A 72089-nucleotide genomic window follows, 5' to 3' on the forward strand; every position below is an offset into this window, starting at 1 on the left:
CACAAATTAAAATCTGAAATCTGACACTAACGGTCACTACGAAACAATGACTTCCCAAGATGTCACCGTAGTGACATCAATCTCAGAAATATTCTGAGATTTCTGACATCAATCTCGGTAATCAAATATTCAGCAGACGTACACACTCAATGTTGGCTTTCAAATCAATTTTTGATCCAGTTTTTTTAATATTTACGAATCAGTTAGAGATATGTTTTGTTTCCTATATTTATGTAAATTGGGGTGAGCTAATTATCAATGTCCACAAACAAGTGTTGCTATTGAATCTACTTAAAACAAAAGCGTAACTACTGGACATAAAAGATTGGGACTTGAATATGAAAGTCCATCTCATTGAACAAGATGAAGAATCTGTCGTTGCTTTGCATGTCAATTTATCATTTTTGCTTATATTTTTGTTATAATTTTCGGAATTAAAATAAAATGGATAACAGTTCATTTGTAATGTTATTTTTTATTTTATTTTTTATGTGCACTCTTCAAAAATGCATTTCTCCTTTAAATATCTACAAACATTTCCAAAACTTTTATTAAAGCGTAATTTACATTGGTATTTATATTTCACATTAAACACAGGCATATTACATGTGAAATATGTAAGTAAATATTCATTTATTACATGCTGTTTACTAAAACATCCTTTTTCACATATTAACAGCTAACGAAATGAGATGAGTCAAGAGTGGAAGAGGACAGAGAGGTGTACAAAGAGAGAAAGCAAGAAGCCAAGAGAGTTGTGGCACAGGCGAAGGCCATGGCATATCAAGACCTGTATGATCAATTAGAGACAAAGGAAGGACAGAGAAAAATTTACCAACCAGCGAAATGTAGAAATAAAGCAGCAAAGGGAATCTTACATGTGAGGCAGATCAAAGACGCTGAAGGAAGAGTATTATGGAGGGATGTGGACATAAGAAACTTAAGACATAAGATGGAAAATATACTTTGAGGGACTTCTGAATGAGGAAAATGCAAGGACTCTCAGAGGAGATGGGCAGCCTTCTGAGGGGATGGTGAAGAACATCAGTAGAATGGAAGTGACGGAGGCCATGAAGAGGATGAGGAATGGAAAATCGGTGGGCCCAGAGAGAATTCCAGTGGAGGAATGGAAGGCGCTGGGGGAAGAGGGAATTGACCTGCAGTGGGACCTGTTCATGAAAGTTTGCCAACAGGAAAATATACCCGAGGAATGGAGGGAGCGTACTCTTGTCCCCATCTACAAGGGTAAAGGGGATGCACAAGACTGTAAAAATTACAGAGGAATAAAGTTGATGTCCCACACAATGAAGATCCTAGAAAGGGTTCTTGATGGTAGATTTAGGAAGGAGGTGGAGATTGCAAAGGAACAATTTGGCATCATGCCTGGTAGATCAACAACAGATGCTATCTTTGGGTTACGGCAGATGATGGAAAAATATCGAGAGAAACAAAGGGAGCTACATCTGGTATTTATTGATCTGGAGAAAGCATACGATAGAGTGCCAAGGCAAGAAGTCTGGAGGTGTCTGAGGGAGAAGAAGGAGCCGGAGAAGTATGTCAGGTTGGTGCAGGAAATGTACAGAAATGTGAAGACAAGTGTTCGCACCTGTTTGGGACAGACAGAAAGTTTTCAAGTAACAGTTGGCTTGCATCAAGGGTCAGCATTAAGTCCGTTTCTATTTAAGATTGTGATGGAGGTGGTAATAGAGGAGGTGAGAGAAGATGCGCCTTGGACAATGTTGTATGCAGATGACATCTTGTTGTGTGTAGATTCAAGAGAAGAAGCGGGAACTAAACTGGAAAGATGGAGAAAAGTACTGGAAGAGAGAGGTATGAGACTGAGCAGAAGTAAGACAGAGTATATGTGTTGCGCAGTGGGCGGCGGCCAGGAGACAAATCTGAAGCTGGAAGGAAATGTCATCAGGAAGGTGAGAGACTTTAGATACTTAGGTTCAACAGTGGAAGAAGATAGAGGAGCTGAGAAGGAAGTGGGATGCAGGATACAAGCGGGTTGGAGGAACTGGAGGGAGATGGCTGGAGTGTTATGCGATAAGAGGGTGCCGATCAATCTGAAAGGCAAAATTTATAGGACAGTAGTGAGACCAGCTATGACATATGCTATAGAAACTGTGGGCCTGAGGAAAAATAATATCAGCAGGATGGAAGTAGCAGAGATGAGAATGCTTAGGTGGATGTGCGGTGTGACCAGAAAGGATCGTCTGAGAAATGACTATGTCAGGGGAACAGTGAAAGTTACGAACTTAGGAGCGAAAATACAGGAGGCAAGGTTGAGATGGTTTGGTCATGTGATGAGGAGGGAGGACGAATATGTGGGAAGAAGGGTCATGCAGATGGATGTGCAAGGAAGGCGGAAGCGTGGGCGGCCAAAGAAGAGATGGAGGGAGCTGGTAGAAGAGGACTTGAAGATGAAGAACTTGGATGTGGGGACTGCCCAAGACAGGAAGGTGTGGAGGAGACTCATTACAAACAGTGACCCCACTTAAGTGGGAGAAGCTGCAGGAGAAGAAGAAGAAGAAGAAGAAGAAGAAGAAGAAGAAGAAGAAGAACAGCAAACGAAACTACATACTTTTATTGGAAAAACAGGTCTCCAAGAGAATTGACGGATTAGAAATAAGTGATGTGGATGTATTTAGGATAATAAGTTCGCTGGATGATAGTAAGGTTGTGGGACTGGAAGAAATCTCGCCACGAGTCTTAAGGAATACGCTAAAAAAATAACAGCTCCCTTGCCTTGGCTATTTAATGAAAGTCTTTGAACTAGAAACGTTCCACCTCATAAGGGTGGTGGGAGAATGGAGACATCAAATTATAGGCCAGTTTGTGTTATTTCTGAAATTGATAATATTAGAAAAATAGATAAACGTTCATATACAAAAGAGTAACAAGAGTGACTGATGAGGGAAATGCATTAACTGTAAATTTTTTTAGATTTTTCAAAGGCATTTGATAGGGTACTACATGATAAACTGATATATAAAAAGCCAAACGGCTATTTTTTCTGGCGAAGTTAATTAAATTAAGGGGATAAAAATCCCTTATTATTTTACAGTCAGTATGTGAAACTCTGAGATCGAAAACTACGATCTAAGAGTTTCATGCCGAAGAACTATCAGCGAATCCAAGCGTAAGAGACCACTTGGTAGTACAACACCAAGGCAACTCGTGTTAAAGGTGGAGCAAGCTCCCTCACTATCCTTGATATTTCCTCATAATGTAAACATCAAGGATAGTGAGGAAGCTTTCTCCACCTTTGCTTCGAGTTGCCTTGGTGTTGTACTACCAGGTGTTCACTTACGCTTGGATTCGCCGATCTTAGAGTTTCGGCATGAAACTCTAAGATAGTAGTTTTCGATCTCAGAGTTTCGCATACTGGCTGTAAAATAAAACAATAAGGGATTTTTATCCCCTTAATAAAATAATAAGGAATTTTTATCCCCTTAATTTAAACTGATATATATATATATATATATATATATATATATATTACGGAGTAAACACGATATATCCCATGATCAACAAAGAAAAACTTAAAACTGAACTTCGAGTATTCTACAGTTATTGTAAATTAATTGACTTGTTAAAATTTATAACAGAAAATAATTTAGATTGTGTTCTTAGTGAAATTACTGTATTGATAAAAATTCTCAACAATTCCTTTGACTACATCAGAGCCTGAACGCTGTTTTTGAACATTAAAGAGAATGAAAACATTTCTGAGGAGCACTATGAATCAGGATAGGTTAAATGCACTTGTGATGATTTTAACGGAGAAAAAAATTCTTCAACAGTCACACAAACATCAAGGAAAAAGTTATTGACCTTTTCGCTCGAAACAAAACAAGAAGAATGGATTTTATTTTTAAGTAATTTTGAATTTTACCAAACTGTATAATTTTATAGATAATAAACAATATTTTTTCGTGTTTATTTTTTACCATAATTTTGATATTTTACCCAAACACGCATACACTGTACTTACTGTGTGTATATGTATATTTCGAAAGTTGCAGTACCCCCACGATTTCAAGCCATGAGCCGCCACTGGTATGGAGGGTTATATCGGGGAAAAGGAAAGTTAGTAGTGGAGTTCCACGGGGTTCTGTGCTGGAAACATTACTCTTCAACTTTTATATCAACGATATTGTAATTGAAATTCAAGGAAATTCAAGTTGTTTGCGGATGACGGGAAGTTTGGAAAGGTTATTGAGAGAGTACTGTTGCTGTAGTGGCTTTTCAGGAGAATCTGAATGAGCTGCAGATGTGAATAAATATAACGGGTTACCAGTTTAATGTTGCTTAATGTAAGGTTTTGGATCTTGAGAACTGCAGATGGGAATACTGCCTACTCTGTATGTGGAAGCATAGTGGAGGAAGTTGAAGAAGAAGACATGTTGCAAAGGTGATTAAGACATCTCGGAGGATTACTGCAATATTAATACGAACATTAATTCGCAGAGATAAAATGATAGTGATTCTACTATAAAGATTTGATCAGGACACATCTGGAAGATTGTGCTCAAATATGGTCACCAAGGTTTAGACGTGATGAAGATATTTTGGAGAGAATGCAGACGCGGTTGACAAAAATTATTTCAAGGCTGTGGAATGTTAGCTATAAGGATAGACTGAACGCATGTGATCTGCAGACATTGGCTGATAGAAAGCGAAGAGGTTATATGATCGAGACATTTAAGCTCTTGAGAGGTATTTTTGGGATGATACGAAAGTGATGTTTAAAATTGTTTACACCTCTACCGGTCGAGGTGGATAAATAGTGAGACCGAAGTGCACTTCTTATCCATGTTATTCAATAGGTGTTACAGAATCGTATCCAGACCAGATTTAGCTGGACGTCTATAGACGTCCTGGCCGGTTGGAGGATTTTAAATGATGGCGTAGAACTGGATGGCACCCCTGGAAATTTCGCAAAGAGCTGGTGAAGAAGAGGTTTATATATATGTCGGCCTGGCTAGCCGAGTGATTAACATAAGAATTCGTAAGTCGTTCTTGCTACCACGTGACTCCACCATCGGAACCGAAAAATCGTGTAATAAAAACCAACCTTAAAAATATGCTTAGAGCTTTATTTTATTGTCATCGCTTTTAAATTTATTGAAATTTAGATTTAACTCAAAAGTAATTTGTCTATTGCATAAAGTTAATACGCTAATGGTTGTACTTGAATTTGTACAGTTGGAAGAGAGAGAGAGAGAGAGAGAGAGAGAGAACGAAAAGTTTAGTAATGTGTATTACTTTAGTAATGTGTGTTACTCACTACTCTACTACTACCTTTTTTTTTCGGGTAATGGCACAACTCGCCCGTCTACTGGAACTACAGCATTGAATGAGCGCTTAACCACAATAATGTTCGTGTAGTTTGCGAGTGTGCTGTTTTCAGGAATCCATCTGAAAACAGCAGAAGAGTTATTCTTGCTAGGAATGTGACCGCTTATTTGGCAATGTTTGAGACTGATAAGGAAAGGGTTTCTTATCCACTCAAATGCTCGTGAAGGCTGTTTTGTAATATTTTCAGATGTTACTTCATATATTATTATTATTATTACGTGATACCTGCAGTGAAAATGGATTACAACAAATTGTTCAAAGAATTGAAAACTGTTGTAAAGAGTATGGACTAAGAATTAAGACAAAAAAGACCAAGATAATGATAATGGGTAGAAATATAGGAGATAATGTAAAAATAAGATGTGGAGGAAAGAGTTTAGAAGAAGTGGAAAGATTTCAATATTTAGGTAGCTTGATCTCAGGGAAAGGAACTTCAGAGTTGGACATTAGAAATAGAATAGGCAAAGCTAAATCGGCATTTATGGAAATGAAGAGAATTTTAATAAACAAGAACACTAAAATAGGTGTTAGAATTGGAATAGTTAAAGCAACAGTTTGGAGTATTGCAAGTTATGAAAGTGAGTCAATGGACACTCAGAAAGATAGAGATATGGAAAGAATTAATGCATTGGAAATTTGGTGTTATAGAAAAATGGAAAAGATTAGCTGTACAGAAAAAATATCAAATCAAGGAGTTTTAAGATGAGTTGGGATGGAAAGAACAGTGCTCAAAAATATTATGCAAAGAAAGACGAGATTTGCAGGACGTCTTCTGAGAGGTTCTTCGGGACACCTGACAAGAACCATATTACAAGGGAAAGTTAAGGGGAAGAGAAGATGTGGAAGACCAACTACGGAGTAGTTCAACGACATCGTGGAATGGACTGGTTTAAGAATGACGGAAGCGACAGACAGAGAAATGGAAAAGAGCTGCTCATCTGCTGCAACTCTCTTGCTAGAGGATGCTACCGGACCACGACGACCTCCAGGGAGTTCAAAGACTCATCGGGGAAGGACACCTCTTCTACATCTCTCTGTCTCCACCACTCAATCCAGTAACTACACCAACGCTATCTACCGTCAGCCACCACCACTAGTATTTCCACAGACAATCACGTATTGAAATAGGTACAAATTAATTTCATGAAAAGAGTTTAACACTGACTCATGAAAGTCAAATTCACCGCAGCAAAAGCGTATGTGCCAGAGCTCCAGTTTTGTTTTCAGCACTTTATTATGTCTGGCATGCATATCATAATTATACTATAAAATTACAAAAATTACAAAATTTGAAAATTACATACATAGAATAACAATAATAATAGTATTTCTTTTCAATTCGATGATTTTATTATTAAAATTCTGATTGCATGTTATGCATTTACAAAACATGTTGTTCTAGTTTTGTTTTCATTAACAATGAATTTCATACAAAGTTTCCTTTTTTTTTGTATAATGTGTTAATCATGGTTACCACAGATGGTAATTTATACTTTGCAATTGATTAAGATTACATTTTTAAAAGCATTTATAGTATAATATTATGTTATGTTTTACAATTTTTGCTGTTAATATATTTTAGCGCTGTAACTACAGCACTTCAATGCAATATTTTTTTTTTCATTCCGTTGATCTCGGTTGAGATGTAATAACTCAGCTTGCATCCTCGAAGCTATTTTTAATAAGCTTATCTGAGGATGGCATCGGTTAGATATTTTTTATTGATTTGATTGCTGGTGTTATTATAACTGTCTTGATGGCTCATATTCCTATTTGTTGTGGTCTTCTTTTTGAACTAATTAGGAGACTTTTTTTCCACTGTGGCAGTCTTTCCATGTCTCCTTGGCATATCTTGGCTTATCTTGGCATCTCTGATCCACAAAAATTAGTAATTTGTTTCCGTTCTTTGTACAACAGATTCTGATTGAATGGCGTTAAATATTCGGATAGTTTTTTTTTATTATTTTTTTATAGATCTCTCAAATATTTACATATATACAATGATCATCTTGAGAAACATTCAGTATATTATTTTGCATGGTTCAGCACTAAGTGCTACATATAATGAGATTTCAATAATAATGATGATAACAGTTTTTTTACTATTTTTTTAAAATAAACAACCGCAGTAATAATTTATAATTATATAGTTCAGAGATACACAAGTTATATAATACTAGGGGGGCTACGCTCCCCTAGTATTATATAACTTGTGCGCCCATTCCCCCGTGTTCCGGACTGGTAGGCCGGTTCTCCTTGAATTCTGATTAATCCAATTTTGAAGACTCAGGGTAGTCCCTGAGTTTCAAAACGTTTCAAAAAACGTGACATAAAAAGACTTTTCATTTTATATATATAGTATAGATTACATGTTGGAGTTTACTATTTTTTTTTCAAAGTTTGAGAAAGTGTGATTATACAACAGTATTTACATATATGCAATTAAAATATTACATTTCCTATTTCTCACAAACACAATGTAAACTCATTATTTACATATTTTTTAATAAGAAGAATCATTTATTATATTAATTTTTTCATGTTGCATAGTAATATTATGTTAATGATATTATCACATAATAATCAGCATCTTCTTTATTGTTATGTAATTTACTGAGGATTAAGTGTAAATGGGTGAGGTAAGTTAATCCCATCTACTTCGAAGCTTGGGTTAGCTTTTATGAAGAGAGTGAGATTTAGCGTTTACTATTCATGTTGTTACTGTTTATGCACGGGAAGACCGCGCTGTTAGCCTAGGGGCTTTGCGCTTCGTAACCATATGCCTGGGGAAGGAGTGTTCCAGGTTCGATTCCCGTTCTAGACGTGAGGAATTTGAGGATCTTCCTCAGGCATAGCCAAGTTAGCCGGTCTTGGCGCGGTCAGTAGGGTTTTTTCCGCCAGTTTATCTGGCGTTTTTCATCCCAGAAGCAGGCAAACCGGCCCCGTGAACATACGCCTCTACAGTCAAAAATATATCCCCCCCCCCCCCAGCGGCAGACCAGGCGACGGGTCGGTTGGGAGTAGTACTAACAAGAAGTCGCATCTAAATAACACGCGGACCCTTCATAGGAAGCGGGAATAACGGGTAGAAGAAGAAGAAGACTGTTTATGCATGGGATGTAGCCACTGAATGCCGTTGATTTGTGATGTGTATATTAGTGTTAATGGTATCTTAACGTTGTGTTGGTATATTTTCCAGAGTTCGTTTTTTAATGTGCTGTAGTTATCTACGTGTTTTAAATTTCTTGGTAGTTGTTGAGTTGCGTGGGTAGCTGATGTGATCTCACAAAAGAACCGTATGAGTTGTTGAAGGGTGTGGGGATGTAGAGAGTTGTTGTAGGTCGTGTTATACCTAATGTGTCTCTGTTGTTTCGATAGATGATGCTGAAGTAATTCCTTGTTAATGTTATGTAGTGTTTCAGGTTTTTAATGCTCAGGATTCTATGTGCTGGATATTGGTTGTTGCGTGTAAGGTGTCCAAATCACTGTTGACACAATTTTCCTGTGTAATGTTTCTAATTTTGTTAGGTGGCTGTTTGATATATTTGCATAGACTGTTATACCGCATCTGAGTAGGGATTCGCTGATATCGTGATATAGGAGTTTTTATGTTGGATGGAATAATGTATTTTACTTGGAAGAGTTTTGCTGCGATGATCCGGAATTTGGTATGTAGGTATTTTATATGTTTTGTCCATTTAAGGTGACAATCTAACTAAGGTATTTTGCATGTGTTACAGGTTTGATTTCGGGACATTGGCAGTTATTTTTGTTGTTAATGCAGCGGTATGTGTGACAATGTATCGATAGTGGGGCGGGACGCATGATTCTTGGGTTGTGTATTATCATCATCTGTGTTTTGGTGCCGTTAATTAGAATTGCGTTTTGGTAGAAGTATGTTGTGATTTCATTTAGGTCTTGTTGTGCTTTGCAGAGAGCCGTGTTGATGTCTTTGTGGATTGCTAGTAGTGCAGTGTCATCTGCGTATTGAAATATTTGACTTCTTATGGGCGTGTTATGATCATCATTAATGTATATGTCGAATAGTGTGGGTGATAATATTGCGCCTTGAGGATCACTGTGTTTTATTTGTATACCCCGGCTGTGACATGTACCTGTTTTTGTTACTTATGTTCTGTTTGAAAGGTAGTTTCTGAACCATGTATGCAGTATAGTTTGGTGAGTAGTATGTCATGTTCAAGTGTATCAAATGCTTTGGTTAAGTCAAGCAGTATAAGTACGTCGTACTTGTTTTTGTCGAGAGCTTTTTTTATTGTGTCGGCAATGTCTTTTAATAAAGTGATGGTTCTTTGTTTTCTGAAAGCCGTATTTGTTTTGTGAGATGTGGTTGTACTTCTGTAAATAGTTCTGTAGTCTGGTGTGTGTTATTTTTTCAAGAATTTTTGAGATGACTGGTAGGGTAACTATGATCGGTAGTTCTGAGTATCGTTTCTTTTACCGTGTTTGTATATTAGCGTAATTATTGCAGTTTTTAATTTGTGGAATAATACCTGTGTCGAATATTATGTTCACAAGTCTCAAGAGTATTGGATCTATTTGGTATAATAATAATAATAATAATAATAATAATAATAATAATAATAATAATAATAATAATAATAATAATAATAATAATAATAATAATAATATATTTATTATTAATATATATATATATATATATATTGAAGGAGAATAAATATTTAAATATTTCTTCTCCTTCAAAGAATTACTTGTACACAAAGGTATATAAACAAAATTAACGCTGTAATACAAAGATTTTTTTTACAATAGTTAATGTAAAGATATAATTTTTTTATCATAATTTTATTTATTTATTTATTTATTTATTTTAGTTTTTTATTTATTATTCACATCACGTATACAAATTATGCATATTATACTATTGAACTTGTATAATTATGACAATATTTCACAATACAATCAATGCACAGTACGATATTACAAAATAAAATTCAAGTATTACTATCATATTCTGTTGGTACTAACACTTATTTTGGCTATTATTTTATTATTGTTAATAAAAAGTTTTCTCATATATGCAAGTAGAATATAATATATTTCGAATGGTTTCATGGTTATGATAAGTAACTCGTTCAGAGTAATGTAGATTAGTTAATGCAAACATTTGTAACCAAGGGCCGTAGCCGTAATGGTTACTAGAAAAGTAATTAGCTCAAAACAGACATTGAGAGCCCGGGGACCGCATCTAAGAGGACTCCCCCTTACCAGTTATAATAATGTACATGTTGATATTTTAATTCCTAATTGAATGAACCGATTTGTAAATCAATACCTTAATTGTTCATGATATGTGAGTTATAATGATCTCTTATGCTATACGTTTAAAGCAAATATCATCGTTGTTTAATCCCATAAGTTTGTCTTTCAATCTTTTTCTGAATACATATTCTGAGATTATAGATTTAATTTTATTCGGAAGTTTATTATAGCTGCTCGTCGCAATGTTCGCGAAAGATTTATGAAAAATTTCTTTGTGAGCCTTAGGTACTTCCAGCGTGTTTCGACCGCAGCGCAATCCATCGTCTACATTATATACCAAGAAACTTTCAGTGTTTCTTTTTACATATAACAGACACCCATAGAGATATAGTTTCTGAAATGGTAGAATATTATGAACGATATACAGATCATTGGTTGAATGTGCAAAGTAGTTATCGCTCTAATTATTCTGTTTTGTATTTCTTATTAATGGAAGCAGATTGTTATAATAGTCTCCTCCCCAACAGGTAATGCTATATTGCAGTGAAGAATTTACCCAGGAATAGTAGAAACATCTTAAGAATGCTGCATTTACAAATTTTTTAACATAATATATTCTGTTAATTATGAACCTAAACTTATTTGTTAAGAAAGTGGTGTGGGAGTTCCACTTCAAATTGCTATCGATATGGAGGCCCAAATACTTGACGATTTTTGTTTTTTTGATTAAGCTACATTTACAATTTAGAGTATCACTACATTTCCTTTCATGCCATTTTATAGTTATACTGAGATCTAATTTGTCTGTTAATGTAAAGTACACATATCTCGTTTTGTCGGTATTGATGTTAAATCCGTTGTTGCTAAACCATATATTTAGCTTTAACATATCGCTATTAATCCGATTTTTTAGATTTTCAAGGGTTGTTCGGTGTATACTAAAGCCATATCGTCAGCAGAGGATATCATTTTGCCAAAAAGTTTATATTTGCATAGATCATTAACATATGTTATGAATAGAATGGGTCCTAGTACCGACCCTTGTGGAACTCCTTATTTCTATGTTTATTGTGCTTTTAAACATATCATAGCTGGTATATTGTTTTCTATTACTCAGATAGGACCTGAACCAGTCATTAGTAATTCCCCTAATGCCGTATTTGGACATTTTCAATAGTAATAGATCATGATGAACACAGTCGAACTCTTTAGATATATCAAGAAAAACAGCTGCCGTGTGCATTCCTTCATTTATTCCGCTATGGACCTTTTTATGAAACTCCAGTAGCGCTTTTTCAGTATTGCATCCGGATCTGAACCCATGTTGATTAGTTGCGTAAAAGGATATTGTATTTAAATAGCTATTTAAGCGTTTTTTATCAGAATTTTAATAACCTTTGAGATTGTGGATAGTATAAATATTGCTCTGTAATTTTTTATTTCATTTCTATTTCCTCCTTTAAATAGCGGTACAACTGAAGCAGCCTTTAGGTGTTCTATAAATTTACCATGTTCAAAGGATTTATTAATGATATTTGTAAAGAATTGTAATTTATGCCTAATGATAATGTTTAACTTTTTAACATTCATGTTGTCACATCCCACTTTTTTCCTTTTTTTAATCCGATTACTACACGCTTCACTTCATCTCGTTTACTGCATGTAGATACATAGAATTATTAATTCACGGAAGGTGACCGACATACTTTGCCCTTTCTGCAGGGTCTAAAACACAACTGCCATAGATGGTAAAGTGGTTGTTCATTTTGTTAAGTATATCAGTGATGTCATTACCCTCTGGAAATTCTGGCGTTTTCTGTTTTGTGTTACCTATTATCATATTGACCAGCCTCCATTCTTTACTTTTATGGTTACAACAGGAAAGAAATTTCGATAGCAGATAATGTTCTTTTGCCTGTTTTATTTTTTCCTTTAGATGTTTAACGAAATTTTTATTGTCATGTTCAAAATGTAAATTGTATGGATTTTTTTTATGCTTATAGTAGAGCTTCTCTTTTGTGTTTATCATATTTTTTAGTTCATCTGTTTTCCAGTGTGTGTGTGAACGTCCTTTTTTTTGTAGTAACTGTTTTATGATATTGCGATTTAGTGTCTGCATATTTAATCATTTTGATAAATTCATCATATAACTGAAACTGATTTGTGTCTAATAAGTCAGTTTGTGGCAGTTGATAATGTTTCATGTATCTTTCAAATTTTTTATAATTGGTGCCAATTACAAATTTATTCTGACTACCTGTGCAACTCATGTTAACACTATCAGGAATAGATAGTTTCAAAAGTATCGAATGGTGATCTGTTATATTACTAATGTAGATTGCAGTGGACAACTCATAGGCCATTCTGTTTCTTATGAATATGTGATCAATGCAACTGGTCGAGTTGTACACTTCTCTCGTATTGCCATCGATAAGCAAGAAACCCATGAGTAGATAATATATTTTTATATTCTTCACTTTTACTATTACTCTTATGAAGGTCCAAATTTATATCCCCCACTAGTATGATATTGTCATTTAAGGTTTTTAAGACATTATTTAGCTCTGTTAGAAAGATATCTCTCGCATGCACGGTATATAGTAAATATTCATTGCTGTATCATAAATCATTACAGTTTCAGAATTTTGCATTTTTAATTCCAGTCTGTTTAATTTATAAATATTTTTTTAGCATATAGAATTAATCCACCTGAACGATTATAATCGCGACAATCATAATACATATCGTTATCTGCGAGAGAATAATGATCAACCTCAAACTGTTTGATCCATATTTCATATTTCCGTTCCATAAACCACATTACCTTATTATGCATGTAATCTAATATAAAGTTATATTAATATTAATATTTAATATTAATATAATTTATATTATATTGTTGATATAAATTATTAATTTCAATAATAATATTGGAATTAATAATGTTAATAAATTATTAATATAAGTGGAAAGAACTCATAAACTTATATATGTACAAGAATAACAATAAAATTTTAATAAGAATATTAATAATAATCTTATTAGCCTTACAGAGTAGTTACTCTTTTTTAAATACCTTGATAATAAGTTTCTTTGCTGAGTACTTTTCTGTAACAGTAAGTAGAATGAATATATTATTTTAGACGACAGTACTACATTTTGCTACTTGTGGTTCAGTACAGAGTTTCAATAATATCTTATAATTTGCATAACGTCCAATCGATATTATCATCCATGTATTGCTATTACTAATGATAATCACAGTGATAATTTACCACATATAATTCACAGCGACGTAAGTTAATTAATAATACACGTTGCAGTTCACATTTATTTCTTCAAAATTTGAGAAAGAGTGATTTTACACTGTATTTACATTTACAATTAAAATATTGCATTTCCTACTACTTCGTACAATCATGAAGTACAGAATACATTCATTATTTACGAACATTTATAAAATTACGAATGTTTTGTTGCATTTTATTTTCATATATTACATAGAAATATTATTACATTATGCAGAGTAATATGGATATATTATATAATATGATTATTACACTATACTGTATATAGTAATAGCCATATTTTACCTAATAATATTATTGCATAGCATTTAGTAATTTCAATATCAGTAGTAATTTACTTAAATTTTAAACTGAAATATATTGATTTTTAATTGACCAGTGATTTATAAACATAGAATGCCAGCAAGTTACACCAACGGGGCTGTTCGGCTTCTGCAGGGCTTATAAGAGAAAACTCAAAGTGGCTAGTACAGAGAAAATGGAGTAACACTATTGTATAATTAAAAAAAAAATTGAAACAGACGCGTAACATTACACGCGTGGAGCGTGTTGTATTAGTCACTGTTGTGTGAGAACGTCCTGTAGTTATGAGCGAAATTAAATTCTGCCAAACTGAGCGATCTCATTAAGGTTTTCCATATGTCAGCTATTATTATTCCCTAGTTTCTGTTAAGATTTTCTCCAGAACGGAGGACTACTACGGCTTCCTTGAAGTTTCTTCTAGGTAAGGCATGGAGCTCCTATCCCACTCAATGGTGTGGTTTGTTATCGCGAAATGATGAGCTAGACCTGAATTGTCTGTTCTGTTGTTATTAACATCAGCGATATGTTCTTTTTTTCGGATTTCAAGGCTGCTCGACGTTTGTCCTACATACTTTAAGCCGCAAGAGCATGTGATGTTGTACACTCCAGCGTGTTTGAAGAAAGCATTGATGTCTTTTGGTGATCTTAAAACATGGCAGACAGTCTTTACAGGTTTGAACACAACTCTGATGTTGAAAGGCCTAAGAAGGTTTGTGATCTTTTTCGAGGATGTACCTGCATAAGGAATAACTATTGAAGATCTGTATTGAGTGGTGGTAGGTTGTTGTTGTGGAGGATTGCTATGAAGAATCCTATTGATTAAATTCTTTGGATAGCCATTGTTTATTAATGTCTCTGATATTTGAGTAAGTTCATCATAGAGTTCTTTTTCTTCTGAGATGATGTTGGTGGCTCTATTTTTGAGCGTATGTATTATGCTGAGCTTCTGGGATATATGCTGAGTTGATTTGAAATGAAGGTAGCGTCTCGTGTGTGTCCGTTTGCGGTAGACTATTTGCTTGATTTCTCCGTCTGCTAGTTTCTTGATTAGGGTGTACAGAAATGGTAGTTAATTATCTTTTTCCAGTTCCAAAGTGAATTGTATTTTTTGAATGAAAGCACTGATTTTTGTTAAAAAGTCCAAAAGAGCTGTTTTTGTGTCCCTCCAAATTATGAAGACATCATCTACATACCTTCACCATACTAAAGGTTTTGGGTCTAATTTTGAAAGGATGTCTGTTTCAACTTTTCCATAAACAGATCTGCAACATACGATTTGTATATGGGTGTGATTATGACTGTCTTCAAGATACTTCTTATTTTTCAGGTTTTAAATATTTTATTTATTACTTTTAGTAGGATAGAGCCTACGCTACTTTAGATCCGTGAAGTAATGGTCTCCTTTGCACTTTATGATTACTGCAGTGTAATTATTTGGTGGTGCTCAGATGTTTATATGATCTAAGCAAAAACCAGTGATACTATTTCCAACTATTTCTTCTCTAGGAAATGTGTTATGGTTGGATTTAGATTATACATAGATAGCGTATCTAGGTATTGTATAGTGTTGTTGTGGTTTTCGTTTGCAATATTAATGTTTATATCACCGATTATTATTACATATTCAGTTGAGCATAATTATTGCCGTGAAAGCCAGCAATTGAGTTCGTGCAAAAATTTTATCATGTTTGAGTTTAGTGGTCTGTAAATAGCATTTAGTATTATGGGATGCTGTCTATTGGTGGAATTAGTGATTTCTATGCAAAGGGTTTCAGCATGCTGAAACTGATAGGCAGTTTCTATTGCTATTAATTTATGTTAGATAAATATTAATATTCCACCCCTTCATTTTTGTTTGACTGCAGAATTTATGTTGTTGAAAGACAGGAATTTGGAATGCAGTCGCTTCGTCATTAGTTATGGATACTTCTGTTAAGACCAATATATCAATTACACCGGTGTAATTATTCAGATAAGCCTGTAATATTAACCAATGTTTTCGGATCCTTCTGACGTTAATATGCAAGATGGAGATTCCTCTCGTTTGTACTGTGTGTTGTTTCCATGCATCGAGTGAGTCAAAAGTACAATTGCTGATGTATTCTGGTGTTATTACACACAAAACATTAGTCAACAAGTGAACGTGAATCATCTGTCTGATGGTTCACATTCATTTTTTTGTTGTCGTGAGGTCTTTTTTTTTTTTTTGTGATCTAATTAAGAGTCTTTTGTTTTCACTCTGGCAGTCTATCTATGTCTTCCGAGCTTTTGATTTGTACCGACTTTGAATTTTGTGACTTCCTCAAGAATATCTTGGCATCTCTAATCCACAAAAATTTATAATTTTTTTGTATTTTTGCTTTTCGTGATTGATACAACAGATTCTAGTAGTTGAATGGTGTTAAATACTCAGATAGAAGATTGGTGTATTGCCTTGCGATGCGTTGAAGTTCTTGGCAACTGGTTTTTTCAATCTGCTGGCTTTTATAAGATTGTCTCTTGTGGATTTGCTTGTAAGACGATTTTTTTTTCGATCTGCAAATCATATTAATTCACAAATTATATTTACAGTGTTTAGTTTTTTGTTAATTGTAGGGAATGCTAATTGGATTCATTATATGTACCTCCTTGGAAAATTATACATGAAGATATATATATTTATACATGTGTGTGTGTGTGTGTGTGTGTGTGTGTGTTTTAACTCTATCAGGAGGTAATTTATTCCTACATACACCATTGCATGCAATGCATATATTACATGTACCTTTCAAATACTGATTAACATTTACATTTCTAAATGTTTATCAATATTCATATTTATATTTATACATTTATATTTTTATATATACATATATTTACACTATATAATTCATACAATATCAGTAATTTTTGTTAATTTACAATGACTGGTAGTTAATCTTATTAGTAAATTTAATTCGTTCTGAGTAATGCTGTTCGATTAGTCTCTGTTTTGACACTGGCCACTTGTCTCCGGAAGTGATGACGTGTTGCATTAGGGTCATCCGTATGGAGTCCAGTAGCTGGCAGTCGTAATGTATGTGGTCAACAGTCTGTTGGAGTTGTGAACTACAAATACATTATGGTGATTCCAGGATATGGAATCTGTGTAAGTAGTGTCTTAGTTTTCCATGTCCCGTTAGTAGTGTGGTTAACCTTGAAGAAACGGTGTGTTTTTTTCAGCTGGAGTCTGCTTCTGATGCTAGGAAAGAATTATTCTGTTGATGATCCGTTTATTAATGTTTTCCATTCTTCTTCTTCCCACCAATCTAGGTTTCTTTCTTCTGCAAGTGTTTTTATAGCAAACTTCGAGTACTTTTGGTAACTCGTTTCTAGCCGCTTCTTTAGCCAACTGATCCGCTCTCTCGTTTCCAGTAACCCCAGTATGTGCGTTCACCGAGAAAACCTTGATTTCCCATCCCGATAGAGTGAGATTCCAAACCAGCTTGTCTGTTCTATTAACACTATATGGTTGTTCTGGTTTTTTATGCCGTCTATACTGCTTCTACTGTCACCGTAAAGTGTTGCTGTCTTTTGATGAGAGGTGATGACTTCTAATTCCTGGAGAGAGATACGTAAGTGACTGAACTATAGCAAGGTGTTCTGCTTGGTTGTTGGAACAGAGAGGATGCAGTCTACAGCAGCGTTCTTGTATAATTGACTGCTTGTTATTTACAACGAAAGAACAGCAGACATTCTCTCCAGTTTTGCTTCCGTCAGTGTATATATGGAATTCGTCACTTTCCTTCTCCTTATATTTGTTTTCTTTGCTGGGTGAAGCCACTTACTGAAGTGAAGCGGACGTTCGTAGCAATTTGGATTCTATGTTAGAATTTTCGTTATATCTTTCTGTCGTGACTTCGTATATTAGAGATAATTCTTGTATTTTCGAGCAGATCGCTGTAAAAGCTGCAACAACGCAGGCTGCCTCAAAAGATATTGTCCTGTATCCTTTAATTGTACGTATGGCTATAAGGCGTTGAACTCTATTTAGCTTTTGTCTATTTTTCGTTGATTTTAGTGAATGTTCCCAGGCAGGTGCAGCATAAGATATTAATGGCAGTATAGCTCCGGTATATATTGTTTTCAGCGCTCGTTGGCCTAATCCCCACTTAATCCTTGCCGACTTTGCTAGAAGGTTTACAATTTGTAAGCTTTTTTCAGCAACATATGAGATGGGCTTGTTGAAGGAAAATCTTTCATCTGTGATTACCTCTAGGTATTTTAGCTCACTGGCTACCTCCAGAACTTCTCCGTTTAGAAGACTCTAACAGGTTGTTTTGAATTTTTACGTGAGATATGAGGCACTTTAGACTTGCTGCTATTGAATGTAACTTTCTTCTCGCGTGCCCACGCTGCAATTTTAAAGGGTTATTCGTTGAACGTTACTTCTAGTTGTAAGCCGTCACTTCCCCGAATCATTATCATCGCATCGTCGGCATAAGCTATGACTTTTGTTTCAGTAGTAAAAGGAAGTCTTAATAGCGAGTCGTACTGGATGTACCAGAAGCCTGGTCCACAGCAAGAGCCTTGAGGGCAGCCTTGTTTGACTTCTTTCATTACAGCTGTGGTTTTTAATAGCATGATTGCTCTTCTATCTGTAAAATAATTTTTTGTAAGATCGAGTAAGTTTTTTGGACATTTAAATCTCCTAATTGATCGATTATGGCTAGCCACCGCACGCAGCATAGAAAGCTCCTTGTACGTCGAGTGAGATCAGTAATACGTCTTTTTTTTTTTTTTTTTTTTTGGTGTAGACTTCTGTGAACCCTTTTACCTCCATAATTGCATCTACTGTGCTGGATTGAGGTCTAAATGCGTATTGATTGCTGTTTAATAGGTATCTTGAGTAGATATACTGCATTATTCGGTTTATAAGAAGTTTTTCTAGCACCTTACAGCAATTTATGAGACTGATTGGCCTGTGTTTGCTAATTTCGTCGGATGTTTCTTTTCCTGGTTTTATTATGGGTATAATTTTAGAACGTTTTCATTTTAAAGGAAATCGCCCTCTTTTTAGGCATTCGTTGTAAACTGTTGCTATGAATTCGGGGAATTTGACAAAAGCTCTTTGTGGTATATCACTGGTTATTCTGTCCTCTCCAGGAGTTTTACTTGGATCCATTGATCTTAATACTGACTCTATTTCTTTAGTTGTGAATAAGTCGTCGTTAGGAGGTCTGTTTTCATTCTTTATCTCTAGGTTTTGTGGATTTCTTTGTCTGTTAATTCATCGTCATCGGGAACAAATTTGTTGATCATAATAGCTGCAGTTTCTGCTAAGTTTTAAGTGTAGGTGCCGTCTGTTTTCTTGATGTTTGATAATATAGGTGTTGACTTATTCTTGCTTGCTGTTAATTTATATATGCAATGCCAAGGATTCGATGCTGTTGAAACAGTAGAGAATTTTTTCCATGATTCTGTTTTCACGTTTGAAATTTTGGACTGATAGCTTTATATTAGGCTTTATAGTAGTTCTATTTTCCTCTCTCTCTTAAATCTTGGTTATTATATGTTCTTTGATATAGTCAAAATCTGACGTTTTCTTAGGACTGTTAATTCGGCATTCCACCAAGGTACTGATTTTCTTCCTTCGATATTTAGCTTCTTGTTTGTTCTGAGTGTTTTATTGCTGGATTCTTTCAGACCTGATGAAAGCACATAAACAAGGACGTCTATATCGACTTGTTTTGATGTCCAGATGGCAAGGTTCTTGTCTAAGCTGAGCTGCTGTTTGCTGATCCTATTAAAGTGACGTTCTGAGATTAGGCATGAAAATTCGGTTTTTACTACTTTAGCAAATATCTCTAGATTGGTTTTATTGGCGAAATACTTGATGTTAATGGGATGGTTTGTGTTGTTCATTTCGTTTATATTTTTGTTACTGATATTAAAGCTTAATATGCGATGATCAGAACAGCTTTCCTCTTCTTCGCATTTCCATTCAGAAACCCGGGATAAAATAGCGTTGTTTGCCTGTGTGAGATCAATGAAGCTGCTTCCTCTGGTATTTTCAAATGATGGAGTTTTACTCTCATCGTTTAGTATGTGTAGAGAGTTTGATGCTATGAACTCTTCCAAATGTTTACCTCTATTGTTTGTGCTCTCGTTAAACCATAAAACCGAATGTGCGTTGCTATCTATTCCCATAATGAAGCCGTGGTTGATAGTAAAATCTACGATGCTGCCCATTTTTTGTAAGTCCTATTTTATGTCGGTGTGATAGTTTAGATACATACTTGCAGCAAACGTTTTACTTCCTCTGTACGTAATTTCAATAAGTACCGAGTCCTCGTTGCTCTGCTGAGAAATTAATATTGCCTTGACTTCGGGGTTGCCCACGAGTATTGCAGCTCTCTTTCTTTCGGATCCTTTGGAAAATATTTTAAAATTACTTGGAAAGCTGCACATTTTATTGTTGATGTTGTAGGGTTCTTGTATTAATGCCAGTCCAAAATTGTTTCTATTTATGAATTCTGTTAGGTTATTGACTGCCTTGATAGAGCGCGTTGTAGACTAATTTGAAGACATGCCAGGGAAGTAGTGCTGTTTCTTCAAGCTTTATTATTGCTTTCCATAATCTATCTTTTGAATTTTGAGCATTTTGTAGTACTTGTATGTCGGGCAGTCTTTGCTTAATGCCATGTGTTTGCAGTCGTTTTTGGTTTTGGCATGCTTGTTGTGATTTTGGCAATTTATGCACTTCATCTCGGACTTATTTCGTGGGCACTCGCTGAACTAATGTTCTTTAGATGATGGTGAAATATATTGCAGTTAAAGCATCTCAAAATGCTTACGTAGTCTGCACAATGGCAAATTCTCCATAGGATTTTAACACCGGTTTTCAGAAGTTTGGTCCTCACCACTGGATCGACTTCTATAATCAAGTTTATTTTGTTCGTTTTTTATTTGTCATGATAAATTTCTGTGTCATCTTTGTGTCGCCGATGAAAAGTTCTTCATTCTGCATGCGGATTTAGTCTATTGCGTTGTTCGTATCGATTTCATTGGGAATATCATATATTATCAGCCTTGGAAGATGTTTCTTACTGGGATTTGCTACTAACGTGTCTTTGCATTCCATAGATATTTCGTTACGTAGCAAGTCTATATCGGCCTTTTCTTTTGATTCAATTAACACTCCTCCCTCATTAATGCTTTTCATTTTTATGATTCCGATTTTTATTTTTCTTCGGTCTATTTTTTCTTTTATAAGATTTTTGGTTTCTTCGCTGTTTAGTTGAGCTATCGGTTTGACTATTAATTTATAGCAAGGATTGTTTTCGGATTCGTCTTTATTTTTAGCGTTGTTTTTAACTACTTGCGAGTATAGCTGAGTAGGCTGAGCTAAGTTAGGCTGTCCCTGGTTGTTGTATTAGTCTGTTGTTCTATCTATACTTTAGTTGCATTTTTCATTTTGTTAAATACCTGTGTTAGTTCGCTCACTGCTGTTAATATGTCCTTTTTAAAATCATTTCTTAGATTGCCGCTTACTTTGGCAACGTTACGCAGCAGATCTAGGGCTTTTTCGAACAGTAGTTCGTCCCATGCCGCCATCTTAATTTTACTTAAAGTTGGGTGTGTTATAGCTTCCTATTGAACTGCTATGCTTTCTAAGATACAAAGTTTAAGATAGTGTCTTACAGTTTTTCTACTTATTCCTAGAAGTGACGCTTCTAGGAACAAGCAGAGGGGTTGTTCTTGTGTCCTTTGTACCTCCCAGTGGCAGCAGTTGAGGGGGGGGGGGATTCCCTTGCTGTAGCACTAATCCTATTATGATCGGTTTGAGATAGCTGAACAATAGATAGTCTGACCACAGCAGTATTCAGTTCAAAAGATGGAATAAAATTTCAGTCATACGCGCTTAGAGCTATGAAACTATAGAGTAAATTACTGACTGTTAGATAGAGCACTGTACGAGCTATCAGTCGATACCAGATATATCCAGTTTTTCTGTTCGATACCGTACAAAATCAAGGTAAAAGCAGGAGCGATTTCAGGCACGTCCTTTCGCGTGGCACGCGAAAGGACGTGCGTGTGTGTGTATATACACGTCCAGCAAACCTGGATAATATTCTGTCCACCTGCTGAAAGAACATGTATAAGAAGTGTAGTTTGAGAGTCATGTCTATTAGAAGGGGCTACAATCCTTCATGCTGAAAAGAACACTTAAATAGATTACTTAGCTTATGTAGTGGCTATGTTCAGTTGCCTACAGCAAGAAATGCAGTTGCTTGCTATTTGCTTGATAACCGGAATCTAAGTTATATCAGACTAAATACCTATGAGTTGTATTCATTTTGCTGCTTGTTTTTATCGTATAATTATATTTTTTAATGCCAGCGCAAAATAAGAAATCCTTTCATACTTTCTTCACTTCATATTGCATCACTATGGAAGATCAATGTCACTATCAATTTTTTTGGCTAATTATTTTAATCGCCAATACATTTTAAAATTCTCCAGAACTTGATTGAAGATAATTATTTTTGTCAAAGAATTATTTTATGAACTCATGAAAATCCGAATCTAAAAATGAATACAGCCTCCATCTGTTCCAAATTAAGTTTTCTTTTTTATACATAATCTTAGTTCTAAGGTTAGTTCACAGATTGCGCGAAGATTCGCACTTTTAAAGTTTGCTTTATAGAGAATCATGTGTAAATCTTGAATCATATCATGTAAGGCATAATTTTTATAAACGTAATCTGTAGGTTTTTGCATTTCAACTTTCTTGATTTCCCCCAATCACTCCCTATAAATCAAAATAAACGACAGTTATGAAGTCAACTGTTATGTACATATTTTCGGCTAATTTAGATATTATGCGGCAGTTTTGAAGTAGCGATATTTCCCCTACAATTTATCCTTCGAAATATGTGTAGGTGCATGCGTCAAAATGAAATTTTATTTCCAAAATTTTCACAACAGAATTAATTCGCCTGTAATAGTTAATTCCCCCCCCCCCAAAAAAAAATTATTACCACACACACAAAATACTGCTAGATAACATATGTGCACTTTCTTTTGTTTGAATTCGTTATTTTTCCAAAGTAATTGTACTGTTGCAGTTTTAAGCAAAAGACAAAGGCGAAGAATCTCTGATAAAACACCACTGGAAAAACATTTTTGATGTTAAAAAGACTCACAATCGAAAACCCCGAGTAATGCAGTTTAACATCATTTGTTGTTCATTAAAGAAAAAAAAAAAAAAAAAAAAATCGTTCCTAAAATTGAAATGTGCGACGCATATAATTTTATTTTGCAAGGAAAGAAAGCAAAATGTCATATTTATTTCAATAAATGTTATTTAAAAATATAAATATTTGACATAATATTTCCAATGTAAACAAACGTTTTGATTATTTATTTTCGCACGTGTGAAATTCGTTTTTCTTTTGGAAAGAGACACGATAAATAAATTGTGCAGCAAAAAGGGTCAAATATCGTAGGACAGTAAAGAAATTCCAAGTAATACAGTGTATATAAACACGATAATCCGTTAACGTCGGGGGAGGATAATTGCATTTTAACCGATATTTTAACCGATAGAATGCTGATGAAGTTTCATCAGCATTTTAAAAATATCTTTGCCGAGAAGATATCAAGATTATTCGCTGAATAATTCGTCTATAGTTTCGATTAATGAATTGGAGGAGAATTCTACAAATACGAAAAATTGGTTTAAAACATCGAAGGAGAAATCTACAGATCATATGAGTATTGTTGATTCTGAAGCTGGTTGTTCTACCGATCCACTCATAAAAGAATTTGATTTTACAAGTTTAAATTATAATGATTCAGCAACATGGTGTCCTGTAAAATTTTCCAATATCAATCAATTACGTCAACTATTAGTTGAACAAGGACCTGAATAGATTCTTAATTTTGATTTTCCGAAAGATAACAATAATAGAAGATTTTCAATAACTCATTATACTCGAAGACTATTTAACGGCGAGACAATGCAGCATTTGTGGGTATTGTATTCAAAATCCAAGGATTCTGCATTTTGCTTCTGTTGTTTATTATTTGATCAATGGCGGATGAATCTTGTAGATTCTGGATTGAGGGACTGGAAAAATGCTTCTATTTTAGCTGCGCATGAAAAAAGTCAAAGACACGTGAAAATTACCATAAGTGGAAAGAATTAGAAATTCGAATAAAAGAAAAGAAAACCTTTGATGAAGAGAACTTGCTAGTTATTAGAAAAGAGGAGAAACATTGGGTACAAGTATTAGAACGATCTTTGCTTTAGTTCAGACGTTAGCTATTCAAAATTTATCATTTCGAGGAACAAATGAGACATTGTTTTCGCATGGTAACGGAAATGTTTTGAAATTTGTCGAATTTCTAGCCAAGTTTGATCCAATAATGAATGAACATCTTCGAAGAATAAAAGATAAAGATACATATGTGCATTATCTTGGGAAAGGTATTAAAAATGAAATCATAAATATCTTCGCTAATGCGATAAAAAAATAAAATTTTAGAATCTGTTGTTGCCGCAAAATATTTTTCCATAATTATTGACTGTACGTCCGACATTGGTCACAAGGAATAAATGAGCATAGTCCTTCGATTCGTAGACACTAGTAATAGCACGGCTTCTATAAAAGAACACTTTTTGGGATTTATAGAAATAAAAAATACCACTGGAGAATTTTTATCAAATGAAATACTAGGAACTCTAGTATACGAGGTCAAGGATACGATAACGCCAGTAATATGAAAGGTGATGTAAAAGGTGTGCAGCGTCGAATTTCAAATATTAACCCGAGAGCAATGTATGTACCCTGTAGTTCACATTCATTAAATTTAGTAGTGAATTGCACTGCTAATACTTTAGATGCCACAGCATTTTTTGATGCGGTACATCGTCTATATATATTTTTTTCCGGTTCGACTCGTCGATGGGAATACCTCAAAAGACACATAAGTAATTTTACACTCAAACCAGTCTGTGATACACAATGGGAGAGTCGAATTGACTCGTTAAAACCCCTAAGATATAATTTGTCCGATGTTTGCGAAGTACTGCAAGAAATATCTCAAGATGATAGTTTATGTGTATTAAGTGGAAATACCATGAAATTAGACGCAAGTAGTCTTCTTAAAATTTTAAGAAAGTTCAAATTTATCGCATCCTTAGTAATGTGGTATAACATACTTTTTGAAATAAACTTTACAAGTAAACAACTTCAGAATACAAGCCTTGATATAAATGGTGCCATAAATTGTATTAATAATACAAAGAATTTCTTAATGAAAATCCGAAATGAGGATGAATTTGAAAAGATGTTAACAGATGCGGAAAAAATCGCTGAGGTCTTAGGTGCAACGCCTAATTTTGAACAAGAAACAGTTAGACTTTGAAAAAAAAAAAGAAAGAAAGAAACAATTTGTGTATGAAGCAGAGGATGAATTCAACAGATATTTTAAACAAAAATTTAAGGTAAATTTTTATTTTTCATTTATTGATACCGCAATTGCATCTGTTGATGAAAAATTCAAGCACATGTCTACAATTAACTAAAAGTTTGGTTTTCTTTTAAATATATATGAATTTCAAAAAATTACTTCAGCAGAACTGCTTCAGAAATGTTTGATATTGGAAAATTATTTAACACATTATAATTCTAGAGATATTGACGGAACAGATTTATGTAGTGAATTACAAATAACAGCAAGACGAATTCCAGAAAATACTTCCTCATTAGATGTCCTGTCATACATATGCAAAAATAATTTAGAAAATAGTGTTCCAAATGTGTTTATTGCTCTGAGAATTTTTTTCGACATTGCCAGTTCGGTAGTAAGTTCAGAGAGGAGTTTCTCGAAATTAAAATCCTCACAAAAATTTACGCTCGCTCTACGATGGCTCAGGAACGACACACTGGTCTAGAAATAATATCTACAGAGCATGAAATTGCATCTACAATCAATATAGATGAATTAATTCAAACCTTTGTCAAAGCAAAAGCCCGAAAGATTAATTTTTCATAATTTTTGTATTTAAGATGTAATAATTTTCTTACTATACAGATATTAGGAGTAATCATATTTGTATACAAATGTATTGATTTTGATTAATAAATTTTATATATAAACATTTATATATAAATTTTATGTATAAATGTTCATAATGATATTATTTTTATAAATATCCACATGTTCTGGTGCACGTGTGCTTGTGTGAGTATGACAAAATACTGTATATATACAGCAATCCCTCGATTAGTGGACCTAATGCGTTCTTTAAAACAGGCGCATTAATCGAAAACGCACTAATCCAATACAATAACCTATGGGGAAAAGTATAATTGGTTCCTCAAATTTCTTTTTTGAACCTTATTTTTTTTTTTAAAGAATTAAGGTATGTCTCAGGGGCTAATTAATATAAAATCATGAAGCTGAAAGACTATAAAACATATTCAGAATATAAGTTTCATTATTCTACTTCTTAATTGAGCTAACGTAGTTTAGCGGGTATTTTGTTTCTTTTTTTCATAAAACCGACGGTATGGCCCTATTGCCTCTTCTACGCTTTACAAATTTTACTGCTTCTCTATTCATCAGGGTCAACCTCTGCATTGCTGCTTAAAAACTTCGCTTTTACGAAAAATATTAAACGCCGCCGATTGTTATAATCCGCTTGCAGGCAATTTTTATGACCGATCAAAAACAGCGGTATTCTCTTTCCCAAATGTTGAAAGGTTTCGATGCGTAAAAATTAACGATACACAAATGTTATTAGGCGTTCCGAGTCCGAGCTTTTCGACATATTCTAGAATATTATTCTCCTCAGAATATTTCCACTATAAAATATTTATTCATAAATATTTTATAGTGGAAATGTATGCTTAGAAAACTAAAATGACAAATTCCAGGAACGTCTCGCGGAACACTTATTCACCTTCTGCGGAACACAGTTTGGGAAACCCTGGTATACATAGTGTACATGGAAGTAGTGTAGCAGGCCATTAAATAAAAACTTTGTAAAATGTTTTAAATCGGTAACTAAATTATTTCATTCTGGTGAGTGATTTTTTAAAATAGTTAGCCATAAAAATGTATAGACAGATTTTTTTTTAAATCTGTAACATTTATTTTAAGATGTATATAGGCGCACTAATCGAATTTTAGAGGCGCACTAATCGAATTTGGGTATCGAAAAAAATAAAGCACTAATTACTGCATAGAGACATTCTATAGGGGCGTCAGATACTCTCGTACAGGCTCTGTGTGTATCTGTTAAACAGATCGGGGAATAAGTACAGCTCCTTGTGGTACTCCACAGGTTACTGGTACCTCTTTGCTGTGCAAAGAGGTATCCTATACGTCTGATGTGCTTTCTGTTTTTCATGTATGCTTTGAACCACTGGAGTAGACGACATACGATTCCGATATGTGTTAGTTTGTTGAACAAGATTTTGTGTGTCAGTTTGTTCAACAAGGCTTTTTGTGTTAGTGTGTGAAACGCTTTTGTTAGGTCAATAAAAACGACAACTACTATTCTGCTTTTATTTAATGCAGCGTTCATTAGTTATGTGAAATCTTCCAGGAGTGTTGCTGTTCAATGTTCATTGTAACATTGTTTTGTTACATAATCTGCAGTCTTTGATTATGAGGATTACATATAGATGAGTGAAGCGTTTTAATCCCACCTACTTCGAAGCTTGGATTAGCTTTTATGAAGAGAGTGGGATTAGCCTTCAATATTTATGTTGTTGTTGTTGTTGTTGTTGTTGTTGTTGTTGTTGTTGTTGTTGTTGTTGTTGTTGTTGTTACTGTTTATGTATGGGGGCTAGGCATTGGATGCTGGTGATTTGTGATGTGTATATTAGTGTTAATGATACACTTTGTTGGTATATTTTCCAGAGTTCGAGTTTTAATGTTCTGTAGTTATCTACGTATTTTAACTTTCTTGGTAGGTTGTTGAGTTGCGTGGGTATCTGATGTGATCTCACAAAAGAACCGTATGAGTTGTTGAAGGGTGTAGGAATGTGTAGAGTAATAATAATAATAATAATAATAATAATAATAATAATATAGCACCAATTTCATTTTGAAATAGAAATGGATATAATTTATTCTGCAAGGAGAGATTGATATTAAAGTTGTCCAAATGATGCGAAAGCCATGTAGGGATTATAAGTTTGCGGCCTCAAACACCCTGGCAGAAGTGTAAACAGGAATACACGTGTTAACGTCATAGTGTTGAGTGTCTTGGCTTTGATTTCTTGTTATTATACTGTAGATTTTATAGAAAAGTCTAGAAAAAGTAAATGAGATTTATGGAGAAGTATTATTCTTTCTCTTCGGTAGCATAATAGTTATCAAAATGTGATGTTATCAATTTATAAAGAGAGCAGAATTTTTTATTCACACCAAACAAATAACGATGACGTCCTGTCCACAATTTCGTATTAATTCGATATTTCCAAAACACAATGTTGCTTTTACATTCGACATTAATTATATGGAAGAGATTTCAAATATTTCTGATTATATGAATATTCAGCATTTCATGACAATATGCTAAAATAGCATTTATTTATTTGTATCATAATAAATAAATTAAGCAAAATGAGTGTGTTTTTCTGAAAATGAGATGCTACGACAAAATAATTTAATCTACTCTGTGCTGTTTGCGTATTTCTGATTTTCTGAATTCAATGAGGATATTTTGGTATTCCATTTGTTTTTATATTCATCATGAATAAATAAATATTATACAATGTGAAATCCTTCTAAACTCGAAATATACTGCCACGGCAGAGCATGCTGTTCATGAGTTAAAGAGTTAAACACATTCTGAATAATTTCGATAAAAAAAATCAGGATATCTCTGTTTATGAGACCAGCTAACTCACTTTCAGTTCAAACGTCGGTGAAAAGTCCTTCGCCTTATAGATGGGATGTGAACAGGGTAGGTACTTTCCAGCCAAAGGGAACCGTCAATCCGGTTTGAGCTACTGAGGTCCGATTTCTTGATGTTCATTCAAATGCCATAATTTAAACCAGAGGAACAAACCCAGTGCAATGATTTCTGATCGAAACCTTGGTCAGTTTAAGAACTTATTTAAAACTATAAAGAAAAGTCGTTATTTAATATCACTGTGAAACCAATATGTAAAAAAGCACTTTATTACAGGTTCAGTTAGAAATGAAACATATGCTTTGCTGTTTTCTCAAAGTAAAGACCGCCGAAATGATAGCAAAGCTAAATTTTACATTCACAATAACTGAATTAGTCTCAACATATTTCATGTATTATAGAGCTCGGTTTGTCTCAAATTTACTCGAACAGAAGGAGAAACCATGTGAATCTTCATTTCCAATTCATGCAGAATTCTGGAATTAACCTACAGAATTCCTGAAACAGAACATAAAAATATCATTTAGATTGCTTTTTAATATTGATCTGGAGAAAGCATACGATAGAGTGCCAAGGCAAAAAGTCTGGAGGTGTCTGAGGGGGAAGAAGGTTCCAGAGAAATATGTCAGGTTGGTGCGTGAGATGTACAGAAATGTGAAGACACGTGTTCGGACCTGTCTGGGACAGACAGAAAGTTTTCAAGTAACAGTTGGCTTGCATCAAGGGTCAGCATTAAGTCCGTTTCTGTTTAATATCGTGATGGAGGTGGTAACAGAGGAGGTGAGAGAAGATGCGCCTTGGACAATGTTGTATGCAGCTATGTCTTGCTGTATGCAGATTCAAGAGAAGAAGCGGGAACTAAACTGGAAAGATGGAGAAAAGTATTGGAAGAGAGAGGTATGAGACTGAGTAGAAGTAAAACATAGTATATGTGTTGCACAGTGGGCGCCGGACAGGAGACAGATCTGGAGCTGGAAGGCAATGTCATCAGGAAGGTGAGAGACTTTATATACTTAGGTTCAACAGTGGAAGAGGATGGAGGAGCTGAGAAGGAAGTGGGATGCAGGATACAAGCGGGTTGGAGGAATTGGAGGGAGATGGCTGGAGTGTTATGCGATAAGAGGGTGCCGATCAATCTGAAAGGCAAAATCTATAGGATAGTATTGAGGCCAGCTATGAAGCATGCTATGGAAACTGTGTCCCTTAGATAAAATAACATCAGCAGGATGGAGTAGCAGAGATGAGAATGCTTAGGTGGATGTGCGGTGTGACCAGAAAGGATCGTCTGAGAAATGACTATGTCAGGGGAACAGTGAAAGTTACGAACTTAGGAGCGAAAATACAGGAGGCAAGGTTGAGATGGTTTGGTCATGTGATGAGGAGGGAGGACGAATATGTGGGAAGAAGGGTCATGCAGATGGATGTGCAAGGAATGCCGAAGCGTGGGCGGCCAAAGAAGAGATGGAGGGAGCTGGTAGAAGAGGACTTGAAGATGAAGAACTTGGATGTGGTGACAGCCCAAGACAGGAAGGTGTGGAGGAGACTCATAACAAACAGTGACCCCACTTAAGTGGGAGAAGCTGCAGAAGAAGAAGAAAAAGATTGCTTTTTAAGACATTTCTGTCAGTTTAATTGTTATTGTGTTATATTTGTTAACCATTCTTCTGGTTTGATGGATGAAAAACCAAGTTTCAGACAAGAACATCTAATCTGCCTCTCTGTGGGTACTACGACGTCATGTTGAGTAGAAAGAAATTAGAAATATCAACGGGAGATTTTGTAGGTACATTGACAGCATTTAATAGGGTTAGATTAAACCACTGTAGCATTAACATCATTAATGGGAATCTCATGTAATAATGCATTGGTAATAGAATATAATAATATAATTTCTACAATAATTCCATAAACATGTAAAAAAAGACATGAAATACATAAACTGATTCAAGAATCCCTCTGAAACATGAAAAATAGCAACAACATAACTATAACACTTTACATAAAGTGCAACACGTTGTTGGAAAAAATGTGTTGAATCGATTAGATAACGTTTCAGAAAACTATCAGCAGTTTAATGAGGAACACTTCTACGGTCATGAACACAACTTAGGGGTTTTGAAAGGAGTAGTGAAAGAATTAATAATATAATTAATTCTTTAGAACTAATCATATGATCAATAGAACAACAACTTTTAATATAAGAGGGTAGTTTGAAAAGTTCCCGGCCTCTACTATACTACATAACAACACTATCGGCAAGAATTTTTTTCCAAGTTGGTACATCTGTCATAAGCATCGAAGTAAAACTGCAAGTCTTTCTATGAAGTAGTTTGTTTTATACAGCTGTTTGAAGCAAAACTGTTGTCTGTATCCCTAGAAATCGATACAATTGAGTATCGTGCGGTTATAGCATTCTTTGTAAAAGAAGGTTTAACGCAAAGAAATTCATTCGAAGTTCACAATCGTTTATGAGCACTCTTCTCCTTCGTTTTCGACAATTAAGAAATGGGCTGCAATGACCGTACCAGCCTTGAAGATGATGCACGTGAAGTAAGTCCAAAAAGTGTAAGAACACCAGAAATCATTGATCAAGTTCAGGATATGGTATTGGATGACCGGCGAGTCAAAGTGCATGAAATTGCTGAGACTATAGGAATTTCAAAAGAACGTGTAGGATATATTTTGCATGAAGAATTGCATACGAAAAAGCTTTGCACAAGATGGTTGCCGCGCTTGCTCACAGCAGATCAAACGAAAATCCCTGAACAGTGCTTGGAGCATTTTAACAATAATAAAATTGATTTTATGCGTCGATTTATTACTATGGATGCGACTTGGATTCACCATTACACACCAGAATCCAAACAACAGTCAAAACAGTGGACAGAAGCCGGTTGTTCAGCACCAAAAAAGACTAAGTAAGTTCCATCAGCAGGAAAGGTCATGGCATCGGTGTTTTGGGATGCTAAAGGCATTTTGTTTATTAATTATCTTGCAAAGGGTAAAATAATAATCGGAAATATTATTACGATCTTTTAACCATATTAGATGAAACAATTTGTGAGGAAAGACCCAGTTTGCAGAAGAAACAAATCATCTTTCATCAGAACAATGCACCCGCCCACAAATGTGTTTTGGCAATGGAAAAATTAAGGGATCTGTACTATGAATTGTTGGAACATCCACCCTATTCCCATATTTGGCTAAATTTATGTACATTTATCAATTTTCAAATTTATAAATATAAACGATCCTTGACATGCAAAGATAAGGAAGTCATTTAGCGTCTTTATGACTTCCTTTATGCGCGTAGGTCTGGTGATTCTGATTTAGTGGATAGAGTACAAAGGAGTGTTAAAAGTGACATCAGGATTGAGGAATACTGATTACAGAGACAGATTTTGTAGACTGCACATACTAGCAAACAGGAGAAAGAAGGTTAATGTTTGAGACGTACAAACTTCTGATAGGTCATACAGGATTTGAGTTGATGGAATGTTTCATTTTATGGATGGTGGGGAAAGGACAAGAGAATGGAAGCTGATAATGAATATCGTCGAGAACGGTGAGATATTGGTTTTTCTCTCATGAGTGGGGAGTGATTGGAAGGGACTGCCATTGGATGTTGTGTGTGTGTGCAAGCAGTGTGATTGAATTTAAGAATAAGTGTGATAGCTGGTGCGTCTATACGCACCGGCTATCACACTTATTCTTAAATGTCGCATCCCTTGATCAGTCGCCGGCGGTCTCTCTTAATAATAATCACAATAATAATAATATTATAAAATGTATAATTTAAATTTCTATTAAATGTATTTAATTGTGTTTCTATTAAATAAATTTATCTATTTATAAAATAAATAAATCTATTTATATTTCTATAAATGCATTTCTATTAAATGTAAATTATTTTAGAAATTTATAAATATAAATATAATAATCATATACTTTTATTTTATAAATATAAATGCTAACTTTAATAACTTCATAGCAAAGCTATGAAGTTATTAAAGTTGGCATTTATGCAAACGTAAATTTCTGTAGATTAGCGGTTCGTTGAGTAGTTGACGATATTGCGACCACATTACGATGTAAATACGTAAAGAATTTAATAAATATAAGCAATTAAATCCCGATGTTTAGTGCGTCTTATCCTCAGGGGAGTGGGTACATTACTTTTACACGTCAAAAGCCTATTAACAATTAATTACACATATTAGATGTTTTTGATAATTTCACAACTATTAAATATAATTGATAAACCAGAATACAAATGAAAATTCGTTACTGTTTCCGTGTTGGACCATTGCTAGTTGTTATCGCATTATGTTGTATCACGCGTGTTATATCCTATGTCCTTGGCAGTTACATTTTTGATGAAAGCAGACCATACTTGATGTAAAATTAAAACTTGATTTTTATTTCATTTTGTAGGAATCCTAAGAATGTGTGAGGCTTTTTAAAATTTTCTTGTAAAACAGTTACGATCATTATAGGGCATAATTTGTTGCCAAAGAACTTGATGGCTTCATTTATGTCCTCTTTTTTTTTTGACCTCTTTTACTTGTTCAGACATACGGAATTCAACCGAATTTGATGTACTAGTACCCCTGATGATGTAACTCTTACGACTTAAAAACTTGTAGGGTTTAATTGCTTATTTTTATTAAACTCATTATTAACATCAGAATGATGAATACCGAAAATTTCCCACAAATTATATTTTATTCTTTGTTTCCTACACGGATTAACCAATATTTTAAGAAAAGAGGGCAGAGATTCGAAACATTCAGTTCACTTCATTCTTTAGGAAACTTAAAGGCATTCAAATGATAGAAGAAGAAGCGATTGTTTTGTACTGATCTCATTACAAGATCATATTTCAGAACGTGATTAGCTATGAATTTTGTTTCCTCAGTTATAATTTAAAAAGTGATTATCCAAATGGAAATGGAACAGAAAGACAAGCTAAACTTACCTATTCAGCTACAACAGAACCGCATTTCTGAAAAAGAAAATTAGGAAAGTTTAAAGCTTGCATACTGATAGCAGATTCGTATGTGTTAAACGTTCAAGCTACAAATCTATTAACAACCAAAAAATTTTTCTGTCTTAAAAATTAATTGACTTACTATATAAGCTTCGCGAATATTTTTCATGAACTCTGGTTCAGGTAGAACATGTTTAGCAATGGTGCATCGCTTGACCTGTAGTAGTTCCTGTAAATATAGCACATTTCTATAATTTCGTTATGAACATACAAAAATAGGCTTAAAGTCTTAATACAATGCTTTACTAAACTGCGTAACTAAGCAATCTAAGTTTCGAGCGCCATCTGATTTACAAAAAGTCGACTAAGCAACAAAACTAAATAAATAAGAGGATAATCATATTTATAAAATTTGTAATTGATTAAATAAGAAATATTTCATTTAAGTTTTTTAATTAACTCAAGTTGTTAATTAATATGAGTCTTCTTCTTCACCCACAGTCTACGTAGACCTTTATGGCACTATAAAGGTGACAGTCCCAACATGCTCTCTCTCTCTCTCTCTCTCTCTCTCTCTCTCTCTCTCTCTCTCTCTCTCTGTCTCCTGGTATTTCTGTCATGGGATCTCATTAACAAGGTGGAGAACGAGGAATTAGTCCATTTTCTAATATTATCTGTCAAGGTGATTCAAGGTCGCCCCAGCTGATTTTTTACCAGAGGTAGCCCTCTAATACTATTTTAGGTAAATATCTAATTTGGGTGTGTGGCCTAGTCCCCGAAGATGTTTCCGACGTATTTTAATGATGATATTTTTTTGTGTGTTCTGGCAATGGAGAGCGATTTTCTTTTAACCTCTTCAGCTGTTATTTGTGCCGCGTATGAGATCTTCAACAGTTTTCTTTAACACTTCATCTAGGAGGCCAGTAATCTTTTTCCATCTTCCTTTAGCAATGTTTAACCCTGTCATCCGTATAGTAAGAAAGTGCTCTGGGTTCAAATCCCATCCAGGAGAATTAGCCAGTTTCATAGGATGATAGCGGGGTTATCGTTCCAAAAATTCGGTTTTTCTTTCAGCAACCACGCAATTCGACTAGTAGAACACACTGAATTTACAGAAAAAGAATAAGGATAAGCTTAGCTAACCAACCACCTTATTCTGGAGTTACAGTTACGAAATCCAAGAGTACTTTTAAGGTCGCAGGTGCGTTAAATGCCAGTTAGAGCAGATGATGATGATGATGATGGTTAGTTTGGAGTACTATTGAAGTAATGAAGGCAAATAAATATGTGAATTATTAATATTCACAGGAAGGTTTGCCTACACTGCGTGATAAAAATAATAATAAGAGGAAGGTGGCTTTCATAATTGGTTGTCCAAAAATCTAAATTTTGATAGTCATATAACATTTAGAAACGGCCTGTCTTTGTGAGCCGAACATGGAAGTCATTTACGTAATGTGGTTTATGAAACTAATAACAAAATCTGGTGATATTAAACAACTTATGAGGAGCTTTATAACGAGCCCTTTCTGAGCAATGTTACACGACTTATGGGCCGCTCTGTAGGTTTTAAGTAGCAGTTTTATTTGCTTTGTTGGTAATGAAATTAATGATGTTTTGAATGCCTTCCAATTGATGGAATTATGTGTTGGACTTACCTCTGAAATTCCAGCTCCAGATTTAATTCCTTCGCACAAATAACCGACCATTTCATGGATGGTTGAAATCTCCTTTCCTACGATTTCGCTTGCACATTTATTAAAATCATTTGCAATCTACGAAAAAAAAATAAAAAAGTAAAAATAATCTGAATATTTTAACTAAAACATTTTACCAAACGTTTATCAAAAGCATTAGGATCACAATAATGATGATATTTAGAGGAATTAAAAAATTAGTAAGATTCCAAAAAAAAGATTAAGTATATATATATATATATATATATATATATATATATGTGGCGCGATCAGCTTTTACTCTGTTGTTATACATTTAAAAAAAATAGATTTAATGACTCCAAGACCGAGATAACATATAAAGATTTTAATGATAAATACTACTAGTTTCGGCAATAGCAGCCTTCTTCAGGTATTTATAAAGGAAAGGAATACTAATAAACATTGAATTATTTAAACAAACTGGAAATTACAGGTACAAATTGCCTCACATAATCGATACATAAAAACGTTGTATTTTTTTAAGTTGTTCCAACTGGCGTGCCATTGTTTGTTGCAATTATGCGTGCAGGTTCACGTGAACGCCAATATTGAATAACTGCAGCATGGCTATCTGGGATGTTATAACTTAAATTATTGTTTAAGTGGACCGGGTTCAGTAGGATTTCCCTTGATTCTACGATTTTCCTATCAAACTCATCATCATAGCGAAAGATATTTTCTGATCTATTCCAGCATACAGAGTGGCTTTGTTGGTCATCATTAGGATTATTTGAAAAAAGAACATGACTGGATAACGCAGTTGCATGAGATATTTTGTAAGAGATGTCTCTCTTATGCTCTTCTATGCGTTGTTCAATAGATTTGTTAGTTTGACCAAAGTATGGGATATTGCAATCACACCACAATTTATATACTCCAGGGTACTTAAGGTTGTGATGAGTAGGTTTTGGATGGCTGATTAGAGAGCGGATTTTTGGAAGTGTGGTGAAGAAGGTCCTGATATTATATTTTTAAGGACTTTAGCCATTTTCTTAGAGACTGTGCTAATGTATGGAATGGAGATGCTACCTTTAAAATTAACAGTCTCTGTTGTGCACTGCTTAGGAGGGTTCAGAAGAAATTTTTTGGGATAATTTGTCCTGTAGTAATGTAAGTACCTCGTCCGTAGGAACGTTAGTAAATAAAGATATAATGTCAAAACTAGCTAGAATATCATTATCATCGATGGGAATATCTTTAATATGAGAAACAAAATCTGTGGTGTTTTTCAGTGGCTGAAAGAAAAGCCCTAAAAAATCTAAAACAGAACAGTAACATTATTATTTTACCTGCAGATAAAGGCAACTCTACGGTCATCCTCAACTCTGAAGATTACCACAACAAAATGCTTCAATTACTTGAAGATAGTTCAATATATTCAATTCTTCAGGAAGATCCTACAAGAGAATTACAAAACCGTACAAACAACTTGTTAAAGACTGCGAGTGAACTTCCTCATAATATTCGCCTCTCATTACGCTCTCTACATCATCTTATCCCACGCATCTATGGAGTTCCGAAAATCCATAAAGAAAACATCCCTCTTCGCCCAATTGTGGAAGGAATTGATTCACCTACATATAAACTTTCAAAATATTTAGCAAAGTACCTCAAGTGTTTCTCCAATAAATCTTCATCTTTCATCAAAACACCACAGATTTTGTTTCTCATATTAAAGATATTCCCATCGATGATAATGATATTCTAGCTAGTTTTGACATTATATCTTTATTTACTAACGTTCCTACGGACGAGGTACTTACATTACTACAGGACAAATTATCCAAAAAAATGTTCACTTTATTAAAGCATTGCATTCATTCTGGTTACTTCAGATATAAGGACTCCATTTACCAACAAAAACAAGGCCTGGCAATGGGCAACCCTTTGTCCCCAGTGCTAGCTAACATCTTCCTTGAAGACTTTGAAAAGAAAGCCATATCTTCCTTCTCATTTAAACCAAAAGTTTGGAAAAGATATGTTGATGATATATTCATTATTTGGAATCACGGGCACACAGCTCTCACAGATTTTCTTCGTCATCTAAACATCCAACATCCTAATATAAAATTTACTGCTGATATAGAAAATAATAACTCTTTACCTTTCTTGGATGTTATGCTTACACGATGCTCTGAAAGATTAAAAATCTCTATGTACAGAAAACTTACGCATACCAATAGATATCTGCATAATCTTTCTCATCATTTTCCACCACAAAAACTTGGAATTATATCTACCTTAGGACACAGAGCACGTTCTCTCTTAAATGAACAAGATGAACTACAAAAAGAAATGAATCACCTCACTCTTATTTTTAAACAAAATGGATACTCTGAAAAAACAATTAAGAAATTTCTTCTGAACCCTCCTAAGCAGTGCACAACAGAAACTATTAATTTTAAAGGTAGCATCTCCATTCCATACATTAGCACAGTCTTTAAGAAAATGGCTAAAGTCCTTAAAAAATATAATATCAGGACCTTCTTCACCACACTTCCAAAAATCCGCTCTCTAATCAGCCATCCAAAACCTACTCATCACAACCTTAAGTACCCTCGAGTATATAAATTGTGGTGCGATTGCAATATCCCATACTTTGGTCAAACTAACAAATCTATTGAACAACGCATAGAAGAGCATAAGAGAGACATCTCTTACAAAAGATCTCATGCAACTGCGTTATCCAGTCATGTTCTTTTTTCAAATAATCCTAATGATGACCAACAAAGCCACTCTGTATGCTGGAATAGATCAGAAAATATCTTTCGCTATGATGATGAGTTTGATAGGAAAATCGTAGAATCAAGGGAAATCCTACTGAACCCGGTCCACTTAAACAATAATTTAAGTTATAACATCCCAGATAGCCATGCTGCAGTTATTCAATATTGGCGTTCACGTGAACCTGCACGCATAATTGCAACAAACAATGGCACGCCAGTTGGAACAACTTAAAAAAATACAACGTTTTTATGTATCGATTATGTGAGGCAATTTGTACCTGTAATTTCCAGTTTGTTTAAATAATTCAATGTTTATTAGTATTCCTTTCCTTTATAAATACCTGAAGAAGGCTGCTATATGCCGAAACTAGTAGTATTTATCATTAAAATCTTTATATGTTATCTCGGTCTTGGAGTCATTAAATCTATTTTTTTCAAATATATATATATATATATATACACACACAGATCAAATACTTAGTTGGGTGTTGTTATTCAGACCTTGTGCATCAGTTTCTAGTTACGAAAAAAGGCATCACAAAGTTAACATGTTTGATGCAAAACGAGTAATCATCATGGATGATTTTATTTATCTGAATATTGATTGGGTAGCGGTGAAACCACATAAAAAGATTGAAGTCGAATTTATTGAGCTTTTGCTCTTCAACTTCTTGAAGCAGCATTTGACTCAATGAACTCGAGGTGAAAAAGTATTAGGTTTAATTATGTGAGAGGGCGGTTTTATTAAATGGCTTGGCTGTTCTGCTCCAGCATGTTGAGTACGATCATGCTATACTGACCTGGGAAGTAGCAATATTTATGGATGTTCATTCAGAAAAGATTATATACTAAACTATAAAGCAGGAAAATATGATCAACTGAGACATACGCAAAGTTCTGTCCCATGGTATCACTCGCTAGATGCGAAGGATATCGGCGGTGCATGGGAAAATAATAAAAAAAATTAATTTAAAAAAGTCTGAGTGTGAAAACAAACAGGCTTTGAAGATAAACACATCCCCAAAGATTTCAATCGTTATGCTGCATGTAAGAATGAGTACGAAATAATGCTGGACGAATCCAATATGCGTGTGGCAGATGCAGAAGATATTGTCCAACTGAGAAGTTCCCATTTTGATAAATGTTGTCATCATGGCGTATGTAACGTTGATCTCACTGCTAACTCTTCACTGCAAGAAGAAACACAAGTGTATGAGGATGAGGTAATCCAGCTGTTGCACAAAATGAAAAACGAATTATGCAGCAGCGGATGAGGAGATGCACAGAAACAAAAAGTGTGATAGCTGAACTGGCTCTTCATTTTGCTGGCTATTCATCAAGTATAATTTCAGAACATAAGATTCCACAGGAATTGGAAGAATGTATGGTAGTGCAAAGACTGATGTATATCCAACTTTCACCTGTCAATATATCTGACGGGCTGGTTAATATTTTTCAAATGTTAGTAAGAGCTGTCTGTGTTCACTGGGCATCTACAGATGCCGTATGGTCACTCCGATGCTCGATGATGTTCCACACTAGGCCGCGCCATGTAGTCCTGTTGTTTGCCCTTCTGGCAGCCTCAACTCTCTGAAGATCAGTCACTCCACACACGCCATCCATCCATCTCATTGATGGTCTACTCCTGCCTCTTTTTCCAGGAAAGTAAGAGCTAGCATACAGAAATCAGAATGGAGAGGTATTCTGGTAGAACAGAAAATCTATACTTTACGATGAACAACATGGGTTTACTAAAGGAAAGTCATGTGATCTTGTTCGCATTTTGTAATAATGCAAACCATTGAGTTAGACAAGGAGAATAGATACTCAATAATACGTCTACACGTCGCTAAAGATTTACGGCATAAAATGTTGTTAATTAAATAGGAAGATATGGGTGTGAATTATAAAATAATAGCGTGGATAGCGGGTACAGCTCACTAGCAGATATCGAAATGTGGTTTATGCGAGATGTGAGCCTGAAGATGTAAGGTGACGAGGGGGTATTCAATAAGGATCAGGCATGGGTCATTATCCAATCTGCACATTAATAGCATTGGTTTTTGACAACTAATATATACTTATTTGCTGCTGATGCAAAGATAAAAATGGTTCACAAGAATGTGGGTGCATTCCTGATTATCGCGCTTATTTTTTTAGAGGAGTGTGAAGTAGAAGGTTAGAGATGGTATCGAAATTGTGGAATACACATGAAGATGCAATGGGAAATTGTGGACTGCGAATGCTTGCAAACAGGGGAAAGAAGGGTGATATGACTGAGACTTAGAAACGTACGAAAAAGTCATAATGGATAACAAAAAAAGATGTCAGCGTTAGAATTTTCTCTCTCATAGAGTGGTCTTGATTGGAATGAGTTACCTGTGGAGATGGTAAGAGGGGGTGATGTGAATACTTTCAAGAAAGGTTATGAGAGCTGGTGTGAGTGACCAGTCGCCTTTCTCGATGAGTCCCTCACTAATAGGAGAGCTCTCATTATAATAATATAATGTTATAATACGTGGGTGGTCTTATATGTTCTCGGCCTCGACAATACATGGCAAACTATCTGCACGATTTTTTTTTCTAATTTGGTACATCTGTCATAAGCAGCCATGTGAAATTGCAAGTCGTTCTATCAAGTAGTTTGTTTAATACAGCTGTCCGAAGCAAAAATGTTGTCTGTATCCCTTGAAATGGATAAAATTGAGTATCGTGTGGATATACAATTCTTTGTAAAAGAAGGTTTAACGCCAAAGGAAATTCAAAGTTCATAACAGTTTATGGGCACTCAAGTTCTCCTTTGTTTTTGACAATTAAGAAATGGGCTGCCGAGTAAACGCGACCGCACTAGTCTTGAAGATGACCCACGTGAAGGACATCCAAAACGTGTAACAACACAGAAATCATTGATCAAAGTGCGTGAAATTGCAAAGACTATAAGCATTTCAAAAGAACATGTAGGATATATTTTGCATGAAGAATTGCAAATGAAAAAGCTTTTCTCAAGATGGGTGCCACGCAGATCAAAAACGCACTTGCATGAGAATCTCTGAACAGTGCTTGGAGCGTTTTAACAAGAATAAAACTGATTTTGTGCGTCGATGTATTACTATAAATGACACTTGGATTCACCATTACTCACCAGAATCCAAACAGCAGTTATAACAGTGGACAGAAGCTGGTTTGTCAGCGTCAAAGAAGACAAAATCAGTTTCATCAGCAAGAAAGGTCATGGCATCGGTGTTTTGGGATTTGTTTATTAATTATCTTGAAAAGGGTAAAACAATGAACGGGGAATATTATTCCGATCTTTTAACCAGACTAGACGAAAAAATTCATGAGAAAAGACCTTGTTTGCAGAAGAAAAAAATCATCTTTCATCAGAACAATGCAGCTGCCCACAAAGGTGTTTTGGCAATGGGAAAATTAAGGGATCTTCACTATGCATTGTTTGAACATCCACCCTATTCCCTAGATTTGGCTCACTCTGACTTCCTATCTCTTCCCAGAACTGAAATTCTTTCTTGCTGGTCAGTGTTTTTCTTCGAATCAAGAGGTGACTGCGGGTATTTTGCAGATCTTACTGAGAAACACTATAGGGACAGGATAATGGCTTTGGAATATGGCTGGAATAAATATATTAGTCTTAAGGGAGAGTATGTTTCGCAAAATAAAAATAATTTTGAAATTATAAATTCGTATTTTCATTTTTAGGCCGAGAACTTTTCAGACCACCCTCGTATATTAAATTTAGTGGATAATTATAATTAAGCACTTTTTAATTACCACAAGTTTGTGGGAATTATAAATTATATTAATAATATCATTTATAAATATCATAAGTAAGTTACACTCTTTATTACGATTTTTATAAAGTTACGTTTGAATTTTTAAATGACTGTTCAATAAAGTACGATTATCTTTATTGTTAGTCCTTTATCTTCGCATAAGATTCAAACCAAGATGGAATATATCATTATTACCTTCCACCAATTTAAAACAAAAATATGATGTAGAATTAAAATGCAACATGAAAAATCGTTGGTTCAGTTGGGTTGGTGTGGTTTGGTACCTACCAAACATTATAATTGTTGTCATTTGAAATCAAAAAATAACTAACGTACCACCTGTCCAGCATGTTCAAAAACGCAGTCCAAAAGCTCGTGGTGAGTGTCGGAATCTGGGAAAAAATAAAAATAAAACTGCATCAATAGATCACGGGAAAAACATTCCTGTTAATTATTTTAAATAATATTTAAATATATTATTAAAAATTCCTCCACTTCTACCTTAGTAGAACCTTCTGTGGGACCATAGGCCCAAATAAGTCTCATTGTCCAGTTCCCCATTCTCATATTTGCCCACATTACTCTACTTGAGACTGACCGCCATTCAAGGAGATTAGCCTTGTATTTTGTGTTGAATACTATGGCTACTCCTTCTTTTCCTTGAACATTGCAGAGATAACAAAGGAACGTCGCCTTCGACCGCAGGCGGAAAACAGCCAACTCAGAAAACAACCGCAGGCAGTAAACAGCTATCAACAACAGAGGGAATTAAAAACAAAGAAAACAACAACGGAAAACCAGGTGAGCCATATTTAAATGCATTACTTGAAAATAGATTACAAAACCTAAAAGACTGTTTAATCGATTTTGTTGGAGAACTATTTAAAAAACATACCGCACAAATTACAGAAAAATTTAACCAATACGAGGCATTTATTAAATTTAATAATAACTCGATAGAAGATAAGTTACAGACCGTTAGAGAAATTAAAAACGGCGTCAAAGAGCTAACTGAAAGACAGCATAATTTAATTAAAGAGACAACGGACCTACGGCAAGAACTAAACTCTCTAAAGCAACAGTACGAGCTCTCAAACCAACAGCAGCACAAAAATGACCTCCTCATGAATGGTCTCCCAGAAATAGCTACGGAAACTCTAAGAGACACTGTAATACAACTAAGCCAAAAAATAGGCTCCCCCATTCAACCAAGAGACATCCAGTCAGTGCATCGGTTACCACAAAAAAGGAAAAGAGAAAATAATACCCGTCCTTCTCCCGTCGTAGTGCGACTCACCAACAGCTTAACAAAAACTACACTTATAAAAGCTAGCAGGATTAAAAATCCAGTAGTAAAGGATCTGAAAGGAGACCACGACAATACCCCAATATACTTGTCTGAATACCTTACTCCACACTATCAGAAAATATTCTACCAAGCAAGGAAAGTAAAAACAGAAAACAATTACCAGTTTATATGGATAAGAGACAGCAAAATATTCCTTAGAAAGACACAAGACTCAAAACCAATCGAAATAAAATCCGTAGATGACCTCAACAGGCTGCCACATTGAAAGGAATAACAACTCGTAAAGAAGGAACAGCACACCAACCAACATGAATGCACACCATCAAGCAGACGTAATCACCCCGAACATGATAATTGCCACATTCTGAAATCAATATCAGAATGGAAACAACTGACAATCCCCAAAAAAGGACAATCTATTCTCCACATCAACATCAGAAGCATTCAAAAATACTGGCTGACCCTGCAAGCTTATCTGAAGGAAGATATAGACGAAATAGACATTTTAATACTGACTGAAGTATCTACGACAAACGAAGAGGCATCCTCCTACCAAATGCCACACTTCCAACAACACAAACACTGCAGACAAACAAAACGAGGCGGTGGTATAATAATATTTACCAAACATAAACTAGAAGTAACAGAAATAAACTATAAATTAGAATACGCAGAAACATATGCATCGAAATTAAAAACATCAAACAAGAAAACTCCCTGATATTAAACGCAATATACAGACCACCCAACTTAAGCACCACAAAATTCCTAGAAGAACTAAACAGATGGCTTTCAGCCACGAAAGTAGGCACCTCAAAATACTTGATAATAATAGGAGACATTAATATAAACATTAGGAACATAAATAACAACACAGAACAATACCTAGACCTATTATCGGCATATAACATAACCCCATCCATACAGTCGTATACACGAGAAGAGATAAACGGAAACACAACAACCTCAACCTGCATTGATCATATAAATATAAGGGCCCCTCCAAACAGCCACACAGCAGCCGTCATAACATGCAAACTAGCAGACCATTATTTCACAGCATTGCAGTTACACACTGAACCAGAACCCATAAAAATCACTGACACTATAAAACAGTATCATAGCATTGTAAACGAAGCAATAGTGAACGATGAAATCAGAAAAACAGACTGGATGCAGATAGCATCTTTAGACTCTGCTGAAGCTGTATATGATAATCTTAAACTTGCATTTAACAAAATATACAACAAAGCATTAACAAAAATAAAAATACGCCCCCAAACGAAACAAAATCCATGGATAACAGACAACATACTAACAGACATACAAAGAAAAGATGCCCTATGGAAACAACTTAAGAAGTCACCGAACAATATCGCTTTAAAAGCTGAATACAAAAGAAAACGGAATCTCCTAACAACCCAGATTCCAACGGCAAAAAGAAACTATTACAGCAACAAATTAACAACAGCACAGAACGACATAAAGGAAACCTGGCACCTGATTAATGAAATGTGGACAATATACAGAGAACCACTGCCACAGAAACAATAAAACACAGCTTTGCCTGCGACCCCAAATCCCTTAAATAGTTGGCAAACAACTTTAATCAGCACTTCGTGAACTCTGTCCAAAAGCTACAAGAAACAACCTTTCCTCACACATACGAACATTGTCCACTAGGTCCACGAGCAACCCAGTCGATGTGGTTCCCCACAGTAACAAAAGAAGCACTATCACTGGCAATTCAACAAATTAATCCTAACAAAGGACCTGGGATAGACGGAATCAGACCAAAAGACATCACGAAACACTCAACCGACCTACGTCCAGTTATACAAAAACTGTTAAATAAAATCTTCGAAACGGGACACATACCTGAAACACTGAAGACTGCACTAATCACACCCATACACAAACAGGGAAAAAGAAACATAATAAGTAATTCAGACCTATCGCCACGCTGCCTGTAATCAACCAAATCATGGAGCGCATTGTACATCAGAAACTCTCCACATACGTTGTAAAATTTCAAATCATACCCAAAACACAATATGGCTTTCAAAAAAATAAAGGAACAGCAACACTCCTGGAAGACTTCACAGATCTAATAAACGCTGCATTGGATAAAAACAGAATAACATTAGTGGTATTCATTGACCTAACAAAAGCATTTGACACACTAACACATAAAACCTTGTTAACGAAACTTACCCATATCGGAATTGGAGGTCGTCTACTCCAGTGGTTTAAAGCATACACGAAAAACAGAAAGCACATCACACGTATAGAATCAGCACACAGCAAAGAGGTACATGTAACCTGGGAGATAGGACAGCTCCGCAAGGAGCCATCCTATCTCCCATTCTATTTAACATATACACACACGACATAAGCCAACTCCCTCTAAAAAGTAAAATCTTCCAGTATGCAGACGACACTGCCATAGTATCCATTCACAACACTGCAAAAATCGCTTACCAAAATATGCAACACGACATCAATCAAATCACTAACTGGTTAACCGAAAACAGCATATATATAAACCCTGGAAAAACAAAGCTAATGATATTCAAAAACCCCGAAACCCTGCCCATAGAAACTAAATATCTCACTATCAAATATTCATCCTCCTATACACAAAGTGCAGAACCTAAAATCACAACCATCACACAGGTGAAAACAACACGCTACCTTGGACTTCACTTCGATGCAGATCAAAGTTGGAATAGCCATACAAACTACCTACATACCAAGCTTAGGATAATAGCAAGCAAACTATACAGATTAAAAGACATTGCCCCAACCCACATAAAAATACTAATCTATAAAGCATTATGTGAAAACATTTTAAGATATGCAATCACATCATACGCATTCTGCGCAGACTACAGACTTAACAGGCTACAATGGTTGCAAGATAAAATGATAAAACTGATATTCTGGGAAGAACCCACTCTTATGCAGGAAGCATGGACAAAACACAAAATATTTAAGGTGAAACACTTACGCCACTACACAGTCATGTTAAAACACTACTACAGCCCAACATATAGAGTAACCAGAACAACATATCAAATAACAAGACCACACTCAACAAACTACATAACATATAAGTACAACAATCACCACGGCAAAGCAACCCGAAACTTCTACGTACCTGACATGATAAACAAACTACCGTTCGACAACAGAAACCTAGGAACATACAGAGAGCTGAAACAGGCACTATATAAATATTATAGCGAGAATGAAAATTAGAGCAATTCCTGTTTCTCTCTCCCCCACCACACATACACACACACACAAACCACGACAACCCCCCCCCTCTCAAAAAACTACCACTACAAGAACACAAGGAAACAAACACACCATGTCTAAATCCAACCCTATTTGCACAAAAAAAAAAAAAGTTAAACTGTAATAGCAGTCAAAGTCTTACAAACACGTGCCAACAAACAGTAAAATCAACACCAGGCTTGTGACCACTATAGGAACACAACCATGAAACCACCACCCTCTGTCATCAATTATCTTCCTCAGATAAGCTCTGCTAAGCTTTGAGGAAGAAAATTACTAACTTGCAAGTATCTGTTATACACACTTGTAATGCGTTATAAGTATTATATACATATAATTACTACAGCAACTATGTATGCAATTCATCTGAGGCATAAAAAAAAAAAAAAAAAAAAAAAAATTCTGTATAATCCTTATTGTAAATAATACTGTAAATATTATTATTGTATGTAACTTATACTGAGACATAATAAAATGTAAAAAAAAAAAAAAAAAATTAATATTATTATTATTGAATTGTGTGTGTATGCTGCATTACTGCATTGTATCGTGAATTCTGTGCACATTGGTGCCAATCCATATTTAGCTAGTTTAAAAAAATGTATATTGATATTTATAAAATGTACTCTGCATTTTGTATATCGAAATTTTGTACTGTACAGAAAAGATAATATGTTTTTCATTGTGTGTGTGCAGATACTCTGTGTGATAGTAAACCTTATCATTTTCATTGTAAAAACAAATAAGTCGTTTATAAAAAATAAAAAATAAAAATAATAAAAAAATTATTATTATTATTATTATTATTATATTCTAAATTCAAAAATTCTGTATAAACCTTATTGTAAATATTGTAAATATTATTATTGTATGTAATTTATACTGAGACATAATAAAATGTTGAAAAAAAAAGTATTATTATTATTATTATTATTATTATTATTATTATTATTATTATTATTATTATTATTACTATTTGAATCAAGAGACATCCAGACAGTGTATTGGTTACCACAAAAAAGGAAAAGAGAAAATAATACCCGTCCTTCTCCCGTCGTAGTGCGACTCACCAACAGCTCAACAAAACTACATTCATAAAAGCTAGCAGGATTAAAAAACCAGTAGTCAAGGATCTGAAAGGAGACCACGACAATACCCCAATATACTTGTCCGAATATCTAACGCCATATTACCAGAAAATATTCAAATATTCTACCAAGTAAAGAAGGTAAAAACAGAAAACAATTACCAGTTTATATGGATAAGAGACAGCAAAATATTCCTAAGAAAGACACAAGACGCAAAACCAATCGAAATAAAATCCGTAGACGACCTCAACAGGCTGCCACATTGAAAGGAATATGGACAACTCGTAAAGAAGGAACAGCACACCAACCAACATGAATGCAGACCATCAAGCAGACGTAATCACCCCGGAATATGATAACTGCCACATTCTGAAATCAATAACAGAATGGAAACAACTGACAATCCCCAAAAAAGGACTATCTATTCTCCGCATCAACATCAGAAGCATTCAAAACTACTGGCTGACCCTGCAAGCTTATCTGAAGGAAGATATAGACGACATAGACATTTTAATACTGACTGAAGTATCCACGACAAACGAGGCGGCATCCACCTACCAAATGCCACACTTCCAACAACACAAACATTGCGGACAAACAAAACGAGGCGGTGGTATAATAATATTTACCAAACATAAACTAGAAGTAACAGAAACAAACTATAAATTAGAATACGCAGAAAACATATACATCGAAATTAAAAACACCAAACAAGAAAACTCCCTGACATTAAACGCAATATACAGACCACCCAACTTAAGCACCACAAAATTCCTAGAAGAACTAAACAGATGGCTCAGAATACTTGATGATAATAGGAGACATTAATATAAACATTAGGAACATAAATAACAACACAGGACAATACGTAGACCTATTATCGAGAAGAGATAGTCGGAAACACAACAACCTCATCCTGTATCGATCATATAAATATAAGGGCCCCTCCAAACAGCCACACAGCAGCCGTCATAACATGCAAACCCCCTCTCAAAAACCATCACTACAAGAACACAAAGAAACAAACACACCATGTCTAAATCCAACCCTATTTGCACAAAAAAAGAAGAAAAAACAAGTTAAACTGTAATAGCAGTTGGAGTCTTCCAAGCACGTACCATCAGACAGTAAAATCAATACCTGGCTTGTGACCATTACAGGAACATAACCATGAAACCACCACCATCTATCATCTATTATCTTCCTCAGATAAGCTCTGCTAAGCTTCGAGGAAGACAATTATTAACTTGCAAGTATTTGTTAATCACAATTGTAATGTGTAATAAATATTATATATATATAATTATTACAGCTTCTATGTATGCAATTTATCTGAGACATAAAAAAAAATAGTAATAAAAAAAAATTATTATTATTATTAATAAAACTGTAAAAGAATTGGAGATAATAAAGGAGACATGAAAAACAAGGATAAAGATATTCTTGGTGTTTGGGGTAATCACTTTGAAAATTTCTAATGAAATGAGCAGTGACAGCATATGGCGGTAGAAAATACTCAAGAGGAATTCCATCTGTTATATGTATCTGTTCCTGAAATAGAAAAGGTTATCACCAACCTGAAATGTGGAAAGGCAGCAGGAGTCGATAATATTCGACCAGAAATGCCAAAATATGGCGGTGTAAAAGTTTTACAGTGGATGCAATGCATAATACAGAAAACCTGGTTGGAGGGGCGAATTCCAGATGATTGGAGTTGAGCTCTCAATAGCACCTACCTTCAAAAAAGGAAATAAAGCTGAAGGTCAGAACTATTGAAACATTTCCTTACTGGTAAGAATTATGCAAGTATACTTGAGATCAGCTAAGAAAAACTGTGGAAGACTAAGTTGGGATCGGGCAAAACGGAGGCTGTCAAGATCAGATTTTCACTTATAAATAGTTGGGAAATACCGCGGAATGTAGATCTGCAAAAGGCATACGACACGCAACCCAGAGGAATGCAATTCAAAATGCTACAGTTATATGGCGTAAATGGGACATTATATCAAGAAATACTTATTATTTATATGAATTTTAAGTCAGCTGTTATAATAGATGGAAGTAAGGGAAGAACGTTTGATGTGAAATTAGTTAGAAAAGAAGAGGAAGCACATGATCTCCACTGCTACTCGTCATCCATAGGGATCACACTGTGAAGGAAATTGTTATTAATTTTTGATATCCAAATTAGAGATGTTAATCCCAGCTTTTTACTTTATGCAGATGATGTCATACTTCAGAATGTATCCAGGGCAACTCTGCAAGATTCTCTGACTAAATTCAATAACTGTTGTAATAGGTATGGTATGAAGGTCAGAAATAACAAGACATAGACTATGAAAATAGAATCATTGAAAATATCAACTGAACTGTGAATGGAGATCCTATAGAACAAGTAAAACATTTCAGTTACTTAAGCACGATATTTAGTGAAGATGGTATATTAAATATGGACAATAGAATCAACAAGGTTGGTACGGTGGGAAGTCAACTGAATAAATGTATATCATTTATGAAAGAAATTAGCTAAACACTAAATTAGTAGTATAGAAAACAGCGTTCAAACCAATTTTAACTTATGGATCCGAGACTTTAGTTAGAAATAAAACACTTAAAGACTAGGGACTTCTGATATGAGAGTTCTGAGAACGATCATTAGAGTAAACAAATGGCATCATTTGACAATATCATATTAAAAACGAGGATATTAGGAAAGAACTGGGCATTGTCAGCATCCAAGAATGTGTTAGCTGAGCTAATCTCAGGTGGTGTGGTCACTTAAACAGAATGGGAGAGGAAAGATGAGCAAAACAAGTGTTCCATGCCAGGTTGTCTGGAAAAAGACCCAGAGGAAGACCAAGATATAGGTGGATTGATACAGTAAAAACTGCCTTAGAAGACAGAAATATAAGATCTGATAATGTTGGAATGTTGACACATAACAGATGATGATTATTATTTATCGAATTACGTACTTCTCCCTCAAAGACTTTCCATTTGTATATATATCAGAAATATAAACAGAATAAAAAGCAATGCAATTTAATTTGAATTATAAAACGAATAAACTTACGGCAATCCCTTTGCATTGTTTTCGTAAAAGCATTATCATCTGCCCCGACACTCGCCAGAAGCAAAGTTAAGGCGATCAGAACCGTCAGAGTCATTGTGTCGTTTGGCATCCTTCTGATCGTAGCAGACGAAGTTCACTTATACAAGTCTTCTAGAAATGATATAAATCTATCAAAGTGGTGTTGCTTTAGTATTATTTCTCCTTCAAAAATGGAAAGATAGTACAAAAAGTTGTTTTTCTCGTTTTACAAATACGTTATTGAAATTTTAAAAATATTGAGTTAAAACTACAATGAGAACCTCTGCCTCCTAAAATAAATGTTAAGAATATCTTTCGTGTTTCAGTATTTGTAATGCCAATGGACATTTGCTTTTTATTTTCGTTTTTTGGAGGTCAGGTTTATTGAACATCATCGTTCACAAAAGCATTATCGTCTGCCTCAACAAAAGCGGCGATCACAAAAACCACGATTACAAGCAGTCGAGTCATTTTCGTTTGGCACTGTTCTTAGCAAACAAATCGGTATTCATTTGATTTATTGCGTTAGAAACGTTATAAATCAAAGCACTTGCATTTTGCTTTCAAATGAATGTTTTTGTATCTTTTGTTAACACAATAAAATTACATTTATTTGTGTGATTTTTGCATTTCAGTAAAAAAAATTGTACTGCCCAAAGATTTCTCCTTAAACTAAGTTGTGATTTTGAAAAAGCTCTTTAGTCTTGCAGATGTATTCAAAAACATCGTTAAAATCATATAAATTATCCGTTTCCAAAGTTGTGAAGCTAATCTGTCATTGTCCGTTTTAAGTTTGCATTCAGCCAAGGTAAGAAACAAAATAGGTGACCTCGTTAGTCATCGAAGGTCTCCGTAGCTTTCCCTTTGAGTCCAACTGCCTTAAACATCAGTGTTGCCTCGCCCTCCCCACCAGATAATGTGTTGTAACAATGTTTGGCATAACGTCAAGGCAACTGCTTTTATTTCTGTTCTTTTAATTCATTGACGTGTACGAATTCTTTGCGTCCTCTTTTCAAGGAAGACATTACCAGAAAAGTTATGAAACGCAGCGATTTATGATAACGATCATTTTTAGGTTACGTAATACCAATTTTAGTGTTTAGCAACTTGAATATGGAAATATTACATGAGAATCAAGTTTCTTTAACCTATCTGGAAGTGTACGTAACTCACCAAAGCGAAAGATAAGTCTCTATTTTAAATCTTAGATTTTGCCCATCACTTTCTCAAAGCAGATTGCAATTTCTTTAATCATTCTCCGTTTTCTCTGCACGTATGTTTAATGGATTAAATATATTAACAGAGAATATCTGTTTACAATTAAATCGTGATTAATAAGTAAACCAAAGTGCGTGTTACGTGCTTTGTGATTATACTGTTCCCAATCATACTTATTCACAATAACCGCATATTTGCTAGTTGTTGCTGAACAGCAGTATGAATTTGAAAAGAGTGTACAAATTAAATAAATATAAATGAACATATTATTCCACGAAACACTGAAAATTCAGTTTTGATTTTTCTCTCGTGTGTGATCATTCTCGTTTCTCATTATTTCTTTGGGGATATTTGGGGATGTGTCCATAGATGTGTACGATTATTGGGGGATATCAGCCACATATCTTCCTCCTGAATTAATTGATATGCATCCATTAAGCTGACATAAACTAAACTATGATTAACCAACGGATCTACTCGTATGCGGTGATTTCAGAGATCCTGCTTTCTTCAATCCTATGAAAGAATAACCTCTAATCAAACAGGATATCAATCGACAAAAATTGAGAACTCGGGTGTTCACTTTTAGTCTAGTGCATCAACAGCACAAGAAATTCGCGACCGATAAGCAGCAGTCCTCAGAAAACGTTCCTCAGTGACCACGGTATTGACAGAAAGCACAGAGCCAATCTCACTAGAAGTATACCTGAGGATATGAGTTTGAAAGTAGTATCATTGATAGGTAGAGTGAGCTAATACTAATCAGCTTCAAATTATTTACAAATCATGTTCCCTTTCTTCTCTCCAGTTTAATTCAAACATGGTTTCCATCTCCACAAACTTCGGTAACCAAAGGAACCTGAAGTAGGTGAAGATATCAAATTAGAAATAGAGACACTTTCTGCAATAGAACTAGTATTTTAAACCAATATTTAATCATTGTTTCGTGACAATCTGCTACGACGTACCAGCTAAGAATCCTTTCCACTGTTAGATCGGTTGTTACTCAAACTGAATTCGCAGCAACAAAGTCCTGTGCAGATTGTCGAGCCCTGATTCCTTATTCTATGCAATCTGAGCCATCTGAATGTAGTCCTATGACTCAGGGCATAACACAGGGTATCAAACTAGATACTGTTGTATCGTTTGAAGAGAGGAGTCTTCCACATTTCCCTTTGTTCGTCTTTCTCAGCAGCGCAGCAGTATTATAGCTTCGTCTGGAATGAGCGCTTTACCACAATAACGTTCGCGTAGTGTGCTAGTGTGCGGTTTTCAGGAATCCATCTGAAGACAGCAGAGAGTTATCTTGCTATTAATGTGACAGCTTATTTGGCAAAGTTGGAGACTGATAATGAGAGGGTTCCTTATCCACTTAAATCTGTTGTAAGAGCTCAGTGAAGTAATGCTTACGAAGGCTATTTTGTAATATTTGCAGATGACGCTTCATACATTGTAACAGCTACAAATAGATTTCATTAAAAGAGTTTAATTTTGACTCGTGAAAGCCAAATTCACCACCGTAAAGGCGTCTACGCCATAGCTGCAATTTTTCAACATTTTTTTTTAATGTAATAACATTTTATTTATCATCATACTGAGTATTCACGTATATACAATAAAGCATACTATTACATTATCTGTTCAGTAAAAAATGTAGATTACAGTGATTTTTAAAAATATATAATAATGTACATACTATTATATTTACGGCTATTTGCCTGCTTCTAATATCCATAATGTACATACTTTTGTTTTCAATGTCAATGTCATAGCTTATTATTATACAGCCTATTTACATTTACACATTTTTATATCAGTATTTTCATTATTATTACACACCTGTTTTGTTACATAATTTGCAGTCTTTGATTATGTGGATTACGTGTAGATGAATGAGGCGATTTAATTCCAGCTACTTCAAAGCTTAGGTTAGCTTTAATGAAGAGAGTGGGATTAGTCTTCACTATTTATGTTGTTGCTACTGTTCATGTATGGGATGTAGGCACTGGATGCTAGTGATTTGTGATGTGTATATTAGTATTAATGGTATATTAACTTTGTTGGTATATTTCCCAGAGTTCGTTTTTTAATGTTCTATAGTTATCTACGTGTTTTAAATTTCTTGGTAGGTTGTGCAGTTGCGTGGGTATCTGATGCGATCTTATCAAAGAACCATATGAATTGTTGAAGGGTGTAGGGATGTAGAGAGTTGTTGTGGGTCGCGTTATACGATATGTGTCTCTGTTGTTTCGATAGGTGATGATGAAGTAATTCCTTAGTAACATCATGTAGTGTTTCAGATTTTTAATGCTCAGAATTCTGTGTGTCGCCATGTGCTGGTCGGATGTTGGCTGTTGCGTATAAGGTGTCCAAATCACTGCTGACACAATTTTCCTATGTAATGTTTCTAATTTTGTTAGGTGGCTGTTTGATGTCTTTACATAGACTGTTATACTGTATCTCAGTAGGGATTCGCAGATACCGCGATATAGCAGTTTTTTCATGTTAGATGGAATAATGTCTTTTACTTGGAAGAGTTTCGCTGTAGTGATGCAGAGTTTGGTATATAGGTATTCTATATATTTTGTCCATTTAAGGTGGCAATCAATGTAAAGACCAAGGTATTTTGAATTTTTTACAGGTTTGATTTCAGGACATTGGCCGTTTTTTTTTTTTTTTTGTTGTTGTTGTTAATGCAGCGGTATGTGTGACAGTGTTTCGATAGTAGTGCGCGGCTCATAATTCTCGGGTTGTGTATTATTAACATCTGTGTTTTGGTGCGCCGTTAATCAGTGCCGTAATGAGGGCGTAGCGAAAGAGGCGCCCTCCACGGGTGCAAATAGGATTGGGGCGCAAAACGTAAAATATGTATAAACAAAAAAAAATAAATATAAAGATATAAAAGTCCGCGATTTCATATTGTATTTTTAAATTTCGGCAATACGCCACTTTATACACACAAATTCTGCAACACACTGCAACTCATTTTGATGGGGTTCATAGTAAGTATTTAACATATTGCATTTAGTAAAATTTAACTTTTTACATTTAAATTTTTCAAACTTTTTGTCAATTTTGGGTTAGGGGGAGCAAGTTCATACCCTCGTTACTGTACTGCCGTTAATTACAATTGTGTTTTGGTAGAAGTATGTTGTGATTTCGTTTATGTCTTGTTGTGCTTTGGAGAGAGAGCTATGTTGATGTCTGTGTGGATTGCTAGTAGTGCAGTGTCATCTGCGTATTGAAATATTTGACTTCTTATGGTCATGTTATGAACATTGTTAATATATGTTGAATAGAGTGGGTGATAATATGGCGTCTTTAGAGACACTGTGTTTTATTTGTATACTTTTTTACGACTGACATCTACCTATTTTTGTTACTTGTGTTATGTTTGAGAGATAGTTCCTGAACCAGGAACTATTTGGTGAGTAGTTTGTCATGTTCAAGTGTATCAAATGCTTTGGTTAAGTCAAGCAGTATAAAAACGGCGTACTTGTTTTTTTCGAGGGCTTCGTTTATGGCGTCGGCGATGTCTTCTAATAAAGAGATGGTGCTTCTTTTTTTTTTTTTTTTTCTGAAAGCCGTACTGGTTTTGTGACATGATGTTGTACTGCTGTAAACAGTTCTGTAGTCTGGTTGTGTTTTTTCTGGAATTTTTGAGATGACTGGTAGGGTAGCTATTGGTCTGTAGTTCTGAGTATCGTTTCTTTTACCATATTTGTAAATTAGCGTAATCATTGCAGTTTTTGTCGTTGTGGAATAAAGCCAGTGTCGAATATTATGTTCACGAGTCTCAAAAGTATTGAATTTATTTGTTCAAAGTGCGTTACAAGGTCTGTGAGTTTTATCTATTCCTGGAGTGGTCTTTGGTTTTAGTTGTAAGAGTGCTTCTTTCAGTTTTCCTGTTTGGTTACGGGTGAAAAATATATTGTTTGTTGCTGACTTTGTGTCGGTAGTTTTTTCTTTATCGTAGGTAGTTTGTCTTTTTTGAGTGGTGTGATGTTGTTTGTGAAAGCATGGTTGAATGAGTCTGCTAGTTCCTCTTGGTTTGTATCCTGACCTAAACTTTTTGCAATAAAATCATGTGCTGAAGTTTTCTTTTTTCGAGTTACTAATTCATTTAGTGTAGCCCATGTTTGTTTCATGTTGTCGTTATGTTCCCTGAATTTTTGGAAGGAGTAGCGTCTTTTTGTCCCACGAAGTTTTGTTGTTAGTTGATTTCTTGTGTTTTTGTATAAGGTTTGTAAATGTGTGTTACTGGGTGACTTTTTAAGTTTTTTCCATAGATTTTCTTTTACAGTAATAGTATTTAGTATGTCGTCATTTATCCATGGATTGTTGTCTGTTTGTCGCCTCGTTTGTGTAGGCTTTGTTGCTTTTTTGTATATTTCTGGGAACTTTAATTGGGAATTCTCATATAATGCTACAGGATTATAGTGAATTGTTGAGTGTTTCTTCTCTTGTTGAGGAGTTAATGGTAGGGTTTATATTGTACTAACTTAGTACATCAAGATATGTGTTAGGGGTTGAAGAAGCGTGGTCAAGATTATTTATGTTAATGCTTCCTATTAGGATGAGCCTGTGTGGTGTACGGGGTTCGATGCCGCTTAGCCATGCTTCTAACTCATGAAGAGAGCTGAGTGGATTATTATCTAGGGGTCTGTATATTCCATTTATCGTGGATTTGATACTACGTTTGTGGCTATTTGTGATTTCCAAAATTAGTGTTTCCGCATGTTCGAAATGAGTTTGTTTTTCAGTCACATTGTATTTTTTTTGATAAATGATGCGATGCCATCTCTTCTTTTGTTTGGTCTACATAAGTTGTAGGTTTGGTAATTTTTTATGTTGAATGCGTAAACTTCTGTGTCGTTTATTGCAACGTCGGTCAGTATTAGCGCATCTATGTTCATCAAAGTGTAGTTGAGCAGTGTTATCAATGTAAGCCAGTGCTTTTTTATACTTCTTATGGTTGTGTGTACGATAGTGAAGTCGGTATTGGTGGAAATGTTGTCTGACCATTTCTTCAATCGGTCAAAGAGCTTGAAGTTTATATTGTCTGACTGGATATATAGATCTAATATAGGCGAACACGGCTATATTTGAGATCTCCATTTATTATAGTTTTTAAGTGATTTCTAATTCTTGTTCTTAAGGATGTGAAGAGTTAGTGTTTTATATTGGTAGGCTATGTAGGTCGGATTCTCTTGTAATTATGTATACTCGAGTGTTTTCATTCCTTCCCATAAATATCTGAGAGTTCTTTGTCCACAGGAACTTTATTTTTTCTCTGTTTTTGTCTTCCTTGCTTGGTATAAAAGATTTATAAAGTATGGAGTCCGGTGTTCCGTTATATAGATTGTGTTTGGAGTTTCTTGTCAGTTAGGATCGATGTTGTTGGCCTTGTTTTCTTGCTTGCTGCAAGAATGTAATCTCTCAGACTTCTGCTGGTAAAAACGAGCGATGATTGATGGCGGTCTCTCTTTGTTTTTTTGTGGGCCTCGGTTAATTGAGGGATGTCTGCGGTTTGCGACTTGAATGCCAATTTTGGTGCAGATCAGTTGCATTATGTTGCTTAAGTCTTCTGTCTTTTCTTTTGGTATTTCCTCTGTTTGAATTTCTTTTTTTCATTCTTTTTTGTAGTATGTGTTCGATTTGGTATTTCAGGGTAATTAGCTCTTTCCGCAATTCTTCATTTTCGCACTTGAGGTTTTCTTGTGTTTCTATCGGTAAGTTAATTTCGTCTTTATGTCTCGCAAGGTTCCTAACATTTTTCAACTGTCATGTTATTGTACTGTATCTAATGTTCATATTCCTCGATTTTTTTATTAATTTGTTCCATGTGTGTATTTAGCAAATCTTTAACCCTAAGTGTGAATGAGTCTAAGTTGTCTGCAATTTTAGGATCAGAAAGGGACTTACTTTGATGTGCGTCGTTGATTTTCTTTGGTGTCTGTTCTTTGTTCTTCATTTTCTCACGGCATTGTAGACAGCGCCATTTCGCGGCTCCTTTTGCTTCCCACGTGCTTTCTGAGTCCCAGAGATTTACCGTTTTCAAGATAATTAATAAACAAAATGCCTTTAACATCCCAAAACACGATGCCATGACCTTTCCTGCTGATAGACACCACTTAGTCTTCTTTGGCGTTGAACAATCGGCTTCTGTCCACTGTTTTGACTGCTGTTTGGATTCTGGTGGGTAATGGTGAATCCAAGTCTCATCCATAGTAATAAATCGACGCACAGAATAAGTTTTATTCTTGTTAAAGCGCTCCAAGCACTGTTCAGAGATTTTCATGCGAGTGCGTTTTTGATCTGCTGGGAGCAACGGGGAACTCATCTTCCGCAAAGCTCTTTTATTTGCAATTCTTCATTCAAAATGTATCCTACACGTTGTTTTGAAATGTTTATAGTCTCAGCAATTTCGCGCAATTTGACTCGCCGTCTTCCAATAACATATCGTGCACTCGATTAATGATTTCTGGTGTTGTTACAGTTTTTGGACGTCCTTCACGTGGATCATCTTCAAGGCTGGTACGGCCACATTCAAACTCGACAGCCCATTTCTTAATTGTCGAACGCGAAGTAGAAGATTGCCCGTAAACTTTTATGAATCTCGAATGAATTTCGTTTAGCGTTAAACCTTCTTTTACAAATAATTTTATAAGAGCACGATACTCAATTTTATCTATTTCAAGGGATAGCGACAACACTTTTCTTCACACAGCTTTATAAAACATACTACTTGATAGAATGACTTGCAATTTCATAAGGGTGCGTATGACAGATGTACCAAATTTGAAAAATAAAATCTTGCCGATAGTGTCCCCATCGATATCGAGGCCGAGCACTTTTCAGACCACCCTCTTTATAATATATATATATATATATATATATATATATATATATATATATATATATATATATATATATATATATATATATATATATATATATTTTTTTTTTTTTTTTTTTAAATATTGAATGACTTGAAACCGAGAAAAATTGAAACAAAGTTTAATAGCACAATTAGTTTCAGCTTGCATCAGCTTTCTTCAGGTGCACATTACAAACGAAATAACCAGTAAACATGGAGGAAATAACTGTAAACAACACGGAAAGTTAGCGTATATATATTTCAACCTAGAAACGTTTGAAATTTGCGCATTCAAAACTGTTATCTCTTTGTCTTCATTGTTGGGCGTATGCATGTGTGTAGCATCTCGCGAACGCCAGTATTTATCGTAGCACAACGAGAGTCTGGAAGGTTGTAACTCGGGTTGTTGTTTAGATTTAGGGGACTAAGAATAATTTCTTTTTATTCTATTATCTTCCTTTCTAATTCATCCTGGCAACGGAAAATGTTATCAGACTTGTACCATAGGACTGTACGGCTAAGGTTTTCATCATCAGAATCGGCCGAGAACAGAACATGACTAGACCAAGCACTGGCTCGCATTCTCCTGTAACTGACGTCAGTAGTAGGGTTGTCGCTTCAGATAAGATCAAAATCAAGATAAGATAAGGAATCGTGACGTGATTGGTTGATGATTTGATGACGTCATTGTGTATGACGTCATGGGTTTGGAATGTTTGGAATTTCCCTGGGGGGAAATGTGTCAGTGACGTGAGTACTTGTGTTTTGGTTCGCGTATGGAATTATGGGTGATAAGGATTCGTGTTGTGATTGGTGGTGCACTTCTAACCTGATCAAGATCAAGATAAGATAAGGAATCGTGATGTGGTGTGTGTTGTTATAAGATGTAGATAAGTGACGTCATTTGGTAGTCGTAAATAAGTGACGTTATTGTTTTCAATGGAAAGGAAGATATATTAGAGATAAGGATTCGTGTCGTGAGTGGTGGTGCACTTCTGACAAGATCAAGATCAAAATAAGATAAGGAATCGTCACGTGAATGTTTGTTGTTATCAGATGAAGATAAGTGACGTCATTTGTTATTTGTAAATAAGTGATGTTATTGTTTTGAATGGGAAAGGGAGATATATTAGTGGATAAGGAATCGTGAGTGATGGAACACTTCTGACAAGATCGAGATAAGATAAGAAATCGTGATGTGAATGTTTCAATTTAATTTGCTGATGTCACTCAAACATACAGTTTTATTTTTCTTCTATAGATGGCTGTGCCAATTTTCCAGTACATTTGGGGGGGGGGGGTATTCCTTTCCTGTTAAAGGGTGGGAATTCTTAGAGAAATTCGTGATGGAAACAGTGTTTCGAGCTTTTCTGAATAATTTAATTATATACTGGTGTCCCTTAAACACACCTTTTTTTCCCCAAGCTCATTCGTATTTTCTTCTATATTCATATTCTAATTCAAGTTCATATTTTATTCATAATTCATCCAAATATTTTGATTTGTCTAAAATTAAGGTCTTAAAGTTCAATAAATAAATAAACATATCATGTGTGAATTCACTGCGATTTCCAAAGTGATCTTACTTAAACATACATACACTCTTTTTTTTTCTTCTATAGATGGCTGTACTAATTTTCCAATACATTTAGGGGTATTTCTTTCCTGTTGAAGTGTGGGAATTCTTAGAGAAAGTCGTGATGACGGCCGTGTTTCGAGCTTTTATGAATAATTAATTATATACTGTTGTCACTTAAACACACACTTTTTTCCATACCTCATCCTTACTTTCTTCTATATTCATATTCTAATTCAAGTTCATATTTTATTCGTAATTCATCCGAATATTTTGATTTGTCTAAATTAAGATCTTAAAGTTCAATAAATAAATAAATAAACAAATCTTGTGTGAATTCACGGTGATTTCAAAAGTGATCTTACTTAAACATACATAACACATCAACAACACTGTTTGTTCCTTTAAGTTTACACTGTGACAGTATTTCGAGCTTTTCTGAATAATTTAATTATATGGCGCTGTCTCTACGGCATTTTAAAATAAATAAATTAAAATAGACGGACAGTTAAATGGATTAGAAAACCTATTGTATGTATTCTAGAAATTATAATGATAATTTAAAATTACTTACAGCTTTCCAGAATGGCTCTTCTAAATACGAATATTCCAAAATAGTTGAATTTTATATCCACACCACAACACAAACACAAAAACCACAAAGAACGAAATTTCTGTAAATACTGTAATCTGAAATAGTTGAGTACTTTCTTCTTTAGATCTCAGCCCGAAGGATCATGCTATATTATCGTGATGAGCAATATCTCCCAGCCAGTGGTTACTACAAATCGCAGTTTTCTTCAAAGGAGTCTTTCATGAAGATGACATGAGTCACATCCGTAAATTGCGGTATTGTTCAAAATGCAGCATTTTCTCGACTTTGGATGTTTCTCAAATACTTACATATGACTACGTGATTAGCATTCACATGATTGTGATGACACATATCATAAAATTATTCATTCTTCGTTCCCATGGGAAATTATTGCTGTAGTAAATTAATGCTTACATTTATTTCTTTGAAACCAATATTGACTATTAATTTTACCTGCGATTCCTTGTGCTCTTAACCTATTTCGGTAAATGAAATTTATTTATTTAATTTATTTTTTCTTTAGCATTAGTAATTTTAAGTAACGGATATGTGACAAACAAGGTTTTGATCTCGTCATTGCATTTTCTTTTATAAATTTCTTTTGTCAGCACAACAAATAAAAAGTTATTTCTTATTATTTCAAATGAATATTAGCTCTGTAATATATACATTGTTAATTTCTATGTTACCATTTATTTGACTGTAATATTATTAAAAAATGGCTCTGTAAAATAGCCAAATTCTTACAGTATTGTAACTTTTCAGGTAAAATTTTCTCCACTAAAATTCTGGCTATTAATTTAATACCCGATTATTCCTTTTGCTTCCCAGAGTTGACAGTTTCTTGAAATATTTGAGGGCTTGCATGAACAAATAAGACTTTTAATTCAGTGAGTCAAAAAAAAGTCTCTGGTTAGTTTGTGGCATGAAATTTCACAAGGAAAAAAACAACCATCTATAGAAGAAAAAAAAAGTGTATGTATGTTTAATTAAGATCACTTTGGAAATAGCAGTGAATTCACACACGATTTGTTTATTCATTTATTTATTGAACTTTAAGATCTTAATTTTAGACAAATCAAAATATTCGGATGAATTATGAATAAAATATGAGCTTGAATTAAAATATGAATATAGAAGAAAATATGGATGAGCTATGCAAAAAAAGTGTGTGTTTTAGGGACACCAGAATATAATTAAATTATTCAGAAAAGCTCGAAACACTACCGCCATCACGAATTTCTCTAGGATTTCCTGCCCTTTAACAGGAAAGAAATACCCAAATTGTATTGGAAAATTAGCACAGCCATCTATAGAATAAAAAAAAATGCATGTTTGAGTTACATCAGCATATAATTAAATCCAAACATTCACTTCACTATTCCTTATCTTATCTTGATCTTATCAGAATTGCACCACCAATCACGGCACGATTCCTTATCCACTAATATCATCCTTTCCATTGAAAACAATAACGTCAATTATTTACAACTAACAAACGACGTCACTTATTTACAACTAATAAATAACGTCGCTTATTTACAACTAATAAATGACGTCGCTTATCTACATCTCATAACAACACACACCCACATCACGATTCCTTATCTTATCTAAATCTTGATCTGGTCAGAAGTCACGACACGAATCCTTATCTCTACCATCACCCATAATTCCATACGCGAATCAAAACACAAGAACTCACGTCACTGACACATATGCCCCCAGGGAAATACCAAACATTCGAACCCATGACGTCACACTCAATGACGTCATCAAATCAGCAACCAATCACGTCACGATTCATTATCTTATCTTGATCTTGATCTTGTCAGAAGTGACACCCCTACTACTGACGTCTCTCTTATGTTCATAAATCTGTAACTTGATCGATTTCTCTGTTTGGCCAAAGTATGGTATATCACAGGTGCACCAAATTTGGTAAACTCCCGGATATTTAAGGTTGTGATATCTGGGTTTCTGATGGCTCACTAAGGAGCGGATTTTAGGAAGAGGAGTAAATAAAGTGCTTATGTTGTTTTTTCCTAAGAACTTTGCCTAATTTGGGTGAGACCGAGCTTATGTATGGTATAGAAATATTACCTTTCACCCTATTGGTCTCTTCATTATTGCGAGTGGATGGATTTAATAAAAATTTGTCAATTTTTTTTTGTGAATAGTCATTTAGCTGAAAACTAGACCTGAGGAAATTGAGTTCTTTATTAATTTATATATATATATATATATATATATATATATATATATATATATATATATATATATATATATATATATATATATATATATATATGGATAATTCAAAAATCGATATATATCGATAGTTCAAAAAGCAAGCAATAATTTCTTTTTGAACAATAATATTTTATTATTATTTTCGTACAGAGTATTTACATATATACAATTAAAACATACTGTATTACTTGCAGGCATAGACTTCTGAGGCTAATTGGTTCAAAAGTTATATTTCGGTGATTACTGAAAAATTCGGTGATTACTAATATTCTGAAAAACCCAACCCAATGCAATACAAATCAAGAGTTAATTCTCCATCAAGTGTGGTCAGCTCTAATAAACATTCTACCTCAATCTGAGCTCGGACTGTATGAACGAGAACAAGAACACGTGACATCGTCCAGTATTGTTCAACGTCAATAAAGTTATATATCTGCATTCTGTTATTTGAGTTTATGAATAGCCAGACGGTTATGATTTGTATTTTTTAATTCTCTTCTTTAAACTTTAAGTTATACTATTTATCCCCTGAAGATGTAAATCCTACGATTTACGAAACTTGTCGGGAACTATTATTTCAGTGTTTTATATAACTGAATAATAAAATATGTGGTGTAATCACCGCATTAATATCTTTTATACTGTATTACATTTTATGTTCAGTACAAAATTCCGTATACAGTTTATAGTACCTTGATTTCTTTTTGAGAGCCAGTGTAGCTCAGTAGAAGTGTCGTTCGCACTCTACAGCGCTTGACCGCACGACGAAAAGGCGTTCGAATCTAGTTGCCGACTAGAGGAACTTTTTCTAAGCCTTTCTTTACCGGTATCAGAGTTAGTCGATCTCTGGCATAGGCTAGCGTGTTTTTCCTCCTGGAAACTCTGGTTTTTCGTTCCGTAAACTCAAGAAAATCGGCCGTCGAACCCACATTATTTTCAGACATTAAAAATATTGTGTTAGGGATACGGACAACCAGATGGCGGCACTTACTAGCTGCCTTCTTCACTGCATGCCGATTAATTATTGATAGCCTTGGACCAGCTATCTCTGATTGGCTACCAGTGAAGATTGAACTGCCCACTCAGTCTATAAAAGTTAGATAGGGTTAAAAAATCGGCCTCGCCTACTCCCTATACTGAACAAAAAGGCGTTAGATGATTTTTTTATGATTTCTTTTTAATATATTTTCTTTGAATCTAAACAGTAAGGTATATATAAATATAGTGTATAATAATAATCGATGATACTGATATGGAATATCAGTATCATTATTTATTATTATACACCAGGCGTGTCAAATTCAGTTGGATTGTGAGGCATTTGCAATAAAACTGTATCGCAAGTGGGCCACAAACAATTTTCGACTAAACAAATCTGCAATAATTAGAATCTAATGGAAGTCAAAGAATGAGTATAAATAAACTGGAAAATTAATAACAAAAATGTTATTTATTCCAAGTTATTAGCAGACATATAAAATAATAGTATAATGATTATTACAACTCAAAAAATAAATACATAAATAAAAGAATATTTTATTATATTAATATTTACAATAGATAGCATTTAAACCAAATTAAACCGAAATTAAATTTTATTTGAATAAATCAAATATTTATACAGTCTAAAAAAGGTATAAACTCTCATTAATAACCATCAGAAAAATTTACAGATCCTCCTGTTAGTTTGAACTTTTTTGTGTTTTTTATGTGGGTGGGGGGAGTCTATATTTTGAGGAATTTTTTAAATGTTAATGAAAATATTTTTGGGGAAAATGATATTTTCGGGTTAAAATATACTGTATATACTTGCATAATCTAATTATAGTAATTTTAAGTAATTTAATTGTAGTATATTATTTTTTTCCTGTCGCTTGACGACGCTTATTGTTAACCAGCTTGCCAAACTTTGGACTCAAAGATTGAGTGCATACGACCTTCATTATGGCAGAAAGGTTGACGTTGGTTAATCTTGATCTATTATTATTATAAAAACTTCCATGGAGTCAAAGACTCGTCGTGGGAGGTCCACTGTTATACACACAGTTTATCATACTGTGCCTTAAATATATTCACTGTCTCTGCACACACCACACTCTCGGGCAAAGCATTCCAATCACTCACCACTCTCCATGCAAAAACCCTGCTCCTCACTCCCTTGCTCACACCCTCCTTATACAGCTTCCAGGAATGACCTCTCGTTCTCCTGCTATCCTCACCCATTCTGGGAAAAACCTCCCCGACTTTAATCTGGTAATAACCACTCAACAGCTTATATGTCTCAATAATATCTCCCCTCCTCCTTCTATCCACCAATTTCTGAAATTGCATTTTGTCAATCTGTCTTCATACTCTACATTCCAGAGACCAGAAACCACCTTAGTCAATCGCCTCTGAACTCTTTCCAACGCAATTTCATCTTTTTGAAAACCAGGTGACCAGATCTGTGCACAGTAATCCATATGTGGCCTGATCAAAGCCTTATACAAAGGAACCATAACATCCTTACTTCTACAAGTCAATGTCCTCCGCATCATTCCCATTATCCGCTGTGTTGTGTTCACTATTTTAGTAACATGTCGCCGAAATTTTAGGTCCTTGTCTACAATCGCTCCCAGATCTCTCATTTCCTCTGCCTCTTCCAAGATATTCGCACCGATTGTGTACTTTACATCCAATATCTCTGCTTCCCAAATTTCAAAACCTTATACTTTGAGACATTAAATTGACATCCTCACTTATTTACCCATACAGACAGTGTATTCAAGTCCTCTTGCAAAGCTACAGCATTCACACTACTCCTGATAGCTCTGCCCAACTTTGCATCATCTGCAAACAACTGCACATCACCATTCAGACCTCTCCAGCTATCATTCACATACAAATTCAGCAATGGACCCAAAACAGACCCTTGAGGTACACCACTAGTAACGTTCCTCTTCTGGGATATCGCTCCTCCATAGAAAACTCGCTGATACCTATCAGACAACCAATCTCCAATCCAGTGAACCACTCTACTGTTCAGCCCCATCCGTTCCAATTTAATTACCAGCTTGTCATGTGGCAATTTATCAAATGCCTTTGCAAAATCTAAATATACCACTGTATATGCAACGCATTTGTCACTTTATTATAAAAAGTAAGCCGGTTGCTAAAGCACGATTTTCCTTTAGTAAATCCATGCTGGCCACCAAAGAGTATTTTTCTATTGTCAACCTAATTCTGAACTTTATTCCTAACTAACTTCTCTAATACCTTGACCACAACTCCAGACACACAGACTAGTCTATAATTCAAAGCCTTACTCTTATCACCTCCCTTATGAATTGGAACAATTTTACCCTCTTTCCACTCTTTTGGAACTTGACCCAGTGAGAGACTCATGTTGAAAAGATATACAAAAGCTGTTGTTACCTCTCTGGCACATTCCCTCAAGACACGTGGTGAAATAGCATCAAGTCCCACAGCCTTATTTACATCACGTCTATTCAATTCCTCATATACCCCCTGTTCACATACTAACAGTTTCTCCTCCTCCTTTCTCCCACGGCTTTCAAGTTCTGCATAATATCACATTCACAAGAATGAAATCCCTTTATAAATTGCTCACTAAATATCTCAACTATATCCTCCGCAGCGGTTATCATTCCTCCGTTTTCACCAATCAATCCCATCCTACCGTAATCATTCTTTCTTCTACTGGCGACATATCGAAAAAACTCCTTAGAATTTTTTTGGCCGCTTTAGCTAACTGCTGCTCATACTGCATTTTTGCCACCCTTATCAAGCTAGTCACCTTCCTCGCCTGCTCTTTGTACTTCTCATGCAACTGGTTGTTATATATATACTCATTTTGTCTTTCTTCCATAATACCTTCTTCTTCCATATTGCATACCTTATCTCTTGATTCATCCATTTTACACCCACTCTGTTTATCCTCTTGACCCTTGGAATACACTTTGATATTGCCTCCACCAAATAGTTCTTGAGTATGGCCCAAGCAGCATTGATATCCTTTCCATCCAGTTCCTCTTTCCAATTTATTATCGCAAGCTGTTTCCTGAGCTTGTCGTAATTACCAGTCTTATAATTCCACATATCCCTTTCTAACAGACCCCATCTGTGGGCTGTTTTGTTATCTTTCATACATGAGAATAATTGTTCACATAAATATGTGCTTCCAAAATAACATAGAATATTTGCTGCAAACTTTTTATTTCAGGATATTTTTGACCTAAATAAGCGTATATTTTTGGGTCACCAACTTCTTGGTATTTCGCTTTTAGAATGGAATCATTTTGGAAATCAATAAGTTCCATCAGAATACAAAAAGGCTCTGTCGAAATTAAAAGAAAAAGGATCTGTAGAAATCGAAAAAACTTCTGCTCCTTAAAATCTTTAAATCGCCTGTCAAATTCTTCTTTAATCTTTTCTAGTTTGAGACAATATTGAGAAAAGGTAAAACTTTGATTATTATTATTCAACTGTTCACACATAGGCAAGTAATTTAGATTATTCTCTTTTAAATGAATTTGAAACAAAACCAATTTACATCTAAAACTTGACAGTGCATCATACATTTGTGTTATTAACTGATCGTTCCCCTGAAGTCTGATATTTAAATCATTCAAATGTCCTGTATATCAACTACGAATGCTAGATCTTGCTAAATCATGATTTTGAAAAATGCAGCAGCATGATTTTTCATTTCTAGGAACAATTTGATCTCCTCTAAAAGTAAAAAAAAGCTTTTTAGAATCTTATGACAAGATAACCAACGAATCTCTGTGTAATGAGGGAGCCCTTCAAAATCACTCTCCAAGTCTTTAAGAAATTGTACAAAGTGGCGGTGATTGAGGCCTCTTGATCAGATGAAGTTTACAGTGTTTATCACAGGCTTGAGTATGCTGCTCATTTCCAATATTCTGGAGTACAAAACTTGCTGATGATTAATGCAGTAGAAAGATTGCAGTTTTGGAATGTCTGGATACATTTCCTTTACCTTTGCTGCAAGTCTTGATATTCTCTTTTATTTTTGCTTGTCGTTGCTGGAGCACCATGGATTGTCACTGCTACGAGCCTGTTCAGAGGAAGTTGGTATTTTTCCAAAATGCTCCACACGGCATCAAAATATCTTCCCATGTAGTGGTTCCATGGATGGGAATCATTTCCGAGAGCTCTTCAGTAATGTTCATATTGTCGTCGCTGAATATCGAAACTTTCGTCAAATGCAATTGAAAAGCACTGTACGTTTGCGGATATTTCTTGCAACTGGTCACGCAGACTATCTGCCATTTCGGTTATTCTTTCGATCACAGTATTTCTGGACAAAGAAATATCGCGAAATACTTGCACATTTTTGGGACAGACGTTTACGGTTGATTTTATCATACACTTCCTAACCAAGGAACCGTCACTAAAAGGTTTGGAATGTTTCGCCAATAAATCGCTGATTTCATAACTGGCTCTCACTGATGATTCATTGTCTTTCATAATTTTTGAAAATACTTGTTGTTGACTTTGAAGTGAATTCTCCAAACCTTTTAATTTTTCTTCTCTCAGTTTATCCTCAAAGGGTGAATATTGTTCTTTGTGAATTTTATCGTAGTGCCTTTTTATATTGTATTCTTTGGCGACACTAATTGTTTCATTACAAATAATGCATACAATTTTGTCCTTTGTTTAAATGCAGAAGTAATTCATTCCCATTTTTCTTGAAATTTTCTCCCATCATCAGCAATTTTTCTTTTTGTTGTTGTCTTAGAAAGCGATATTTTCGTCGATTAATAAATATATTATTGATAACATTTTTAATAAAAATGTTTGAATAAAAACGCACAAAACTGTAGACCAGTTCATGATACAATTGCAAATAAAAAACTAATAAAAAAAGGATTCTTTCACTGCTAGGTTGTTGAATCGTGTTCGGTGCACTGACATGTGCTTTAAAGATCAGTGATTGACTGTAGTAAGCAATTACGAATTCACAGCCTGGATTCACATGAGTGCGTTTGCTGCGTCACGTGAATAGCTGGTAGCCAAGAGAATTCAATATTTTCAGCAAACTACTAGCAGAGTGCTATAAATTAAGAATGAAATCATAAATATAGTTTACGATTGATTAGGATCGGATCTAACATTGAAATTGCAATATAAATTTTTATTATTGCAATTATATTATAGCAGGTCGTTGCATCCATTTTGTAACTATAAATGTCCTATGAAAACGAATAAATCGATACCGTATTCTAAAATCGCACTTTTTTCCCCAAAAATTAAAGCTAAAAAATCGTGGTGCGAGATATATGCGGAGATTTTTGGAAACTAAAGTTCTCAGGAAAAAAACTGAAAATAGAATGACTTACCAAGAATCCCCTATTCGTTATCGCTACTTCCGTCCTCGAGTGCGGTTTCCTTGTGTTCATTGTCAAAGTCGTCTATCCAAATAGCGTCATCTTCTTTCCCATTATTCGAAGTAAAAATTACAAGTAATTTACAAGATTTTAGATACGTAATGAACAACCCTTCACGAATAATTAATGACAAGTGAAACCAGAGCGTCAAATAGACAGCAATGGTAGGCCAGTAGACATAGAGCAGCTGTGAAGCTGTGCATATGATTGGTGCAGTATTAACAAAAGATCACTTTACCAAAACATATTCAAGCCGCCAATGTTTGAGTTGAAACGCTAATTCTTTCATCCGAATTCCATAAAATCTGAAGCTGCCATAACAATATTCACTCCATATGTCTTAGTTTTAACACGTTTACGAATTTTATTGCAGCTTTGCGTTTGAGTTAGTGCGTACACTCACACAGATCTAACTAAAAACAATAGTTCTTAGTTAGATACTGTGTTTGCTGGTGCAACATATGGTTTTGCTTTAGTCTGAATAGCACGGTTAATGTGGGAGGGAAGATGGGATTCACTAGTTAGTGCCGTTTTTATACCAGTTGTCTCTAATCGCACTAAAAATATATTACGCATGTTGAGAAATATATTACACAGACAGCAAATGTCTCTGTACTTCATTCAGTGGTACAGTAAAACTACTTGTTTTTCTTGCATCTGCAATATAATGGTAGTTGGGGGAGGGCGTGTTGTTTACCACGAAGAGCGAGTTATCTCCCCGAAGTGAAACTGGTTAAACTTTATTTTCATGTGCGATGTATATGCAAAACTTTTTAATTTCTTTTTTCGTAAAGTAAAATCAAGGGTGCGATTCATACGTAAGGGCAAGTTATATTCGAGTAAATACGGAATTTCTGTTTTATTATAAAAAGCAACCATTCTTTTTTTTAATCTTTCCTGGAGGCATCGTGGGGCGCGAGAAAGTGGTTTGTGGGCCACATTCGACCTGTAGGCCGCTAGTTTGACACCCTCATTATATATACATTACAATAATTTGCAGCTTATGATTATGAGGATGAGTTGAATGAGGCGGGCTGATCTCCCCTACTTCGAAACTTGGGTTAGCTTTTATGAAGAGAGTAGGATTAATGACTAAACAAACACACGTAATAACCATAGTAATAAGTTTTAATAAGTAAATGTTTCATCCTAAGAATCTTAGGACATCCTCAGTACAGTTAATTCAAACAATACTAGGAATAACACAACTTAGGGAGCATGATTACAATATGCATGCACTAGCGTGTTATATCATTAAATTAAAATATATCTGGAGGAAAAAAAAGATTATATTAAAATAAGATAACATATATCAAAGTATTTTGCACAATGTTGTATGACAATTTCCCATACTTTAGGAATAGCAAGAACGTCATTACGGTTTAGATTAGGTCTGTGAAGTAGGGCTTCAGCACAAACTTGCTACTACCTGCAAACAAGTCAACCAGATCAATAACTTTTTACCTTCTTCTAAAGACAAACTCTCACCTCTGATGCTACCTGGCGTGTACGAGGTTCTATGCTCCTGTAAATTGTCTTACTATGGAAGACAGGTAGATCTGTTCATAAACGCATTTAGGAACATCAAGACCATATACCCGTCTTATCAAACCGCAGAAATCTGGCCTCGCACAACACGGAGTTGAAAACCCAAACCATAGGATCCATTGGGAAAAGATCAAATTTCTACATAGATCTTTATGTAAACGTGAACGTTTATATAAAGAAAGTTCTGAAGCCCTACTTCACAGACCAAATCTAAACTGTAATGGCATTCTTGCTATTCCTAAAGTATGGGAAATGTCATATAAAATTGTGTAAAATTTTTATATATGGCATCTTATTTTAATGTAATATTTTTTCCCTCCAGATATATTTTAATTTAATTCTATAACACGCTACTGCACGCATATTGGAATTTCAATGTAATCACGCGCCCTAACTGTATGTTATTCCTAGTATTGTTTGAATTAACTGTACTGACGATGTCCTCTGATACTTAGAATGAAACATTTACCTATTAAAA

At 34.8% G+C, this 72089-nt stretch overlaps 1 protein-coding gene across 1 annotated transcript; it reads right to left on the reverse strand.

The window, feature by feature from the left end:
* Nucleotides 1–29550: 29550 nt before the first annotated feature.
* On the reverse strand, nt 29551–51140 carry LOC150107898 (uncharacterized). The gene is made up of 6 exons (XM_090415424.1): nt 51111–51140; nt 42677–42732; nt 35767–35883; nt 34251–34337; nt 34097–34123; nt 29551–29616 (listed from the first exon to the last, which is right to left on the reverse strand). Exons 1-5 carry the CDS (start codon nt 51124–51126, stop codon nt 34097–34099), a joined length of 303 nt encoding a protein of 100 aa, XP_090271550.1. The 5' UTR covers nt 51127–51140; the 3' UTR covers nt 29551–29616.
* Nucleotides 51141–72089: the final 20949 nt, after the last annotated feature.

The sequence above is a fragment of the Typopeltis vanoorti genome, chromosome 3 (genome assembly GCF_054136105.1).
Source record: "Typopeltis vanoorti isolate ZY-2024b chromosome 3, IOZ_Tvanoo_1.0, whole genome shotgun sequence".
Classification (NCBI taxonomy): domain Eukaryota; kingdom Metazoa; phylum Arthropoda; class Arachnida; order Uropygi; family Thelyphonidae; genus Typopeltis; species Typopeltis vanoorti.

What these genes read in the sequence shown, in the direction of transcription:
- LOC150107898 (XM_090415424.1), bottom strand. An exon ending in TTGAACATGCTGGACAGGTG is followed by an intron (nt 35,884 to 42,676) that starts GTACGTTAGTTA and finishes TTTTTTTCGTAG; the next exon opens with ATTGCAAATGATTTTAATAA. An exon ending in ATATTCGCGAAGCTTATATA is followed by an intron (nt 34,124 to 34,250) that starts GTAAGTCAATTA and finishes TTTCTTTTTCAG; the next exon opens with AAATGCGGTTCTGTTGTAGC.